This window comes from Nicotiana sylvestris, chromosome 8, assembly GCF_000393655.2.
Source record: "Nicotiana sylvestris chromosome 8, ASM39365v2, whole genome shotgun sequence".
Classification (NCBI taxonomy): Eukaryota; Viridiplantae; Streptophyta; class Magnoliopsida; order Solanales; family Solanaceae; genus Nicotiana; species Nicotiana sylvestris.
The window spans coordinates 205,973,370-206,045,458 of NC_091064.1; the positions used below are offsets into that span (position 1 = coordinate 205,973,370).

Consider the following 72,089-nt stretch of genomic DNA (forward strand, 5'->3'; position numbering starts at 1 on the left):
GGAGAACAAGGAAATACAATTCAAGTTTTGGAAATCAGGTGCCTGCTTGGAGAACAAGGGAATACAATTCAAGTTTTGGTAATCAGGCGCCCGCCTGGAGAGCAAGGGAATACAGTTCAAGTTTTGGCAATCGGGCGTCCACCTGGAAAACAAAGGAATACAGTTCAAGTTTTGGCAATCAGGCGCCCACCTGGAGAACAAGGAAATACAGTTCAAGTTTTTAGAAATCAGGCGCCCACCTGGAGAACAAGGGAATACAGTTCAAGTTTTGGCAATCAGGCACCCACCTAGAGAACAAGGGAATAAAGTTCAAGTTTTGGCGATCAGGCGCCCACCTGGAGAACATGGGAATACAGTTCAGAATTCAATTCAAGTTAGAATAGGAGAAGTTCGCGGCAAGAATGTGAGTCAACAGTCCGAGATGTTCAACAGAAGTTAGTCACAATCCAGAATAAAAAAAAGTGAATCCAAAATGCAAAAGTATAGAAAGATGTGAACTGCTCAAGACATGATGACTTAAATCACGAGCATTGCATGTCCCGTTTTGATCCGAAGAAGAATGAACTAGCACCTGCAGCTAGCAAGCATCGAGGTTCAAATCTAAAGTCTGTATGAAGAACCATTCAAGACTCAAGATCAAGCTTCAGAAGACTTATAGATAGGAATCTTGTAACTCATAGTTGACAGACGTAGTTAGTCTTTTTCATTTTTTGATTTTGATGTAATAACAGGACCACATACCAGAACCTCGATGGAATGACACCTCGACCGGCTCTCCCTCTTGGTATACTCCATCATTCTTTCTAATTCTGAACTACACGTGACTTGATTCCTTTATAGCCAAGGATATGTAGGCAGCTAAGATACCAGGGCTCATTCACATTCTCCTTCCTCTTAGTTTTTTGACTCCCTAAATAAGGGTCGGGTCAAAAAACCTGTCTAGTCGTTCTTTGTCTAAAAACTCTTCGTGTACCCAGTCAAAGGTGGGCAGCTGTAGACATGTGATTTTTGACCCTCCCCAAGATTTTTTATATTTTAGCATGTAAATATTTAGTTTAGGCCTAATATCTCTATTTCAACTAATTTTGACCCTTTTACTTTATTTCGTCACAAAAATAAAAATTTAAAAAATATTTTAGTTTGTTTATCTTTCATAGATTTAATTAAAAAAATAATACAAAAATAGTACTTTATTTTTATTTTTATATAATCTTGAAAAAAAATAGTTTTGCTTTTAATATCTAGTTTTATTCTAGTAGTGTGTTCTAATTAATTAAGAGTAAATTTTATATTTTTATATTTTAGTCTTCTTAGCCCAAAATTAAGAACCAATAAAACATGGACCCAACCCAATTTCAATTTTAAAGCCCAAAAACCCATTAAACCCAACACCCTAAAAACCTAATTAAAATTCTAGATATAGATAACATTCTAACCTAGAGAGGGGAGCTAGCTTAAAGACCTAGACATAAAGGAAAATAAACATCCGCCGCAGAACACCAAACGACCCCCCCTCCGAATATCTTCTTCTTCATCTCACCCCCTTTCTTGAAGAACCAGCCGTTCAACACAAAGACAACCCCAACCCTGAACTCCTGATCTCTTTACCTCTACTGCCATTTCAATCATGGTCTGGCCAGAAATTTTGGTTTCGATCTGACCAGAAAACTACTCCGGGGACTGTTTCATCACCACTATTCTCGTGTGCTTCACTTCTATGTCAGGCGGGTTTAGATATAATAGTGTCATCATCGTCGTGGTAGTAGCGTCACTAACTCCGATAAGTTTTGTGGTTTGGATTTGAGTCCTTTCAAAGTCAGAGTCCGAAGTTAACCGGAGTACGCGGTTCAGGTTCTAGTCATCGTCGTAGGCCATAGGAATTTTGCATCCAAACCGAATGTGTAACGTTGGAGGCTCTCATTAATTGAAAAGCTCAGTTTAAGTCGAGCTTCACCTTCATTTCACTGTTTAGTTGGTTACTGTTGCTGCTATCTTCAGCTTAGCTTTAAAGCTGTTTTTAGACGTGGTCTTGTTTGTTCGCCGGAACAATTGTAGATCTGACCGGTCCCCATTTTTACGCCTCGAGTACGAGTACGATTTAAAAATTCTATTTTATCTCCCTAGTTTTGGATTTTTGTTTCTCCAAAATGGAATTTGTTTGAGTGGTTTGAGTTCATGATGAAGTTCTGTCCGTGGTTCCGGTGAGGTTTTTCATTGTGGATCTATCATATTGTAGTAGCTGCTATTCGAATCCCTAAAGGTCTTCTGTATATTCCAACTCTGATATTGCTTCACTCAAAGTTCATTTTCTACTTTAGATCTTTATTTCGCACATAGCTTGATGTATAATGTTGCTGAGATTATATTACTCGTGCACTGCTTATATATTTATGTGGTGATTCATTCTTAGTTTGGGAATTGTCACGAGCTGATAGAGTTCTTTGAGTACACTAGTCAAATCGCTGTTGGTTTAAGTCTGCTTAGTCCATATTTCATGCGTCGAGTGAGAAGGAAAGATCTAGCTAGCAATTGTGTGCAATTTTAGTCGCTTTCTCATGCCTACTGAGTTTTTGTTGTTGTTTATAACCCGACATCATTCATGATTAAAACCAACAAGCTAGCGTTCTTCGACGTGAAGACTGTGGGAAATGTTAAAGTGGCTTAGGAGTGAAATCTGGTTTGAATGTGCTGTGGGAGGTCCATTTTTCTCTTACTTGTAGTTTAAGAATTTATTATTCGGAGAAGAAAGGTGACAAGCTAACACTGCAAAATTAAAGTAGCATGACAATGATATAGTAAGATATCAGTAGCTCATGACCTCGACATTTACAATTGATAATAAGTGGTTTGATTAGTTGAAATATGATGTATTTCATTTTACTTTTAGTTGTATTTTTGACTATATAGATTCGCTAGTGCCTATTAGTATGTATTTTTGAACATCTGAGTGGCATAATTATGGGTTCCAAAATTAAGACCGAAGTATGCGCTCGCGCAACTTTGGGCGAAACAACCTTAATAGTAATAAAATGTTATTGATTATGTACACGTTCGCGTGACATAATTGCGATCCTAAAAACAAAATCAGGGCATGCATTCTCGCAACTTCGACCAAAATTTCTTAATAATAATAAAGCGTGATTGATCGTGGACATGTATGCGTGACATGATTTTTTACGTGCAAAACATATGGGTACACGTGCTCGTGACCTGTTTTAAGATAATTTCTTAATTAAAAGAGGTGAAAACACATAGGTTCTATAATGAGTAGTTAAACAATTTAGTAAGCCAAGTATGATCAAAGCGACCGTGCTAAAACCATGGAACCCGGGAATGCCTAACACCTTCTCTTGGGTTAACAGAATTCCTTACCCAGATTTCTGTGTTCTAAGATAGTAAAAAGAGTCAACTTCCTCGATTCGGAATTTTAAACCAGTGACTTGGGACACCATAAATTATCCCAAATGGCGACTCTGAATTTAATATAGATAATCCCATTTCGATTGTCACTTAAATTGGAAACAACTCACTTATATCCCCTTGGGGGTAAAAAAAAAAGGAGGTGTGGCAGCTCTGGCGACTCTGCTGGGGATAAGAACCCAGAACTTCTGGTTCAGGGTTTAGAATTCGAGCTTGTTAATATGATTTTTACTTGGCTTTATTTATTGTTGATATTACTGTATTTGTGAACCTAATGTGCTAATTGCCGCTTATTTACCACTTTGATATTATTTGAATTGTATTATACTGTCTTCTTACGCCTCCCTTCTGAGTCTTCAAAAAAAAAACGGTGCACACGTTCGCGTGACCCACTTTTTTTGTTAGAAGTTATACCAAATAGAACGAGACTGGGCCAGCAACAAGGCCGGGTAGACTTTCGTGCTCTCGGTACGTTGCCCCCATTTTAGCTCGAGTTGTCCGCTCGGGTAAGCCAGGTCAAGAACACAACCCCAGGTTTAAACTTAGAATAATATTATCTCATACCGGATCCCTAGTAGGAACGTTTATTTGCATCACGTGCATTTGACTTAAGGGACTTAACACAGGGGTTGGGTCCGTCTAGGACAGGTGTATCCAAAATACAAGACCATCCTGATGCATCCTATGTGCTACATGTTGCAATCTTAAAGGGCAAAAGGGTCATTTGGTGGACCAATGATGGTTGAGGGTAAACGATAAAGAAAAGAAGGTGAAGTATGAAAAAAAAGAAAGTAGGGCCCAATTATAATTTTCTTTCACACTTTTTCAAGAAAAGACCAAAAATAAAAATTGAATATGAAAAATCCATAAAGATTTTGCACTTTCTATCATTTTCCAAAAAATACAAAAAAAGAACATCAAGCGATCAATTACTCTTGTCTTTCTAAAAACCTTGTCGTTTTATCATATTTTAGCTTGCGATCAATTCCCATGCATTTTCTAGAACATCAAGCGAGACATCGCATCGTCTCTAACTCTTCTTTTACTCTCTAATTAGATCTTTCGGTACTTAGAAATCATAGTTTGGGAAGTATTCCAGTGATGACGCTGCTATCATTTCTGGATACTGATTCCCCGCATTTCTAGCCTTTTATCCGCAATATGGACATTTCACGACCTTCTGCATTTAAGTATCTTGTATGTTGTTCCCCTTTACCTTTCTTACCTTAAAATCTTGCATCGTATCTTCTATCTCTTTCATGACCTCCTTTATACATAGGTATAATTCACGTTCACAACTTGAAGCTCTATTATAATACTTGCACCTCTGGGCATACACAATTCGGTGGGAGCTTCATACTGACTTCTTATGAGGCTAGTACTTCTTCTAACTGGCTTTTTCGTAGAGCCGTTATAGAATATGGTTGTTGTAATATCTCCCTTGTACCTTTTATATTAAGAGTAATTCTGCAATATTCTCAATCACGATTTCTATAATTTCTGGGTCCAATAACCGAATTCCTAATTTACTTCGTTGATGTAACTCTTTAGTTTCCTCCTTCTTCTGATTGGCCTTTATGTCGGCTTAAATTATCTCCCGCTCAGGGGTTCATAGTATTTTGTTTAGTCATTTATGGGCGCTGAGGAATATGCATGATACAATCCTTTAACAATTTAATCCTTCGTTTATGACCTGGGCTCAATTCTTTCTTTTAATGTATACCAGAATCTTCTATGGCTGTATATGTTGCATGTATAAAACTCCGAACCCTTAAGTGCGTTCATAACGTAACCAACTTTGGATCATTGATCGAATAATATCTTTCATTCCATCTTAGCTTCCTTTAAACGTAAACTATTACTTTTCCTGGTCTTTCTGCCTCCTTGTTGCGTGCCTACTTAGCTTGTCTTAGTTCCTACGCATGCCGGAATTTTTGTGCAACTCATATGATCTCGAGTATTTCTTTTGATTTTACTTCCCTTTCATTATCCACGTGTTACATCTCGCGTTTTCGTACGTTATAATTTCATTTTTGGTTAACCAACGTAGACGCGGGGATGAGATCATCTTGACGTTAACGTACTTACGCTATTTATAATAAGCGATAAGTAAGTATTATGAAGGATAAAGGGTTACACGGCGAAAACGAGTTTCGTTGAAAATGAACAATTTGGAATAAAATACGGGTCGAGTAATAATACCCGATAATTATAAACTAGTACCATGCAAGGTACCATATGACCACAGTAGTGTAATTTATAAAGTATATATTAAGTATTTTGAAAATAAATAGAATTTTAAGTAATTTGTAATAATTTTTAAATTATGAGGGTAATAAAATAATTATCGGGTAACGAAACATTACTCGGTTAACTAATAAATGGATAAATTAACAAAATCACCCCTTAAGAAGGAACCTGGCAGCCCCCCTTTTTGTATGAGGTGAGTCATTGATTTATGCTTTACATGTGTCAAAAGTTAAATTTCAAAGTCTTATCAAGACTTTGTTGTAAGATTTATCAATCAAAAGAGATAAACATTTCATTTTGAAGACCAAGAACAACTTATACATTCTGTCAAAAGACCAAAACGTGAAGGATCAAGAGCATGTCACACAAATTCATTCCTTATCCCATACTTCATTCAAAAAACGTTAAAGGCAGAGTAAGTTGTCCGAAATTTCAAGTGTGAGTTTCGTCCATATTTCGCAGAAGCAGATTCGTTCAAATAATTCCGGGAACAGGTATGTTAAGGCTAAGCTTTTACTTTATTTTACCATGATCGTGTCATTACACAAGTTTGATAATGAGCCATAGAGAAAAATTCATATCCCGGAATTTATGTATATTTTGCCAGTCTCGCAAATTACATATATTTTTCTAGTTTTGTAAGTTACTATATTCTTCTTATCGGGACTGCATATTCAGTTGGGTATTTCCTTATTCCGGTCAAAAGAGCAGAGAGTTTACATATATACAGGATTAAAAGTATTTTCATTACTATCGAGCTATAATCGATGGGCAGACCTCTATTGGACAACCTCTGATCAGATGGTAAGTTATATACCGAGCCTACTATGGCCGAGCGCTTATGAGCAAGCCCAGTTGGTCGAGATACAGAGCCTAGTATGGCCGACCACTTTTAAGCGAGCCTACTACGACAGAGCAGTTATATATATATATATATACCGAGCCTTATAGGGCCGGACAACTATTTTACTCATCATATTGAGAGAGTTGAGTCAGTATCAGCAGATGAGCATATCTTCAAATTTTCTTGACTCCCAGTTGTTTCAGTTATTATATTATCAGTTCAGTTTCAACTTCAGTATATTGCCTTACATACTCGGTACATTATTTCGTACTAACATCCCTTTCTGAGGGCGCTGCATTTCATGCATGTAGGTTGAGACAGATAGACGGGTAGACCTCATCTGTAGGTGTTGCTCGAGTTCAGCTTTATCGGTAAGCTCCCCTTCTTTCGGAGTTGCCGGGTCTAGAAGTATGGTTTGTATCTTGTGTATATATGTAGATAGGTTATGGGTTGGTCGGGGCCCTGTTCCGATCATAGTACATCTATCAGTAGAGACTTGTAGATATATCCTGTCAGTTAGTGAATTATGTTGGGCTTGTAGGCATTGTACGTATATTTTCTTTGGCTAGTCAGTTGTAGTAATTATGACGGCCTTGCTGGCCCAGCTTTATGTTGACGATTTGGTCAACATTAGTCTCTATTCAGTTTTATGTTTTGCATCGCACATTATCTTGCAATGTGGCCCATGGCCAAAGTATGATATTACATGTTCAGAGTCTCTTAGTCGAAAGTGGTATGCAAGGATAAGTGAGGCACTGGGTGCCATCTCGCCCCCATGCTCAAGGCGTGACACCACGGTAGGTGCCACTTTCTTATGGAGTGCATACAATGTTGTTGTGAGACTGATGTTACAAGACCATTTCCTTTTTAGGTCACTGTGCTTAGGTTTCATCCTTCTTCCTTATTTCCTCAGCTAGTCTTTCATTGTAATACTTACAGAAGACCCTCTGACTCTTGTAAAGATGCGAGCTTATTACATCGTATACTCGATGAAGTTTTTTGATGTCCTTCCTTGCCTATAATTATCTGTACTTACTTACCTCTACGCCCTTGTGCTTGTAAGGTTGCTTCTGAACTGATATTTTGACTACCTTCCCAGTGGCATTCTCTTTTATTTCCGTAATACATATGGTACCTTAACTACCCTAACTCCTATCTGAATATTTCTCAAGGATCACGATGTCATATATACGATACTGAATTCCCCATGTTGAGTTCACTATGTCTATATTGCATGATCTGTTGATTTGTCTGTAACCTCTTGTCTAGCTATAACTAGGTCCTTCCTGAATCAATTAATAACTACTCGTTGGCCCTTTCTCATAGCAATATTCCACATAATGTTTCTTGGGTTATTTCCTTTATCTCCACTTTCGTCTCGCACTGGCTCCTTATCTATCAATAACATCTCAGGCAGGAACCCTTACTTCCTCTTCTTGATGTCATGTTTGCGTAATGTTCTGGAATTGTAGCATGCTGGTAGGATTTGAACAAGTGCAATCTCATCTCTTTCTTATTTTTATTACATTCTTCCTTTACCATTCCATAGCTACTAGAACTACTTAATTCTGACTTAATGCCATATCACTCCATATTTCCCTCTTTAGGGGAGTACTAATAGTTGGAGCTACGACGACCTACCTATAGATGTTTTACCTCTTCATCTTTGGTGTCCTTTCACATCATCGATGACCCTTACTCGCCTTACGGTAATCCTTCTGTACCAAGGATAACAAAATTCCTTACTCGCGATGGTAACACTTAGTGTAACTGACACTTATATTCCCTTAAGCTTAACTTTACTCATATTTATTTCTTTAGTAAAGCGTCCTCCTGAATGACCTTTAAAGGTTATTCTTCTGTCGTCCATTCTATTATCGCCGGAATGCAATCCCTGAAATTCTCAGATGCCGACTATTATCAAATCACTCAGTCCCTAACTCATGTTTAGTTTATCTTGTTCAGTAGCCCTCACTGATTTCCATAACTCTAGGTCTAACTTTTCCTTATGGTAGTCGCGTTGGAGTCACAAACTTATTTCTCGAAATGAGGATGTGACTTTATGGCCTATACGCTTTTGTTGTCTCAAGGGTTGTCACCTCTTGTCTTTTCCTTCACTTGACTAAAGACTCTGTAATACTGTTATTTTTTTATCTACCGTTGTCATCCATGTATTATATCTTACTCATAATGCTTCATTATCTCTCTTCTTATCTCCCTGCTAATATTTCTGTCTATCACCTTATTCTGAAAACTTCAACAAGATATTTTTTTGCTTTTAGCTCCCCTTTGCTCCATCTACTGGCTCTTCGGGTTGCCTAACATTCTTTCTCTACTAGGGATGGGAGCCACAATGAGGTAATATTAATCCCTTCAAGGCTTCCAGTGCCTATCTTTGTAGTACTCATATTTAGCTGTACTATTTTAGAACGCACCATCTAGGTGCCTCACAAAGAGATCTATTAGCACATTTGCAATATGCTTAGGAAATGTCAACTAATGCAAACAATCCATCCACCATTTTGGGTCACTCTAACCTCAGCCGGATCCTGATATCCCGTTTTTATCTTATACTATATATGTTATCTATGATAGGGCATAACTAAGATCGATGTCGCAAATTGTACATACCTCTGATACTGTTGAAGGTAACTCAAAAGGCTTATATTCCTCTGCCTGAATTGAAAATACCGATAATCTTCATTAAATGGGTACCTCGTACCCTTTTTCACCTTGCTTTTGTTATTTGCTGGAACTTATGTCTACTTTCTGATTCTCTTTTCCCTTGTTATCGTAAAAGTGGATAGGCATTATTGCCATAGAGATCCTTATCAAGAAGCTTGCATGTCTTAGTATCCTTATGTTCTGCTAGAGACCTTACATTCATCATAAGCATGATGCAAAATCGAGTTCCTCTGACTCAATTCTTCCACATTCACATTAAATCCCTTACCAAACGTCTTTCTAGATGTAGGCATCGTCATATTATGAATAAGATAAAATTCAGGAAATTGAGTTCTTACAAACGAGCTCTACCACACGATCTAGAGTAAGAAGAAAGAGTGACAGTCCTAAATGCCCTGTAGCCTCCTGCTTATAAGTGTGATGCACGACATACCCATAAACAAGACTCTACTAGACATGACTTGTAGACTCCCTAGGACAGAACTACTTTGATACCACTTTTGTCACGACCCAAACGATAGGCCACGACAGGCACCCGGTGCCTTACTCAACTAATTACTAACGTTGTCACGACTCAAACGATGGGCCATGATGGGCACCCGGTGCCTTAATCAACCGAGTACCAATGTTAGACATCTCTCTCAATGTACTATCATTGGAAAATGATCCAAATGGGCCGTCATGGGCTAGCCAGAATAAACATAGGGTAATACTCAATACAGGACGACCCAACCTGATATAAAAACTTATACATGTGAATACGGGCCTATAAAGCCAACATGCTCATTTGTAAATTCAAAACATAGGCCAAAAAGGCCATACAAGCATCTGAATACATGACATCCGTCTACAAGCCTCTAAGAGTACATACTTATCATAAATGTTGGGTCAGGACCCACCATACCAAACAATACACGTCTAAATCATACTGACCAAACAAGCAACTCTGGAGCAAATGGAGCGTATCAACATCTTCCGTTGAGCTGATAGCCTACCTGGAGGACTCTCGACCTGTCTATCGGGACATGTGGGCATGAAATGCAGCGTCCCCAAGTAAAAGGGACATCAGTACGAATAATGTACCGAGTATGTAAGGCACATAAATAAGTACATAAAAGACATGGAAGAAATATAGAGTAAATGACTCAACCTATAAGTCTAGATAACTCTGTAAATCATGAAATAATTATAGTGTCATGCATATGTGTATGATTTTCATGTCATGTATAGGTAAATGTGTTCATAATATCTTCAAGCCCTTGAGGGAATCCCATCATATCATCTCGGCCACTGTGGGCAAATCATCAATGTATACCAGCTGATCAGGTAGTGGTGCGTATATAATGCCGTAACCTTTTCCCATATCCCATATATATAATATACATATATACACGTATATAATGCCATCTGGCCATAGTTCAATGTACATGAATGCAATGCATGAGAAGTACGTCAATAAAATCTCTTGGAATGTCATAAGACCATTATACCTTTGAGTAATATCATGAAGTAAACTTTTTTTTCAACTATTTTTCTAAGACTCATGAAAAGATGATAGAATGACAAGATACATGGGAATTCAAGAACATAGGCACTTCTAATACTTCTATGAATAGAGTTATTTATGGAAGTTGTGTATTTTCTCGTTTTATTTTGTATCGTATGGATCATTCCAAAAGGAAAGAAGGAATAGCCTTAACATACCTGAAATAATTCTCTTGATAATCCCTTTAACATCGTTGATTGCGACAATGCGTAACGGCGAATTGAAGTAGTGGAAAAATCCATATAATATTCTCGAGAAAGATTATACCGGGCTTCTTTAGAGTAACATTGCTAAGATGCATAAGGAATTTTCTTGCTTGAATCCTTAAATTCTTGAATTCTTGCATGAATATCCACTCACTAATATTCTGATATAAGACCATTCATTAAGAATGGATATGTAAGAACTTTCTTTAAGAATAGAACAGATATGACTCATGTTATATGTGTCTTTCCTTTATTAAATGGAAATGCCACACATTCTTAAGACTTGCCACATAACATAGTGACTTATGAGTCACAATTCTTTGATGAGTTTGCTGCCATGTGGGAGATGTAATTTTTATCCAAATATTTGAATTAATTATCCACTAATTACTTGATTAACTTGTTTATCTCTCATTAACCAATAATTAACCAATTATCCACATAATTAAAAATTATCTCAAATCACTTAAAATACCACCCACTTTTAACATACCTTATACACCTTACTATCACGGCCATGTGGTACCTTGTATGGTAGTAGTCCATAAATACCGGGTATTTTAGCTCGGGCCATATTTTATCCCAAAATGTTACACTTCGATGAAATTCATTTTCTTCGATATGCTTACCTTCTCACCTTCATGAATTTACCCATCACTTATTTGAAATAGCATAATCCTTATAATCTCCAAATAATCTTTTTCTTGGACTGATGTCAATTACCTTACGACAAATTCAACGTACAATACTTCAGGGTGCAACATCATCGTAATGTAATACTGCAAAGCATAACATCATCGTAATGTTATATTGCAAGGCATAACATTACCGTAATATAATACTGCAGGACATAACATCATCGTAATATAATACTACAGGACGTAATATCGACGTTATATTGCGGGGCGTAACAATATTGTTTGACCAAAAAGTTTTAGGCCCTTTTTGTTAAACCAATTTAATAAGTAGATAAAGGGTGAATCCTAGTTAAATATAATAAATCCTAAATTTAAAGTTCGATAATTTTGATTGTACGGGACCGTGTTCAAATCAATGAATGCCAAGTTAATGCTCAATGATTATCAATAAATATGAGAATGAAAACATGCAATAAATGTGACAAATGGAATTAGATGTAGTAAGAAGAAATTTGTCACCCAAATATTGAATGAGTTGGATGATTCCTTCTTCTAACTATAGTGTGTGACAACTGACTATGGAAATGAATAAAGTGTTCTTGGATCTTCTGAATAAAAGAGGAATGTCTAGCAATAGAATCAAATAGAGGAGACAAGACAAGTTTTTTTTATATATTCTTGATAGTCAACCTTTTACAAGATGTTCCTCTCAAAAAAGTCCAGAAGCCTCTTTTTGTTCCCTATCTCTTCCTATTTATAAGGGATATCTCTAGAAAACCCTAAAAAAGTACAATTGGGGGAACATTCAATGGAATATTCCTATTCATAATCCTAAGAATATTCTATCCATTGCTGATGTTTGTTCTCTACTCGACCTTGGCGCTGGTCTCTCTCTCTCTCTGGGAGACTCCTCGCCAATGGGCCGTGCTTGGCTTCGACCTCGGCCTAAGCTTATCCGTTGCACTCACTAAACTCGACCTAATTTTGACCCATACAGTTAGTCCCTCCACTTATTGGGGTTGTCCTCTTGGGATTCCTCGATAAGCAGATTTTATCTACATCTAATCACAAGAAATTCCGCCGAGGTGAATGAACTGAATTGGTCGATGTCGAATTGATGACGGATCAGATCAAAGGTTGTGGTTGGCGTGGCTGACATAAGGATGATATCATGGCCACGCGCATCATCATTACGCATCTTCCCGGTGCAATGCATTGTTTCTAGTGCCTCTATTGCTTTGATTTTGGTGTCAATGACATTTCTTGCATCGATTTGGGCGCCACAATATCCTATTAATAGAGGAACGGGGATTCACAAATGAAACTTTTCGCACTTCATATTCCATTTGCACTTTGCTTGTTCTTATGCTTCTTCTTAACCCTTATCTCTGATTTCCTTCTTTTATTAGATCTAGCTTCTGATTTCTTTTCCCCACTTGTGGGATTATACTGGGTTGTTGTTGTTGTTGTTGTTTTCTTCTGGTTTCTTTTCCCATTGTACTCTCCTTCCGACTCTACTCTATACATGTTACTGCAGAAATGACAAACTCCCATCACACTTTTGACATAATCTCCGATGCCACACCATTGTCGGTGGCCATGCCTTCTGGTGGCGGTGAGCCCACGATTGCGGAAGACGAAAGTTTTTCCACCGTGGAGGAGGTTGTTCCCCGAAACCCGTCGGTCAGAAATGACTTCTCAAAAGATCACGCCCCTGCTCTTAAGCAGGTACTATCAAATATGGGGTCGAAACAAATATCCGCTCTCCGATCTAAATTTCGTATCCTTGCTCACATCGATATTGTTCCGGCGGGTAATGAAGTGGTACAAGTCCACCAACCTGGATATTGCGCTTTCTATGCCTACCCGTTTTTGGTGGGTTACTCTCTTCCTATTCCCCCACTAGCTGAGGAGTGCTGCTACTTTTATGGCGTCTGCACGACACAGCTTTCCCCCTACTTATATAAAGTCTTTTTGATGTTGGTGAAGTTCGTAGAGTTGACCGGCTTTGAAGTCTCCATCCGTCATCTACTGCATCTCTTCTCACCTAGTTTCTATAGAGGCACGCTGATTCATCTCCGCCACCATGGAACTAAAGGATTGGTGACAGGGATGGATGACAAAGAGAACCGCCGATTCTGATGCAGTTACTTCTTCGTTAGGACCATGGTGGACCCAGCTGGATTTCCCAAGCAGTGGAACTTCAACAGCAAGGGTCTTTTACCGTCTGTTATATATATTTTGTTATCCCCCATCTTTTTTATTTCTGACTTGCTCATATCTTTCTACTTTCAGCTGTTAGGCGTCCACCTTTCCTCGTTCTTGACATTGAAGATTAGGTAACTCGCGTCTTACCCCATACTGTGGAAATTCGCTACTGGGCATCCTTTAACAAGCGGTTCAGGCCTAAGCCTTCGACTAGTAAGTCTGATTCTCACTTCCACGACCATTTCATCTTCATTATATCTTATCACCGTCTTTTCATTTTTTTAACATGATTTTCTTTTTTTGCCAGGTCGGCGAGCTTCCAAGAAGGCAAAGGCTTTGGTGCCTGCATTACGTCAGGTTGTCACTTTGGTTGGAATACAATTTGTACTGGTTGAGTCCGTACAAAAGGGTCAAACTCTAGCTCTGCCGTAGCGCGATCCGTTATGTCGGTTGAGACCTCTAATCACCCTATCTTGCAACTAATTGACGATTCGTCTCATGATGAGGAATAGGCGGTACCGAGGAAAAGGCAGAGGGTAGAGACCGGAAGGGTCAGTGCTGTTGATGCCGAGCCGAAAATGCTCATTGTTTTGGATGTGGAGGCGACGCCCTTACTCGGCATTGAGGCTGCTTCCACGCTGGCTATAGTCATAGAGGAAAGGCCGTCAGAGGTTGATGGGACCTACGATAGAGGGGAGCCTACACGAACAACCTGGGTCGGATCATCATCAGCGAACAGGAGGGATAGAACCGTCCTCGTAGAAGATGATGGGTCGGGCTCTGATATTAACCCTGAGGAGATGCAGGCTTCTGGGTAGAGGTTCACCCAAGTGGAGATAAAGATGGAGAGACCTGATCGGCACATAGTCATCCTCATAGATTATAACCTCTTAGCTAACTCGGAACGGGTAGTGCCAGCCTTCGCTCCTCTGTGTGCGGACTGTGAGAATAGGATGCTGCAGACGCTAAAGGATGCAGATCTATCATTGGGTATATCTGGTATGGCCTTGCGAGTAAGCTTGATTTTCCCATGTTAAGTTAGTTCATTTCGTATGTGTAGTTTACTTCTGCTGACCTGTCTTCTTTTGTGTGTTAAACCCTCATCATGGAGATTGAGCGTGATTGGCGGGAAGAGCGAAGGACGACCCTCTTCAAGAAGATGGTATCCAAGTACAGAGAGTACCGTTCTAAGCACCAAATGTTAGTCAACTTACTTAGCAAGGACGATCAGTTTCAGATGCTTCGTGATAGGCTCAAGCAGATGGATGAGGAGCTGAGGGAGAAGGACGGGGAGCTTATGAGGGCCAACGCCAGATGTAGCGTTCTTGAGGGGGCGCTGAGGGCTAAGGAGGATGAGCTCGAGGTGAGCAAGAGAGTGATGGTTGAGAATACTGACCTTCAGGCGCATGTGGCGTCTTTAAGGGTCGATCTAGAGCAGAGCAAAACAAGATATGTCAACTTGAGGGGTGAGTTGAGTACCAGGATCGAAGAGTTGGGCCAAGCTGAGAAAGCCAGAATGGCCGCTGTGGCGGAGGCGGCAACCCTAGGGGGAACCCTCCGTGTTTGCAGGTCTGAGCGAGCTACTGAGGCGGAAAATTCGGTGCTCAAGGAGGCAAGGTTTGAAGAGCAGATTGGGGGTTTGGAGGCGGAGCTGTTTGAGCTGAATGAGCAGGTTGCCGCCCTAAGAGCCAAGAAGGCGTAACAACTGGCCTAGCCGTCTACTTCTCATACTTCTACTGATCCCGGTGTGTCACGGGAGTTGTATGAAGTGTGGGTTCATGCTGAGGCCCAACTTGACATATACAGGTCTCTAAAGACGGCTGGAAAGATTTTCGAGGCAGAATTTGAGGATGTTCGTGTCAAGGCACGTGCAGCTCGTGACACATATGGTTATGATCCAAGTATGCCCAGCGGGGACGATGATGAAGGCGCCTTAGATGGGCTTGCCTCTGACCCTTGGTACGTCAATGAATATGCCAATGACATCGGTGATGGGGGGACGATGCGGCGTGAAGTCTTTGTACTTGGTTTTTATTTTTTGTGTTATGTTGTTTTCTTTTTGTGGGGGCGTCTTTCAAGCCCTTTGTAAAATGTATTGGAATGAAATGATTGACATGGAACAATTGTCTTTTGCTGTGTATTTTTGGCTTTTCTTTCTTTTTTCTTTCCCGTGAGTCTTCTTTTGTAAGAAAGTCCCCAATGTAAGTTGGTTCGAATGAAGTCGAATGTAGATCGATTCAGACGAGGTCAAATGTAAGTTAATTCGTGCGAGGTCAAATGTAGATTGATTCGAACGAGGTCGAATGTAAGTTAATTTGAGCGAGGTCGAATGTATATTTATTCGAACGACGTCGAATGTAAGTTAATTCGAGTGAGGTAGAATGTAGATTGATTCGAATGAGGTTGAATGTAGACTTAGAAAATAATTCGAGTGAGATCGAATGTACATTTCCTTTGTTAATTCGAACGAGGTCGAATGTAAACTAATTCGAGCGAGGTCGAATGTAGGCTTAGAAAATCATTCGAGCGAGATCGAAAGTACATTTCCTTTGTTAATTTGAATGAGGTCGAATGTAAGTTAATTCGAGCGAGGTCGAATGTACATTTCATTTTCATTGGCATGATGTTTAAATTTGGTGGAGTTGTGTAAGAATGTCATATACTGCTTTGTTTATTTCATTTGAGAATATTACATGTTTCTATTTGGACTGTACATACATTCGAGGAGTCCCAGCCTACCTAGTCCCTTCATAGCTCGGCCTAGAGAAGTAGTCGATAGGCAGGGCGATGAAATTAATACCTAAACTTCGAGACTCCCTCTTCATCGGCTCATTAAAAACCTCCCCGAGAAAACCCAATTGGGACAAAACTCGGGTGAGGGAAAAAGAGTATGACTCGGAGGACGTTCGTTTTCAGATGTTGAAGTATTTGAGGTGGCGACGTTCCAATTGTTTGGTAGTAGTTTTCCCTCCATTATTTCATGTTGGAATGACCCTTTGTTTGTTGTTGCCGTGATTTTTTATGGTCCGCCCCAATTGGTTCCCAGTTTTCCTTTCGTGGGTCTTTGCTCGCTTGTATTTTGGGTTCGAGTACATAGTACCCTACCTTGAGTGGTCTAACTTTATTTTTTTTGTTGTAGTACTGTTTTGCTTGCTGTTTTTGAGCTATCATTCTTACGAGGGCCATGTCTCTTCGCTCATCTGTTTCGTCGAGGTTTTGCTTTCTGCTTTCATCATTACTTGGTCTGCCCTTGTTGGATTATCTCAAACTGAGTTCCCCGACTTCGACTGGTATCACTGCGTTAGTCCCATAGACTAGTGAATATGGCATTTCTCCTATACTTGATTTTAGCATGGTGCGGTATGCCCATAGCACTTCCAGTAGCATTTCTGGCCACTGTCCCTTGGCGTCCTCAAGCTTCTTCTTCATGATGTTCAGTATTGTTTTGTTAGAGGACTCCGCCTGATCGTTGCCTGCGGGATGATATGGCGTGGAGAGTATTCACTTGATGTGCCATTTCTCGAAGAATTCAGCGGTCTTTATTTTGGTGAATTGCAGTCCGTTGTCCCAACTGATTTCTTTGGGGATGCCGAAACGACATATGATGTTTCTCCATATGAATGTGATAACTTCCTATTCGCGTATTTGGGCGAATGCACCTGCTTCTACCCACTTGAAAAAATAGTCAGTTAAAACAAAGAGAAATCGTACATTACCTCATCATGCTGGAGGGGGTCCGGCGATGTCCATCCCCCATTTGATGAACGGTCAAGGCGATGTGATTGAGTGGAGGTGCTCGCCACCTGGTGGATCATTGGAGCGTATTTTTGGCATTGTTTGCACTTTCTAACAAAGTCGGCGGCTTCCCTTTTCATGGTGGGCCAGTAATAGCCTGCCCGTATGAGGCATCTAACGAGGGCTCGATTACCGGTATGGGCTCCACAGTGGCCTTCATGTACTTCTTCGAGGACGCGTCTAGTTTGGTTTGGTCCTAGGCATTTCGCCAAGGGATCGCCAAACGTTCTTTTGTACAAGTCATGGTAGATGATTCTGTATTTGACCACCTGTATTCGAAGCTTCTTGGCTTCTTTTTTGTTCTGTGGGAGCACTTCGTCCTGCAAATATGATATAATATAGTTGCACACGTCCCAAGTCAAGTTTATAATGTGTACCTCAATTTGGTCTATTGACGAACGAATGAGGGTGACCACATTTTCTTTTCTGCTTATGTTCTTGGTGGCCGCTGCTAATTTGGCGAGGCCGTCTGCTTCGATGTTTTGTGATCGAGGTATCTGGTCGAGTTGGCATTCGTCGAACTCTAGCAGTAGCTTATGAATTTTTGCCTGTTATTTTTGTAGCCTTTGTTCTTTGATTTGGAAAGTCCCTGTGACTTGGTTGACGACGAGTTGTGAGTCATATTGGAGGATGACTCGCCATGCTCTATACTTGAGAGCTAATTTTAGTCCTGCAATTACGGCCTCATACTCGGCCTCTTTTTTAGTCATGTTGGGATATCTTATGGACTGGCGGATGACTTCGCCTGGTGGGACCTCGAGCATTAGTCCCAGTCCAGATCCTGACACGTTGGAGGCACCATCGGTGTACAAGACCCATAGGTCGGATAACTTGAGGGAGGTACGGGAGGCTTCCCGCTCGACCTCAGGCATTATTTTGGCACTGAAGTAGGTGATGAAGTAGCCGAGTACTTGCGGCTTTATCGATGTTTACGGCTGATCTATTATATCGTGCTCGCTTCATTCGATGGCCCACTTGACCAATCTATCCGACAGCTCGGGTTTATGTAGAATGCTTCTTAGAGGGAAGGTCGTGACCACCGAGATGGGGTGGCATTGAAAATAGAGTCGAAGCTTTCGTAAAGCTACAACTAATGCCAGAGCCAGTTTTTCGAGGTGGGGATACCTCGTTTCGGCATCGACCAGGATTTTCCTGATGTAATAGATTGGAGATTGCGTACCTTTATTTTTACGGACCAAGACTGCGCTTACTGCGACGTCGGATACAACCAAGTATATTAAGAGACATTCGCCATGTTCTGCCTTGGACCCAACCCTAGCTATGGGTTTTTGATGGGTTTTGAATTTTAGGGCTTGAATATATATGGGTTAGTGATATTTAGCCTAGTTCATGCTAGAACTATTAATTAGTGATTGCAAACACTGATTTATGCCTTTATGACTTAGACTCTACTTGAGAAAGAGAGACTAAGTCTAGGAAAACTTGGTTAACAAGGAATTGGGGTGAACTCAAGAAATTGATAGCCCCGATTAAAGGGTTAAACCTAGAGATAGTAATACCCGACTTGAGCTAAAATCACTTGAATTGCATGAAAATGCATTTGGACTTGAGAAAGCCAAATTGCGCAAAATCACTCAAACTACCGAGAGGTATAGAGTGAGTACCCGGGTGTGATAGCTATATTACGACCCCAATTAATCATATAATTTCCCTAGATTCTTGCTACCCGTTAGATATCCACTTAGGTGGAAGTCACTACCCTAGTCCCTTTAAAACCCTTGAAAATCAACAACGAAAATATTATACTTAGTTTCAAATATTGCATGCTATAGAATAGAAGTAGAAGTAGAAAACAAACCAACCACTTGTGGAAGGGTAATTAAGAGCAAAACCCGCTTCTAGACTTGGATATAAATCTAATTCCAAAAAAATTAACTCCATGTGGATTCGATCCCAACCTAGTTGGGTAAAACTACATCGACCTTCCTCTCTACTCAATAGTACTAAAGGCTTGGAGCCGATCAATTTTTGCAAATAATAGGTTAAAATCCCCACTTATCAACTCCCCTAAACTTAAGTGTTTGCTTATCCTCAAGCAAATAAGGTAATTCCCACCTCCACTAAAACAAAACAGAAGGATATTTCAGCTGTCCTAATGCGAATCAATCATGCATCAATTGGGACTAACAATTACCCTCAATAGAAATGAATTATCAACAACACAAAGCCTTTTGAGTACCATAGTTCTAATGCGACATTAGAGCATCAAGAGTTGACTTAATTTACCAAGGCAGCTCGCTCCATTACGTAGATCATTGTGGAACCCAAATACTTCCTCCTCTACTCTCCATAAGCAAATCTCACTTTAGATTGTAGCACTCAAAACAAGGATTGTGGAGAAGTACGCTCATCTCTCTCAAGGGAATGTCACAAGTCTGTCTCTAAGTACCATAAGCTTGCCCTTATGTAAATCACCACTAATGTAAGCTCACTCAACTCGGAATCATATAGGGCTTTTGTGGGAATGTAATGAAGGCTATTTGGATCAAGGGAGGACTTATTGGCATATAATGGTTTCATCTTTCCTTAAGCACTCCATTTTCTCATTTCGGCTCATACTTTCTTGACTCTTTGAGTCATTTTCTTCATCCTTAGGGAAACTAGAGAGACACACTGTCACTCTTTCTTGCTCATGACGCTCATTTTTCTCCTTTTCTAATCATTCCATGTCTTTCATCATTGCTTTCTTTGAGTTCCCTCAATTTTCTATCTTATTCACTTTCTTTTTGACATATTTCTTTTTGGCTTTTCTTTCTATTCCTTTGCCTTCCATTTTCTTCATTTCTTTTTGTTATTTGTACCTTTTATCACTTTCACATTCCTCATCTCTCCCCCAAACTTGTGCTTTTGCTACTTGTATGTCATTAGTGCCAAGGAAAGATCGAGTGCTAAGAGAGGGTCATCACAAAACGGATAAAGGCTTGTAACATGGTTATTAAAAGAAAAAAGGCTTCGGCTCAAAAGGGGTTGACTAGGGATATCATATTGGTAGGCTACGGAAGCTTTCAAGTTTCAAATTTGGATCAAGGAGAGCCTACAATCATTTCTCAAGTCGAGCTACACTTAGAATTTCGCCAAGACAAACATTCAGGGCAAGTTCTAGACTTGTTGGCACAGAACTTGCACTTGCAATTCAATACCTCACCTCTCAAGCTGCTAGATTGTTAAAGAGGCAGAGTCAAGGGCCCAGAACAACCCTAGCTAATATTGAACATCACAAATGGCTCAAATAAACCACTCGATGATTGTTTTAGTCAACACAAGAGCCTAAAGGTCACACTAGAACTATTCGTTGCCAATCAACTTGTTTCTTACCATAAGGTTGAAGGTAAATGTGTTAGGCCCAAGTGAAGCATGCTTGAGAAACTTTTATTCATTACTACTACATATCAAAGCAAAAAGAAGAACGGGCTCAATCCCTTAAGAAGGTTGTCATGCCATCCATCATCGAGAAGAGCCACCCGGTTCACACAACATCTACCTTTGGAAAGAACCGTGGCATTAAGAAAACCAAAGGCTTATTGTTCACATAAAACGTAAAAAGAAGCTAACAACTTAAAAAGAAACTACTAAAGGAAATAAGAAGCTATGAAGTAAACTACAAAAATCAAACTGAATATATACAAACTTGAAGTAAAGCGAATATATACATAAATAAAAATGAATATATACATCAAATAACAAATATGTACATACCAAAAGTAAAAATAAAAAGAAGTAAAGATAAAGAAAAATAGTATCATAGTTATTACATGCCAATGTCATCAAATCATCAAATCAAAATGGACCACCCCCTATTAAAAAACAACATTGTCCTTAATGCTAATATAAAAATAGGATCGGGGAAAGGATTAGAGAGTAAAGAAAAACTCCATATGTGGTCTCTGTCTGCATCGGGTCAGGCACATGAGTGGGGTCCTCGGACTGCATAGGATCAGTAGCTCCTTTCGGGTCCTCTAACTGGATCTCCAAATCCTCTGACTGGGGGACCACGGGGTTGCGGAGCATCTGGATTATCTCCTCAGCATTATGTGTAGTGGCAGCCGACTCCTTAGACTAGCCAGCTGCTGGTGCCTCATGCTCTGCTGCCTGTGCTACTGGGGCTTGCTCCTCCATGAGCAAGTTTAGTGGGATGTCTCCAGCCGATGTATACCTCTCCACCTCTTTTTTCAGCAGCTCCACTGACTCCTTTAAGGCATGAGTCTTCTTCATCTTCTTCACTTGCTTGCCCAGATCCTTGATAACCTTTCCATGTGTATCCAAAGTCTGCAGGATCTTCTTCTGGTTGTCCAGGAGCTTCTTCTGATTGTCCAAAAGCTCCTTCAATGAATCCTCCACTGATAGAGGTACTTGAAGCTGTGTTGGGGCTGACTGTGCTGCTACTGCACTAGATAAGACAAATAACTTTGATGTAGCTGCCTGCATCCAGCTTCACTTTGATCATCATATGAATTATCTTGATTGTACCCACTACCACTTTTCTCAAATTGATCCAGATTGTTTTGAACTTGTTGACCTCGTTGCCTTCTCTTGTTGAGCATCATATTCACTCCTTCCATGACATTCACTTGTTTTGGCCCTTGAACTTGCTGCAATTTAGCTTTGGCCAATTGGTTCATGGTAGTAGTGGACTCGGCTATAGCTTGGCCATGGTCTTGGAGCTCCTTATGTAGGTGAATAACATTAGGGTCACCTTGTGGCACATTAATTCAACTTTTCCATGCCGAAGAGGTATCCGCCATCTCATCAAGTATTTTACATGCTTCGGCATATGGCGTGTTCATGAAGTTCCCCTCGGTGAGTTGGTTAACCACACATTGGTTTGTTGTATTGATGCCACAATAGAATGTTTGTTGGATCATGTCTTCGGTCATATCATTATTTGGAAATTCTTTAACCATCGTCTGATACCTTTCCCAAATCTCATACAGCAGTTCATTTAGCTCTTGTTTAAAAGGAAGGATCTCATCTCTTAGCATTTTCATATGTCCCGAAGAAAAGAACTTTGCAATGAACCTCTCGGCCAACTCATCCCAAGTGGTGATGGAATGGTTGGACAACCTTTCTAGGTAATCCAAAGCCTTCCCCCTTAGAGAAAAGGAGAAAAGCCTTAACCTCAATGCGTCCTCAGAGACGTTAGTTTGCTTGCTCCCCCAGCACGTATCACCAAAACCTTTGAGATGCTTGTAGGCGTTTTGGTGTGGAGCTCCGGTAAAGAAACCCCTCTGTTCAAAGAGTGTAAGCATGACGTTGGTTATTTGAAAGCTGCCTGCCCTAATCCAGGGCGGGACTATTGCACTTGCATAGCCTTCGTTGGGCAACACCCTGTGTGCTGCCCTTGGAGGAGATAGGGGAGGGTTTGGAATATTATCATGAGGTGGCCGACCTCTCCTTTGTGCTTGAGGTTCAGGTTGAATCTCATCCACGTGATCATTATCTACCTCCTCCCCCAATGGCAAATTTCCAAGGGCTTCATTGTTAAGTGCCATTTGGTACTAAGGGCAATTCACACACAAATTAGAAAAATGGAAGGAAAGAAAAACAAAACATAGAAATACTCAGATATATATCTAAAACCATCTAACTCTCCGGCAACGGCGCCAAAAATTAATCGGGTCCAAGCCTACACTACTATTGAGTATAGAGGTGACCGATGCAGCTTTAACCCAACTAGGTCGGGATCGAATCCACAAGGAGTTAATAATTGGAATTAAGTTTATATCTAATCTAGATGCGGGTTTTGAATCTAATTACACTTCCACAAATGTTTCGTTTGTTCTCTACTTCTACTTCTATTCTATAGCAAGCAATATTCGAAACTAAGTACAATATTTTTGTTGTTGATTTTCAAGGGTTTAAAGGGACTAGGGTAGTGACTTCCACCTAGGTGGATATCTAATGGGTAGAAAGAATCTAGGGCAATCATGTGGTTAATTGAGGTCGTAATATAACTATCACGCCCGGGGTACTCACTCTGTACCTCTCGGTAGTTTGAGTGATTTTGCCCAATTTGGCTTTCTCAGGTCCAAATGTGTATTCATGCAATTCAAGTGATTTTAACTCAAGTCGGGTGTTACCATCTCTAGGTTTAACCTTTTAACTGGGGCTATCAATTTCTTGAGTTCACCCCAATTTCTTGTTAGCCTAGTTTTCCTAGACTTAGTCCCTTTTTTTCAAGTAGGGACTAAGTCATAAAGGCATAAATCAGTGTTTGCAACCATTAATTCAATAGTTCTAGCAAGAACTAGGCTAAATATCACTAACCCATACATATTCAAGTCCTATAATTTAAGAGCCATCAAATACCCACACTAAGGTTGGGTCACAACCCTAGCTATAGGTTTAGCTACTCATGGAAATAACAGATATCAAAGATGAAATAAAGATAAAACTCATAATACTAGATTAAAAGATAAAAATCTAATGTTGAGAGATAATTCTAGTATAAAATTGCCCAAAACGGAATTTACAGTCATCTCACTTGCTCAGCTAAAACAAAACCTAACCTAAAAATGTCAAAAAGATCTATTTATATTACGCTAAAACTTTCGGACAAAAATACCCCTGCAGAGGTTTTGCAGCCGCATAATTCTTACCGCGGTCCGTGTTTTTAACTTATGGATCTACGATGAAGTTTGTTTCGTGGGCCGCATAATTTCCATCGCAGCCGCGTAGTGGATTTTCACGGCTGTGTAATTCTACCACGGACCGCACTCCTTGTTTTTTGCTTGAAATGTGAACTCTTTGAACTTCAGCAACTGCAGTTCGCATAATTCCAATCGCGGCCGCGGTGCAACTTTCGCAGCCTCACATTTTTGGCGTGGACCTCGCTTAACATTTGTCCTAAAAATGCACTCTCTGATTCTTCACTTTGCTGACCGTGTATTTGTGATTGCGGCCGCGTTGTGGCTTCCGCAGCCGCACAATATTTGTGCGGACCGCGTTTCAGGTCTCTTGGCCCAGTTTTTGTTTTTGTTCCAATTTTGACTCCTTTATGAGTTGATTATGCCTCATTTGGCTCATTTGATCAATTCCTGCAAGAAAGCGTATTACATTAGTTTCCGGGAATGCCTTCACGCATTTTAGGCCCAAAACGCAAGTAAAAGAGAGCAAATAATCGGTTAAAATCCCCATTTATCAGCAAGTAGCGGGGGTGAGGACAAGTATGCCTTTAATTCTCTTAGGGCATTGATGCATTCAGAATTCCAATAGAGTCTGTTGTCCTTTTTGAGTATGTTGAAGAATTTATGGCATCTGTCAGATGATCGTGAGATGAACCTTGACAGGGAGGCTATACGGCCGGTCAGCTTCTGCACCTGTTTCTTGCTGGTCAAAATTTTAGGTATTCCCTCTATAGCCTTGATTTGGTTGGGATTGACCTTGACGCCTCTCTGCGATACCAAAAAGCTGAGGAACTTTCCCGAGGTCACGCCAAAGGCGCACTTTTTAGGGTTCAGCTTCATGCTATATCGCCTAAGTATGTCGAAGGCTTCTCTCAGGTGGTCGATGTAGTCTTCTTTTCTTTTTGATTTGACCAACATGTCGTCTATATAGACTTCCATCGTTTTGCCGAGTTGCTCTTTGAACATCTTGGTGACCAGCCTCTGATAGGTCGCCCCGATATTTTTCAACCCGAACGGCTCGACTCTATAGCATTACGTCCCTTGGTGGGTGATGAAGGTGGTCTTTTCCTGGTCCTCCTCCTCCATAAGGATTTGGTTGTATCCTGAGTAGGCATCCAAGAAGCTTAATAACTCGTGCCCCGCTGTTGCGTCGATGAGCTGATCGATGTGAGGCAACGGGATAGAGTCTTTTGGGTAGGGTTTGTTTGGGTCCGTGAAGTCTATACACATGCGCCATTCCCCTTTTTCTTTTTCACCATGACTATGTTGGCGACCCATTGGGGGTACTTTGACTCTCGAATGGAACCGTTGGCGAGCAATTTTTCTATTTTTTCATGGACGGTCTCGTTGATTGCAGCATTGAATGTTTTTTTGATTTGCCGTACCGGCGAGTAGAGTGGATCGACATTCAGCTTGTGTGTTGCTATGTCTTTCGGGATACCCGGCATATGTGCATGGGAGAAAGCAAACATATCGGCGTTGTTAGTTAACAATTTATGGAATTTACCTAGTTCTATGAGTTTGTGGCCAATGTAGGCTTTTTTGTTGTGGTCACTTTTGTCCAGCTGGACAGGATCGAGGTCTTCTACTGTTGACCCTATGGCTTCCTCGACGCTAGGGTCTTTGACGATGTCTGTTTGTTCGTCGGACTCGGGCCCCAACTTGGTAATACTTGTGCTCCTGAGGCCTCCGCTGTTAACTGTTGAGTGTATGTGTAGTCTTGGGCGATGCAGTAGCATTCTTGAGCTGTGCGATAATCATCGCGGATGCTGAATATTCCCCATGGGGTAGGGAACTTATTGACCTAATATAAATTGGATGGGATGGACCTCATGGCGTGTATCCAGTGTCACCCTATAATGGCGTTGTAGGTTGTGTCTTGGTTCATGACATGGAATATGGTGTCCAGGGTGACACCCCTGGCCAGAACGGGCAATGTTATCTCTCTGGACGTTCGTTCAACTCCATTGTTAAAACCTGTTAGTGTTATGCAGCGTGGTACTATCTTATCCTCGAGTCTCATTTGTGCTAGAACTCTGGGGTGGATAATAAACGCGCCGCTCCCATTGTCTACCATGATTCTTTTTACATCAGTAATTGAAATTCTAAAGCAATGACAAGAGCGTCGAAATGAGAAAAGGTCAAATAGTGGGTATCTGACTTATCAAAGATGATACTGTCTTCGAGGTCATCATACCGTTCATTGGTGATCAACCGCTTCAATTTGTGTATGTTGGTGAACTTCACATGGTTGATTGTTCCTTCGTCGCCTCTACCGATGATCATTTGGATGGTGGGGGCGGGAGAGGGTGGCTTTGGGGGGCCTTGATCTTTTTCTAGTCCACGGGCGAAATTGGCTCTCCCTAGGTCACTCATCAGCTCCTTTAAATGTCCTTGGTGGAGCATGTTCACTACTTCTTGTCGTAGGGCTATGCAATCCTCGGTCTTGTGGCCATGTTCCTGATAGAACTCGTAGAGGGCATTAGACTTTCTGGAATTTGGGTCCGACTTCATCTTTTGTGGCCATTTCACCTTGGGACCGAGCTTCTCTAGGGCGTAAACTATTTCTAAAGGAGAAACACAAAAATTGTGAGCATGTAAAAGTGGAGGCATACCTTTTTCGTTTCGGTGAGTCCCTGTCTGTGGCCTGGACGCCCCTTCGACTTGGCGGGGAGGTAGTGGGATGGCTGCTCTAATGTATGGTTGGTGCCTTTCCCGATTGAGGAGTGGTCCTGTGTGATCTCTTTGGCTGTCATTCTGACGATATTTCCTTGATTCCATTTGGACTGACATCAACCATTGAGTTGGACCATTGAGGTCGTCTTCATCTGCTCTCACCTCGGCACAGTAAGCGTTGTGAATTTCTTCCCAGGTGGTGGGAGGGTATTTCATGAGTCTGCTTAATAATTTTCTAGTCGCCCTCGACCCGATCCTATTTAACCCATTTTGGAAGGCCGCTACCGCTATCCCCACTGAATCGTTTGGTAGGCTCATTCTTACTCTGTTAAACCGGCAAGGAAGTCCCTGAGTCGTTTGCCAGACAGTTGTTTGATGGCGAATATGTCATTCACTATGGCTTCTACTTTCTTGGCCTCGGTATGGGCAGTGATGACTTGTCAGCCTTATCTACTGCTGAAGTTGAGTATGTTGTTGATGCCTCATGTTGTGCTTAATTGTTGTGGATCAAACAACAATGAATGGATTTTGGAATTGATGTTGGTTGCATCCCTATTTTTTGTGATAGCACTAGTGCCATTAGTATGGCAAAGAACCCGGTTCATCATAAAAGAACTAAACACATAGATGTTAGGTACCATTTTTTGAGGGACAACTATGAGAAAGGCTTGATCATTGTGTAGCTTTGTGCTACTCATAAGCAAATTGCTGACACTTTCACAAAAAACTTAAGTAGAGATCATTTTGAAAGGAACAGGTTGGAATTAGGGATGATTAAGATCACCTAAATGGACCAGTTCAATGCTAAACAAAAAAAAATTGAAACATAAGTAGACTAAATCTTACTCAATCTCATACTTTTAATAGTATACTCTTGTGCCATATGTTAAAATGAGTCATTAATCTCTAATGATATTTTCTCTATTTTTGCAAATCTAGACTTACGCAAGAGAATTATCAGTGAAGAACCTAGTTCATCAAGATAACACGGTATGTTTTCTACACTCTGCATATTTTGAAATAATAATATTTGAATCCTGAGAAGAGTCCCTCCTAAGCTAAATTTCTTTTGAACTTATCTATTAAGTGAAGTTCTGTTCAAAGACTCCCACCCAAATTAACTCACCTAGATTCTAGAGACGCCTCAATCGTCTCTTCAAAATTGAAATTTCAGTTTGATTAAACTTCTAATTGACTGTTAAACCTTCCATTACTTAGTAATTACCCCTTCCTTTAAATCATTCATCATCATCTCTCCCATTCTCTCATAATTCCCAAAATTCGTCAAAATTTCTCTCTTCTTTTTTCTTCCAAAATTTAACCTACCCATCTCCTTCCTCACAGAATCAAGAAAAATGACTAACCCTCAAGATAACCATGGTACATTCCCACCATGTTCCTCATCTTAAACTATCTCTCAACCTAGGAGACGACGAGTAAAAATGCTTGCTCGAAAAACTGTAGCTAAAGGTGCGCTTTCAAGGAAACTCGATGCACAGTTATAGGCAAGTCTAGCCCAAGAACCCCAAAACTCTAATGACTCTTTCAAGTCTGCAACTGAGGGGGAAGGAACCGGTCTTCCAATTCTGAGCAGGTAACGCCTGTGCCAAACCCTTCTATTGAGGTCATCTCTGATTTGGATAAAAATTTATAAAATAGATTTATATTGGTTGGGTATGTGGTGGATGTGGAAATGCCTGAGTTCAGAAGGAGAGGAGGTAAAAATAAAAGAGAAAAAGAAAAAGAGAGTGAGGGTGTGCGAAGCGATGAGAGGGGAAAAGGGAAAGAAGTGGTTGATTCTTCACCTACTTCTGGAACTAATAGAATGGCTATCTGTAGAGCAGAGTCAGAAAAGGTGGAGGAAAGTGGCAAGAAAACAGGGGGAAGTGGATCAGGAGAAGTCGCTGAAGGGCTGGTTAACCTTGGAAAGCATACAGATGAACCTGGTTTATCCGTTGAAAAACCCTAGAAGATTTTTTGAAAAAGGTAGGTGACGGTTATAACCCCAAGAAAAGGATAACTCCTAAAACAAAGATCCCTGGCACAACAAGAGCCAACAAGAAAAGGAAGGTTGCTCCTTCTAATACTACTAAAATTCCTCTCCCAAGAGGAAGAGCCACGAGGAGCAAGCTGAAGCAAAACGAGGAGGAGTTGCAGAAAGCTTTAGAAGAAAGTAAGAAGAATAGGATGGAGAAAGGGAAAGAAAAAGTGGGAGAGCATGTTAAGGCTGTTGATGTGGATAAGATGGACCTGGTCCATCAAGGTGAAAAAGTGACTACTGAGGTGGAGGTTCAGACCCCCAAGCCCAAGAAAGTCAAGACTTCTTCTAAGAAGTCTACATCTGTATCCAAGTCTGCTGAACCATCTACCTTGGTAAAAAGGACCAGGTCTGCAGTGAAAACTAAACAAGTAAGATTATTGAAGAAGAGGAATCGAGTAAAAAAGAGGAGGATGAATCAGACAGTGAAGTGGACAAGCTGGCCAAGTTTGGCAAAATGACTATCTTGAAGGGAAGACTCCTAAAGGATCTGGAGGATGAATGGATGGTCCTTCTGCTGGAAAGCTAGAGGTACAAGGGTGGAAGGACATGGTCCTTCAAATGGATGGCAGATTGGCTAGGGATGAAGTAGTTGAGTTTATGGAAAATGTTGTAGTGCAGAATGGAAGAGTTACCAGCTTGGTAAAAGGGATGCAAATCTCTTTTGATATGAAGGAGTTGAGTGAAATTCTAGGTGTACCTGCTGAGGGGTACAATGATTACACAAGGCTTAAGTGGCCAAGCCTAGAAAATTTTCCGACTGCCCTTGCCATCACCAGAAAATTCAGTGATCATAAGCAGGAAAGTGAGCCCAAGGCTATAGACAAGAATGCGATGAAGCCTTCCCACAAGGTGCTATTTGAATTTGTCATTAAATGTGTTCTGCCTAGGCAGGAGAAGAGGCACATTACAAACTTCATGGACTTGGTTCTGATGGAGTGTCTAGATAGTGGGAAGCAAATAAATTGGCTTGGGTTTATAGTCCAGCTTTTTGATAAGGTTATCAATGGTACCAAGTCTCATACTATTCCCTGTGGGTTCATTCTTACTACTGTGCTTGCTCATTTTAAGGTGCCTTTGAAGAAGTAGGAGCTAGCTACAAGCAAATATCATTTTGGGGCGAAAACTCTGATTGCTTGTGACTATGAGGTTCTTGTCACTCCTAATGAACCTGGTTCGTCCAAAAAGTCACCAATTAATAGCAAGGTCAGAGTCTTGGTACAGGAGAGTGAGGCAAAGGAAGCTGAGATAGAAAGGCTGAAGTCACAGTTGGCTGAGGTAGAATCTGAGAGAGATGTTCTCAGAAATAAACTTGCAAGGGAAAATGAGAAGAATGATGGAATTCTTCAAGACATACTGAAACTTCTCCAAGCAAATAACCTAGCCGCTACCTCTTCTAAGCCTTAAATCCTAGCCTAGTGTAGTTCCTTCAGTGATCCAGTTTGGGATGTTTCTTTTGTTGTTTGCTCATGTTTTCAGTATTTTTATTTCCTTTTATGCATTGTGGAAGAATCATATCAACTATCAATGAAATCAATGAAATCTTCTGTTTTTTGCTCTAACTATTTGTTTTTATTTCTTTGATGGTTGAAACTTTTAGCTTGATCAATGATGATTAATCCATAATTGCATTTGGGATAGCCCCAGTGGTCTTGATTAAGCTTAATAATCTGGGTTCTGCACATTTTATGCAACTTTTCGATGATGCCAAAAGGGGAAAAATAAATAGGTTACACTTTAAACAAGTGATGTGTAGCTTTGAACAAGTGATGTCTATAACCTAATGAACCTGGTACTTGTTGATAAGTGATAAAAAGGAAAAATATTTCTAACATTGTGTTGATGTTGAGCTGAATTTAAACAGGGCCTAAGCGTATGAAAAGCAAAGAGTTTATCATCATAAAAAATGGGGAATTTGTTGGCCCAAGTACAGGTTTGTTTTGAAGATTGACAAAGGATTTCAGGCTTGAAGGTCCATCTCTTGTGAGCACAGATACAGGCAGATTTGAGCATGTGGGATGCACGTGAAGGAGATAAACCTAACTTGACAGAATTGATATCTCCTTATCGAAAAGGTTGTATAATTGATAAGGAGAAGGACTCCTCACTCAAAGAGAACACTGTCTAAGACAGGGAAGGAGTTAGATATTGAGATCAACTAGAACTCTTCCACCAAGGAAGAGTAGCATCAGAATTTTAGTTAATCTTTATTTACTAACTCTATAAATATCAGTGTTGTTCTCTTTTAGACAATGCACAAATGCTGAAGTTAAACATGAATTGAGAGCAAAATAGCAAGGCTTTTTGCAAGCAGTTTGTGTGTGATTCAAGTGTGCAAACCTGAAGCTACATGAACTAGATAGAACAACCAGTTCCAAGTATCTGTCTTTTATTCTAGTTCAATTGTAGTAGGTATTTTCATATTGTACCTTTCAGCTTTATCTAGAGGCAATTGTAATAGGTACTTAGAATATTCAAGTTAGAGTTAACTTGAAGTTGTCGCAACAGTTAGAGGCTGTGTGCTACAACAGGATTAGAGTTAGTCCTAGGTTTACAAAAGAGTTTTTATAAATACAGTTTTTGGCTCAGTGATTTTAGTGGAGAGTTTGGGAAAATCCTACTGGAAAGTAGGTCATGGTTTTTTCACTTTTTGAGCTAGGTGTTTTCCACGTAAAATACTTGTGTTCTTTACTTTTCTCATTTACTATTTCTGCAATAGTAGGTTAAGGAACACTTAGAAAACCAGGTCCTTCCATAATTAGTTTAAGCGAAAAATTGGACACCACACAAATCACCCCCTCTTGTGTGGTATTGAAGTATAAAATATCAGAAGGAATTTGTCACCGAAATGTTGAATGAGTTGGATGATTCCTTCTTCTGACTATAGCGTGTGACAACTGACTATGGAAATGAACAAAGTGTTCTTAGATCTGGTGAATAAAAGAGGAATGTTAAGCAATGGAATCAAACAGAGGAGGCAGACAAGCTTTTTGTATATTCTTGATAGTCAACCTTTTACAAGATGTTCCTCTCAGAAAAGTTCAGAAGCCCCCTTTTTGTTCCCTATCTCTTCCTATTTATAAGGAATATTCCTAGAAAACTCTAAAAAAATATAATTGGGAGAATATTCATTGTAATATTCCTATTCATAATCCTAAGAATATTTTAGCCGTTGTTGCTGCTTGTTCTTAACTCGACCTTGGCACTGGTCTCTCTTTGGGCGACTCCTCGCCAATGGGCCGTGCTTGGCTTCGACCTCGGTCTCAGCTCGTCCGTTTACATTCACTAAACTCGACCTAATTTTGACCCATGCATATATGTCGTTTGATCATTGCCATGAAACATGGATAGATGGTCGTAAGCTTTTAAGAGAGCAAAATTTCATGATTCATATAGGATAACAATTTACGCCGGCCAATCCTATTGACTTATAATATACCAAAACACTTTTGTTACCACACTCAAGAATGGCAATGGTGTGCACATCATTGATAGATCGCTTGCTATCAACCTCTTGGCCTAAAAAATGTAATATTTCTCGATAAAGTCAGGTTAATCAGGGTAAAATTATATCCTTTAGGAATCGTACATACACCGATAAAAGAACTGATGTATACATAAAGAAAGCCTTGTGCAACAAAATATGCAAGTAATACGTTTCTGGGAGGGGTCTTTACTTATTTAATTTAAGATTAACATTTTGTTTTATAACAAGTTTTTAATGAATTTTCTAAAACGTTTTCACAAGAATACTTCAGTAATGTTGAGTCCAACGAGGATTATTATATGAGCTATGTCTAGCACCTAACGATGTGACCTAGTGGTCAGTAAAGTGGGTGAGAATCATAAGATTACCTGGTAATTTCTTGCCATTTATCCAAGTATTGGTGGATAGAGTTATCTGGTATTTATTTCTGGTGAGGTGACAGATATCCCATGGAATTAGTCAAGGTGCATGCAAGATGGGCCTAACTAGTGTTAGGCCCAAAAAAATGTCTATCCTCTGATATCTTCATATTACAATATGCAGCAACTAAAATTTGAATTTGAACCTACATAATCTGATAGTTATCTCTTTGGTATCTCAACACTAACACAATATAACAATAATAATCTGATTGGATTCGACATTTCCATTGAATATCTGAAACTAACACATACAGTAGTGCTTAAATGAATATTCTCGTTTATAGTTATTCTAGCTATATGCTACTGTTTCCCAAGTTTGTTTTTCTTTCTTTTGTGATTATCCTTTAATACAACACAAGAATAAAAACTTATTGGACAGTACTACTGCTGAAATGGAGCATTAAGTTCTAGGCTGTGAAAATGTATAGTGCAAAAGCAAAAAGTCATTAGTAAGAAGGAAATAACATACTGTTCAAGCAAGTTGAGACATTGAAGTCATAAGTACACTTCAACAAAAAGATAAAAGAAGAAAGTCTAGAAATACACATTCAACTCACTAGTAGAGAGTCACATTAATTGGTAGGCTAAAAAGAAACCAAAGGGTTAGACTTGGTTCTAGCTGCTATAGGAATAGCTTCTGCATCTCAAAACATGTTCCCTTTTGATTCTGATATCAGTAAGGTGAGACACTAACGTTGGTTGAAGTAAACAAACCATCTTTCATAAGAACATCTTCTCCATCCTATCAACAAATTAATAAACCAAAAGGAAAAATAAAAATTAAAATGAGAAATTCACTGAATATACAATGGGGGGGGGGGGGGGGGGAAAGCTAACAAAATGAAGAAGATGCATGATAACATACCTGTTGGCGGACATTAGCTCTCTTAACAGTCTGATCAGGCACGAGACCAAATTGAATGTGTGGAAAGTGGGCCCACTGTGTCATTAACAAAAAAATAATGTGAAAATTTTGACGCAAGTAAAAACACATAGAAACCCTAGTTGTTAGCTATCAAGTTTTGATGTCGAATTAACATAGAATTAAATTCAACCCAACAATGTCTTGAATAAATGTGAATAGAACCGTAATTAACTTTGCACCAGTTTGTCGGTAAATTCCTCGTATCTAACAAGAATTTCTTGATAATTTGAGCGACACATTTTTTTATTTAGCTAAATAACATGCATTTGGACGGATTTGACCAAAATAAAGCTTGTTTTTAAAATATAATAGAATATCATACCAAAGAGAAAATGAAAAATAAAAGAAGAGGAGAAACCCTAGTCTAGATAATCAAGAGTGCAGTACTAATACATTTTTTGCAGCGGTGCTAAAAGCTTCTCTGTGGCTAATGTCAGGATTCCCTGCTTTTATGCGTTGGATCTCTTCCCTGCAGAAAATTTCAAAGACCAATATCTAGTTTCATATGACAACATAAATTCAATAAATAACTTTTAGTATTCGATATCACGTATATATTTCATTAAATAAAAGAAGAATGTCTACAAGTTTGCCTGGTAAAAGAGAAGCAGAAGCTTATGATTATTACTTGATGAATCGGTTGTAAGCAGAGGGGACTCGCTGTCTCTTCTCAGGGGCTGTACATATAAATACACATTAATACTACTAATATATATGTTAATAATAAGATGTATGTTTCTTATACCTAAGTCTTCATCATTTCAAGTACAAAAAGTGACACAAGCCCTTTGCAAAGTAAGATAGCTAACAGAAATTAACTTGTCATCCTATAGTTCCTTTCCATCTTCACAAAGGAAAGTCAATAAGCAAAACTTAGATATATATGTTTAAGAGAATTTAAGGAGGCATCCCAAAAATTGAAATCCGTCTTTCCTTAAAAACAAGGACAACAACATAGGCAGTATAATTCTACAAGTAGGATCTAAAGAGGATACTATATACGCATACCTTACCCCTAACTTATGAAGGTAGAGAGTAAATTTCTGAGATTGATTATAAAAGAAATGTATGTCTAAGGACTAATATCTCACGTCTGTTAATGACGGGTGGTCTAGGAAGATCATCAAATCCAGGTCGAGTAGGTAGGACAAAATCAGTAGAGTTACTCTGATTCATCAAGAAAGTTGGGGTTGCGTTGGTAATTTCTTCCTGCAAAGCCATTCGTTTATCAATTATAGCCAACAAATTGACAAATAAAGACCTAAAAATAGTGCTGCTTCATCAGTAATGTATAGATATACCAGAAGATTGTGGGAAGGAGAGAAGTAAGTGTGACCAAAATGATGGTTAGCTGAAGGCAAAAGCAATCCCGGCAAAAGATTAGTACAGTGGCCACATCGAACCGTCACAGTCTTGAACAAACTTGTGCACGGAACACTTACCTAAGAATCAATCACAAAAGAGAATAAAAGAATCAATTATTAAAAAACCCACAAGGATTAGAAACACAAAATCGATCATTTTCTTGCTTTGACTATGTATTACTCTCGGGAGGTTTTGGTTTTATGTCCCCTCCTTTGCGCTCTATTTTTGTTATTTAATATATAAGATAGGGTCAATGTCGAATCCTCCATCACCACAGGAGGTGAAAGCCTGGGTCGATAGCTTAATCTTTTAAAAAAAAAATCTTGCTTAATTTGACATCTTCCCCCCCCCCCCCCCAACCCAATCACTAAAAAAGTTGTTGGCAAATTGAAAAAAAAACAAAAACTTGAGTGAACAAAAGATAGAGAGCTAAATGTCAAAACATGACTCTAAGAAAAAAAACTAAAGGAAGACTTAAAGAATGGCCAAAAACACAAGAAACCCTAGTGAAAGACCTAATTTGTAACTCTTGATTCACAAAGTATAGGAAGAAAAGAGAATAATGTTATGAGAATATAATATACCGCGAGGACAGTGTCACAGATGTTGCAATGGACATAGCAGAGCTGCTCGGAAGGAGGTAAGTGGTCCAATGACAAGGTAGAATTAGGAGTTGAAGAGGACATGATACTCTATTTCCTACTATTTTGCAAACTGATATATTGGCTGTTGCTGCTGTTTGATTGATTTGATTGATTGATGTTTTGACAGTTTCAACTACCAAACTAAACTACCCACCCCCTCCTTGGATCTGCTTTCTTCTTGATAATATTAGTTGGGGAGGTATGAAAACAAAGTGCAAAAATTGTTGCAGGAAAGGCCAGAAATGAAAGAGAAAAGCTGAGAGAGATGATAACTCTTTTTTTTCCCTCACCTGCTTCACTCTCCTTTCTTGGTCCTTATTATAGCTAGGTCATGGATGCAAACTATTTAAGTCATGCATTAATGCATATGCATACTGGACCATACACATGCATGGATGTATGTGATATGTATACATTTATAGATGGAGTAATTGATATACTTGGCCTTTTTTCATTTTATGTGAATAATTAGAAAAGAACATGTGTGGTTGGCATTCCCAATGTATGTATGAAAGGCAGAAGACCGCAGATGTGGGAGCGAGGAGCCAGAAAAGGACGTTTGCATGGAGCGATATAAAGCTCTCAATTCACTTGTTATTTTCAAAGTTCTTTTTAAAAACTCTATGCAAATTTTCTAAACCATCAGTTAACCAATGTGGAATGCATGGGCGGAGGCAAAATTTTCGCTAAGGGAGTTCAAAAAAAAAAATTAAAAAATTAAATAAGATTGTAGCTAGTGGGAATTGAGAACCAATGACTTTACAAAGGTTTTGAACCTCCTTGACTACTAATCTATGCTTTTGGGCTATGTCAAGGGGATTCAAAACACAATATATAAAGATAAAAAATAAATTTTCCTTTATATACACAATGTAATTTTTCGGCAAAGGAGGTTCGAGTGAACCCTCTTCCTCCCTCTAAATTCGCTCTTGCATGGGGTCATCTGGATCCAAAAACTTTGACTTAGGCAGACTCCTTTATTAAGGAATTCAACAAATAAATATAAACAATTAATATCAAAACAGTAAATTGTTAAACCAGTTGTGGTAGGATTATTCTAAACGTAAAATTCTGTAATTCCTAAGAGGAGTAGTTTCAAGTACCTTGAGTCAGTTATTTAGGGGATTGTGGAGATCGACGAGGATGTCACACACCGTATAGGTGTGGGGTGGATGAAGTGGAGGTTAGCGTCGGGAGTCCTGTGTAACAAGAAAGTGCCAACGTTACTAAAATGTAAGTTTTATAGAGCAGTGGTTAGGCCTGCCATGTTGTATGGGACCGAGTGTTGGCCGGTTAAGATTTCACACATCCAGAAGATGAAAGTAGCAGAGATGAGGATGTTGAGGTAGATGTGCGGGCATACAAGGATGGATAAGATTAGGAATGAAGATATTCGAGAGAAGGTGGGCGTGGCCTCCATGGAGGATAAGATGCGGGAAGCAAGACTCAGATGGTTCGGGCACATTCAGAGGAGGAGCACTAAGGCACCGGTGAGGAGGTGTGAACGACTGGCTGTGGTGGACACGAGGAGAGGTAGAGGGAGACCTAAGAAGTATTGGGGAGAGGTGATCAGACAGGACATGGCGCGACTTAGGATTACTGAGGACATGGCCCTTGACAGGGAATTGTGGAGGTCGAGCATTAAGGTTGTAGGCTAGGGGAAGCTGTGAGTATTTCTACAGCGCACTAGAGTGAGACTAGCCAGTTAGGAGTTAGTCTTAGGATGCTACTGGTCAGCTACTGATGCAAGGCTTTATCTGCTGGATATTATTATATCTTCCATATTTTTCGTATTTCCTATATTTCTTATATTGCTGTTATTTTTATTTTATGTTATGTTATGTTATGTTATTATGAGTCTATTGATAGTACTAATATATCGTCTCTTGTCGCTGTGTTGAGCCGAGGGTCTCCTGGAAACAGCCTTTCTGCCCCTCGGGGTAGGGGTAAGATCTGCGTAGATATTACTCTCCCCAGACCCCACTTGTGGGATTATACTGGGTTGTTGTTGTTGTTGTTGTTGTAAAATCCCGTAATGGATGTATGGGCATACTAGGTTAGATAGAATTAGGAATGAAATTATTCGGGACAAGGTGGGAGTGGCCCCTGTGGAGGAAAAGATGCGAGAGGCGAGACTGAGATAGCTCGGGCATATTAAGAGGAGAAGCACAGATGCCCTAATCAGGAGGTGTGGGAGGTTAGTCTTGGGGGTAAGAGGAAGGGTAGAGGTAGGCCAAAAGTCTTGGGGAGAGGTGATCAGGCGGGACATGGCAACTTGAGCTAACTGAGGACATAACCCTGGATATGAGGGTACAGTGTGTAGGTTGAGTATTAGAGTAGAAGGTTAGGAGGTAGTCGTGCGTTTCCATTTGTCTTTATTAGTTCGTTAGTGTTAATGTTAGTATGGTATCCTTTTATCCTGAGTTTGCTATTTTCGTATATCTTTTTCTGTTATTACTTGTCACCAGTACTTCCTTAGTTTGCTATCAGTGCTCCTTATATATTCTCTATTGCTATCAGACCTCGGTTTTAGTTTCTCTAAATATATTGTCTTACTATTACTCCTTATCGGTACTTCTTTCATATTCTTTATTGCTATCTTGAATTTAGTTTTCTAAATATATTGTCTTGTTATGAATTGCTATCAACGCTCCTTTCATCTTCTTTAGCCGAGGGTCTATCGAAAATATTTTTTCTGCCCTCCCAGGATAGGTGTAAGGCTGCGTACATCATTCCCTCTCCAGACCTCACTTTTGTGATTTTCACTGGGTTATTTGTTGTTGTTGTTGTTGTTGTTGTTGTTGTTGTTGTTGTTGTTGTTGTTGTTGTTGTTGTTGTTGTTGTTGTTGTTCTCTTTGCGCAAAGTTTAAAACATACTTTTGAAACTTGTGATTTTAAATATACAGTGATATTTATATTAGGAAGTTTCAAATTAAAATGTTTCATTGTATAAACAAATGTTATTAATTCTTGAACAACTAATAATGAAATAGTGCCATATAAAATGAAACAAAAAGAGTAAATAAAAGTAAAAGTTCATAATAATAAAGGTGGTGATCATAAAAGTGATACAACTATACAAGTAACATATAACAACATGCTAATATATACACTTGTATTGTGAAAAAAATTATACATCATAGTGTAAAGGTTAAATTTATGCAAATAACTTTTCAAAGATTTATGGAGAAGGTCAAAAATTCTCCGTGTATACTATTCGAAATTGCTTAATTTTTCCATCCATTAGATTTTGATCGATTTGTACCTAGCCATTAACAAATTGTCTCATATATGCCCATATCATTAACGGAATTTCAGTATGAAATAAGTGTATTCTACCTGTCCAAAATCTTCGGAAAAATATCTAATTTATCTCCAATTTTTGCGTTAAGTCAAAGTTACTTTTCTTGTTTGAACCTCCATTAGGAGTCAACGGAAAAAATGAATTTTTTCTATCAGCGAGGTACGATTAAATCAAAATTCTAAGGGGTTTTGGTTGGATAGATGGAATTCGAGGATTAATTATCGCGTGTTAATTATTCCATCTTTTCATAGGAATAAAAAATATTATAATCCTGAATTTAATTATTTCTTGTAACTTGTACCAAACGAGCCCTAAAGGATGACAAATTTGTTCAATTTCAAATAGAACATGAGCAAGTTTGAACTTTTTCACAAGATTTAAATAGAATAATACAAAACACTAGAAAAAGCCTTTTGAAGAACTTTCTTGTGACCCCAGGACAATAAGCCACATCCCACATTAATTCCAAATAGTAATATATCCAAGAACCCTACAACACCTTTCGTCTCCGTTTCTGCCTCCCTAGGGTTCCACACACTTGAAAAATATGATTTGAACGATCATGGTTTTCTCTATATTATATTGCCATGATTATGTGATAATATGTAACACAGAACTAAAAGCTTACTTTTGATGATTTGACCACTCATTCTCTTCTGTGTCTCCTCTTTGCAGAAAAATGAATTCAAGTCAGTGAAAAAAACATCTCAGTAGTGTCAACACAGATCCAGCATTACTTTACCGTCCTATTTTGTCCTTTCTTAGATTTTTAACTTTCTTTTTTGGCTAACTTGGTTAGATTCATTCACTTCTTTTGCACGAATTCCCATAAAATTCTTGATTTTACAAATTTTATTTTTCTTTTAGAACCCTAGTAACGTTGCTTTGAAAAGATAGTTGCCATTTCCTGTTCACTGATTGTGTAGCTGTTTTCCCATTTAAGGACCATCCATGTCCATCCCAGTTATTTTAAGTTTTTCAACAAGTTCCTTAAATTCTTGATGTGCTTCTTCAATCATTTTGACTGTGCTAGTCTGCGTCACTATATATTTTTTTGAGTGCTAAATGTGCTTAATTAAGTGAAAATAATCTATTACTTCTTTGGACATTGAAATAACATCAATTGGTTAGAAAATATATCTCTTTAAACATTTGATAATTCGATTACAATTGGTGGGACTTTATCTTCACGACTCAATTTCCATTATAGATCGTGATAACGCCTAATATCTTTTAATACCCATTTAATTGCTCATTTTAATATCTTTGATTTTTATTTTATAAGGAAACAAGTAAGTGAGCGTAGCAACGTAAAGCATAAACTAAACGTAAAAGTAAGATAGTGAATTAAATAATCAAAACCCATAAGTGTTTACTAGAATTTCCAAAACCCAATGTGACATGTGCATGAGCATCTAGTAGAATATACAAAACTCTCTAAGAACTACTGTCTGAAAATAGACAGAAATGATAAAACATAACAAGAGAAGGCTCCGGGTTCTGCAGAACGGGCTATGAGAAGTAGCTCACCACTAGGCCATCGGGTAATGCGGATGCACGCCCGGACGAACTCCAGATGCACGAGGAGTCGATATCGACACTTACCAGTGGGCAATATATATAATGTACGTGAATATTTAATAGGCATGACATACAACATCAATAAAGGAATAAGAGCCAATAATTAAATGATCCTTTAATAAAAAACAATTAAAAGTTTCCAAATATCACATGTTAATCTCAACAAGAAAGGGTCCGACATGTATTTATAAATTCTCAAGTCATGAAAGACATATCAAGTATAATCGGACTCCAAGTGACAACACGCACGAGTTATACTAAGGTCGTACGACCCGATCCATAATAATCGTGTACATACACTATTATGGTCGTACGGCCTGATCCATGGATGTATCCCATAATTATACATAAATATTGCCGAGGCGTTCGGCCCGATGCATAAGAATAGAGAAACTCTTCGGATCACGAATTATGTATTCACAACTTTAAGGTAAACCAATAAAAGATATAAATTTCCATCAATGATTAAACATTCTGCAAAATCTCTAAGTAATAAAGCTCGATTTAACATAATCTTAATCAAATTTTACTTATTAATTCAAGCAATTAAAATAGCAAATTGAGTTCAAATAGTGCAAGCAATAGCATAATAAAGGCATATGTCTACCCGGGCACAACATGAAGCTATGCACGAACTCTCGTCACTTCATGTGTACGTAGCACCCACAATTAGCAGCAAATAAGAATTTAAATACCTATGGGGTTAATTCTCTCTTACAAGGTTAGGCAAGAGACTTACCTCGTTTCCAAGTCCACTTTTTGGTCCATAAATCACTCTAAAAGCCTCAACTCGATGCCGAACAATCCGAAACTAGCCAAAGGTTGGACAAACTAATCAATAATTGCTCAAAAATTTATAATTTAACTATTAGAGTGATTACCCAACCCAATTTAAAAGGTTCCTCAAATTTACCCCCGGGCTCATGTGCGCGACTCTAGCTCACCGACGACATAACCTTTGATAGGAAGGTATGGAGGAAGAACATTGGGGTTGAAAGTTAGTAGGTAGTTGAGCTTTTTTCTACTCCGTTCTGTGGGTAAGTCTAGTCGGCCTATGTCGTATTTTAGTATAGTAGTGCTACATGTTGTGCTTGCACTATTTTCTAGGAGCTTGTCACTACACTGATTATTGATATTGCTTTTTCAGGTATATTTTCTGATTCTTAGCTTGCTGGTACTATCTTTCTAGTTATGTTGTTGTTATTATTCTATTGTCGCATTTCATCTTCTTGTGGCGACGGTCTATCGAAAACAACCTTTCTACCCCATGGTAGGTGTTATAGGGTCATTTTTTTGTATTGACACTGCACGACAGTCACACAACAATGACTTAGCCCTCTTTCTTTTTCCCTCACGTTTTGGCCCAACACTTAGTTTATGACAACATATAGAAATGAGACAAGGCACACAATTACAGGAATCTCTTCCCAATTTTGTATTTAAACTCGTGCCACAAAGAAGCACATAAACACAACATACAAAAAATGAGTCAAAGGCAGCCAACACTCTACCTTGACAATCTGCCTATATAGGAATATATAGATAAAAGTTTTTGGCTCCAGCCTTATATAAAACCTAGCAGTTAACTTCCCCAACTACATGAGATTTTAAATTTCGAATTTCGAACAAGATAACTTCCCACATACCCACTTATCCGCAATGATGAAAATAAGAAACTGCTCCAACTGCCCAACTATCCTGCATGTGCGTGGCACATGGGCGCAACCTTTCAAATTTCGGTGCCAAAGGCCATCTCTGTCATGTCTTCGCACCAAGCCCTCGTGTAGCATGCCTTTGCGTGCATATCTGCCACTACAGCTTGTCCAGCTCACCAATGACACTGCCTTGCCCGTGCCCATCTGCTTTGCCACGCCCTGCCTTAGCTTGCCTTAGTATTTCCAGCCTTTGCTATGCTTTTGCTGCATGTTGTTTTTGCATTACCATAGCCACACCAATGCCATGGTATTGTCATGCCTTGACACCTTAGCCACATGTCGTCGCGCCACAGTCCATGCCCATAAACACCTACCCATGTCGGATAGCTTTGTCAACATGATGCCATATTCATCAAAGGCCCGTGCCGAGGTCCATCATGTAAATCCCTCTCCATGCCCATGCCATGTTCGATCAATCAAGCCGAGGGGCTAACAAACTTCCCCCACCAGATGAGCTTGTCACCCTCGGCAAGGCAAAATCCAGATACGCCTTGATGTGATCCTAAAATTTCCATAGAGACAGTCCTTTTTCCCAAGCTGCATCACATTCCTGCTTTCCCGTCCATTGAACTAGGAACTTTGTCTGTCTGTTCTTTTTGCTTTGATCCAGCATACAGTGATCCAAAATCTTCTCAATAGTCTCCTCAAATTGCTTGCGCTCTACTAGAGGAGCATATTTTGGCACCGCCCTTATCTAATCTTCAGCATCTTTATGGAACCGTTTCAGGAAACTCTCATGAAAGGGTGAATTTTGAGATGTTCCGGCAGATTCAGTCAGTAAGCCACTTCACCCACTTTCTTTACAACTTCGAATGGGCCGTCATACTTTGGAATCATCCCACGATGGCGCATCTATTTATTTTCTTCCAAATTTGTGGAGTAAGTTTCAGCAATACCTTGTCACCAACATTGAATTCCAAAGGCCGACTATTTCTGTTTACGTCCCTTTTCTTTCTCTTAGCCGCTTTTCTCAAGTTGTCTCGTGCCTCAGCCAACAACTCATGCTTGTCACGAGCATATCTATAAGAAGCAAGACACTTGCCCCCTAATTTCATCTGAGTGACTTCCAATGGTGTGTCATGTTGTCTTCCCAACGCTATCTCAAAAGGACTCATTTTAGTTGCCGAACACCTGTGCAAGTTGTAACAAAACTGCGTACTGTCTAGTAACTCAACCCAATTCCTCTAATTAGCAGTCACATAAAATGCAAGTACTCTTTAAGCAGATGATTGATACCTTCTGTATGCCCATCGGTTTGTGGGTGATTTGCAGTCGAGAATTTAAAATCAGTCTCCAAGAATTTGAACACAACAGTCCAAAATCGGCCTGTAAATCTCATATCCTAATCACTTACAATATCCCTTGGAACCCCAAAGTGTTTCACAACATGCTTGTAGAATAATTCAGCAGCTACTTCAGAAGAGCAAACGGTTGGAGCAACAAAAAAATCCCATATTTTGAGAACCTATCCACCACTACCATAATTGATGCTTTGCCATCTACTTTTGGAAGTCCGCTGATAAAGTCCATAGAAACAGAAGCCCGTGGATGCTCCAGAATGGTAGAGGTTGTAGAAAACTAGCTTCCTTCTTCCGTTCAGTCTTGTCAAGTTGACAAACCATGCAAGTTTACATAGGCCTCAACATCATCTTCCATTTTCGGCCAAAAGTAATTCCGAGACAGCAATTCCAACATCTTTTCAACACCCGGATGGCCAGCATAAGGAGTATCATGCGTCTCCTTTAGAAGAGAATGACGCAATCCAGCACTTTGAGGAATAACAATTCTCCAGCCTTTGAAGAGCAGCAGATTGTCCTCGATCCAATACCGTTTAGCTGTCCCGTCTTTCACTTGATCCATCAATTTCACATACAATGGATAGTTCAACCACATAACTTGATTGTATCCAGAAAATCAGATTCAATTCGAGTGAGTGCATAAGTTGCAGCAAATACCTCTTTGTGACTAAGTGCATCAACAACCTAATTTTGTTTTATAGGTTTGTGCACCCAAATAAAATCATATTCAGCCAAGAACTCTTGCCATCGGGCCTGCTTCGGACTCAATTTTTGTTGAGTCTTAAAGTATGTATTAGTCACGTTGTCCGTCCGCACCACGAAGTTTATTCCCAGCAAGTAGACTCTCCAAACTTGAAGGCAATGAATTACTGCAACCTCTATTTCTCATGTGCAGAATAACGTTTCTACGCAGCGTTCAACTTTATGCTTTCAAATGCAACTGGATGATCCTCTTGGACCAGCACAACGCCAACAACATAATAAGAAGCATCCATGTGTACCTCAAATGGCAAATCAAAATCCGACAGCTTCAAGATTGGTTCAGACGCAATGGCCTTCTTCAATGCATTGAAAGCCTTGTAACACGAGTCTGACCAAATCCATTTGACATTCTTTTTCAGCAAATCCGTCAAAGGAGCAGCCCTTTTTGAATAACCTGCAATGAACTTCTGGTAGTAATTTGCCAAGCCCAAAAATGATCTAAGTTCCTTTATCCCGCTTGGTGCTTGCCAATCAACTATTGCTGGCACCTTCTTTGGATCCATCCGCACTTTGTTTTCACTAACCAAATGGCCTAGAAACTTTATCTCGCGGCTTGCAAATTCACACTTTTCCATCTTGACATAGAGTTGATATGCTCTAAGTCTTTCCAGCACCTTCCTTATGTAAGACAAATGATCGTCAAGGGTCCGGCTATAGATGACTATGTCATATAAGTAAACAACTACAAAGTCATCAAGATACTCGTATAAAACATTGTTTATTAAATTACAGAAAGTTGTTGGGACATTGGTTAGCCCAAACGGCATTAGAAGAAATTCAAAGCTACCATATCTAGTTACACAAGTGGTTTTAGGGGCATCTCCCTCGGCTATCCTAACCTGCCAATAACCTGACCTTAGGTCTAACTTAGTTAAATAACTAGCCTTCGAAAGCCTATCCAGCAGATCTTGAATCAAAGGGCTCAGATACTTTTTTTTGATAGTCACCTTGTTCAGCTCCCTATAGTCAACACATAATCGCAAAGTACCATCCTATTTTTTCTGGAATAAAACAGAAGCACTATATGGACCCTTCGATGGTTGAATCAACCCAACATCAAGCAACTCAGACAATTTCTTCCTTAGTTCAGTCAGTTCCATAGGCGACTTGCGGTAAGGAAGTCGCGCAGGCGGCAACGATCCAGGAATAAGTTCAATCTTGTGATCAATCTACCTCCTCAGTGGTAACTCCCTTGGCTATTCTGGAGGCATCACATCTTTGAATTCCTTCAGCAAATCTACAACACAATCCGGGACCTCAATCTGCACATCTGGCTTGACTTCAATGAGTTCAGCGAGGTAAGTCTCCTCACCCCTCTTCAAGCCTTTCTCAAATGCAATGGTAAAAATCAAAGCAGCAATCCCAACGTTCTTTCTTTTATTCCCATAGGGTCGATACCTTTCAAAAAGCCAGGGTTTGTCTCCCCATGAACATAAGTCCATCTAAATGAGGAATTGGAACGACTTTGTTCTTCTTCAGAAAATCAATTCCCAACGGCACATTGAAGTCATCCAGTAGAACAACAGTCATGTTGAATTTTCCAGACTAATAGCCCAATATCATCAGGATATCCAGTGCCACCCCATAACCAGGTTGCGCCTTTAAGTTCACAGCCTTCATCTTCGTCGGACACTCTGTCACCTGCAGCCCATACTCTTGAACAATTCTGAAGGCAACAAAGGTGTGCGTGTCTCCGATATCAATAATTGTCACGACATTCTTGTTTCTAATTTTCAGATCCACATAAATTAGTGAGGAATAAACATCAGCCAAATAATCCCCTGTAGCATTCACGTATGTAACTTCTTCCTTGGCAACATTTTCTTCAACATCCACCACAGTCACACAAGCTAAAGTGTTCAACATCAGTAGCGGATTCACATAGGCAGCAACTTCCTGTCCCTTCCCTTGTTTCTGTTCTTTAGCAAGAAGAGCATTTATCTTTCCTTGATTTGGGCAGTTTCGTGCATGATGTCTAGGTTTTTCACATGTCCAGCAAACCTTTTCACCACCCGATGTCCTGTTTGTTTTTTACGAAGAAACATCCATCTTGCCATTGCCTTTGTCATTTCCATCATGCTTCTGATTGTCCTTCTTCCAATTCTTACCTATCTCTTTTTTCTTTGACTTAGAAGAAGAGGCAGGATCAGAAGCTAGACCAGTTGAGCAAAAATCCACCAATGCATTCGCTGGCGCAATCGCACTAGGTAGATCTTTAACTTTCTACATACGAATTTCGTTTCGTGCCAAGCCTTACATTCCAAAAATGAAATTGTGCGGTTTATCCTCTTCCGACATGTTTTGGATGTCTAGCAACAAAGATGAAAAATCTTTCACATAGTCCCGAATAGAACTAGTTTGTCTCAACTGTGATCCCTAGCAACCCAAGACGAGTTGCTAGGCAAGAACTTTTCCCTCAGCGTGTCATGAAGTTTCTACCAAGTATCAACCTTGGGTTTGCTAGCATTTCATCATCTGCATTTTTCGTACACCACCATAGCACAGCATCTCCTCTAAAATAATGCACCGCCATGGTCAGTTTGTCCTTCTCGGGGACATGAGCAGTAGAGAAATAATGCTCCAAGTCCCACAAGAACTTTTTTCCAGTTCCTTGGCGCCTCTCACGCCATCAAATGCCTTTGGTTCTGGAATATTAATTTTGGAATGTTTTTCACTTCCTTGGGGCACATTTGCAACAGCCCGTCGGAGGATCTAAATTTCCGTCTTAACATCCTCATTCTCCTTCTGAAGTTTTTTTCCAACTTCCCAACAGCAGTTTCGTGGAAAGCTTGCAATTCCACTAGTTGGGTATCAAAAATCTCATGAACGTGTTGAAGTTCGGTGTTTACGCCATGGATTTGTATCAGAATATCAACCAGATCTACTATATCATCAGTAATTCCTACAAGCGCCTCTAATTCTGAAGCCTTTCACAAAGTTCTGTATTTTCCGCCATGATAATTCCAAGATTTTGCCGACGATGCTCTGATATCAGATTTTACAGGGTCAATTCTTTTCGTATTGATACTGCACGATAGTTACACAACAATGACTCTGCCTTCTTTCTTTTTTCTTCACGTTTTGGACTAACACTTAGTTTATGAAAGTTAAAAAAATGTGACAAGGAACACAATTACAAGAATCTCTTCCCAACTTTGTATTTAAACTCGTGCCACAAAGAAGCGCATAAACACATCCTTACAAAAAAGGAGTCAAAGGAAGCCAACACTATGCCTTGACAATCTGCCTATCTAGGAATATATAGACAAACGTTTTTGGCTCCAGCCTTATCTAAAACCTAGTAGTTGACATCTCTAACAGCAAGAGATTTTAAATTTCGAATTTCAAACAAGACAACTTCCCACAACCCCACTTAGCCACAATGCTGAAAAATAAGAAACTGCTCCAACTGGCCAGCATGTGCATGGCACAAGGGCGCAGCCTTTCAAATTTCGGCGACAAAGGTCAACTTTGTCATGTCTTCGCGCCAAGCCCTCGTGCAGCATGCCTTTTCGCGCATATCTACCACTGCTGCTTGTCCAGCTCGCCTATGACACTGCCTTGCCCGCGCCTATCTTCCTTGCCATGTCGCTGCCTTAGCTTGCCTTAGGTTTTCCAGCCTTTTCTATGCTTTTGCTGCTCGTTGTCTTTGCCTTTCCATGGCCACGCTAATGCCATGGTCTTGTCATGCCTTGACACCTTAGTCGCATGCCGTCGTGCCACAGTCCATGCCCATCAACACCTACCCATGTCGAACAACTTTGTCAACATGATGTCATAGTCATCATAGGGTCGTGCCGAGGTCCATCATGTAAAACCCTCACCACGCCTATGCAATGTTCGATTAATCAAGCCGAGGGGATAAGAGTGGGGGTAAGGCCTGGTACACATTATCCTCCCCAGACTCCACTTGTGGAATTATACTGGGTTATCGTTGTTGTTGTTGTTCAACAACTCCTAAAATTTCCACATTGTTCATTATAAAATCTACCCATAATCTATGTATTTAACTTACATTGTATAGAAATCACTTACCATCAATAACTAGGTGAAAACTTCACGATCGCGAAAAGTCAATGCGAACGCGAATGAAAAGCTTGCCCATGCCCTGAAACTCTTCTACGCAAACGTGAGAAGGTCCTCAAGATAGCGAAGGCTAGACCAGCTCAAGCATTAAGAATGTGACTCGCCCTTCGCGAACGCAAAGAGTAATGACCCACAGACCCCTGGCCCTATAACCCTTTTACGTGAATGCGACCAGGCCATCTTGAACGCGAAGGCCACATGTCCTGAAGCTTCGCGAACGTGAAGAGCAAAAGCACACAGTCCCCCAAAATCCTTCATCGCGAACGCGAGAGTCCTTTTGCGTTCACGAAGAAGAAAACCAGAACCAGCACACCAATAGTTTTGGACTTAGCTCCGCGCGGTTCGAAATGCACTCGAGCCCCCAAGGACCCCGTCTAAATGCACCAACAAGTTCATAACCATAATACGGACCTACTCAAACCCTCGAAACACATAAAATAACACTGAAACTAAGAATCACGCCCCAAAACCAAATTGAATCAGCTTATGAACTTCAAATTTCTCAACTAGCTCCGAACACGCCGAATCATACTTAGACTACTCGGAATCACCCCAAATTTTATGTACAAGTCGTAAATCTCCATACGGAATTATTCTCTGGCTCGAAATTTCAAATGGACCTTGATAACACCAAAGTCTACTCCAAACTAGTTTTGAAGAACTAGAAAACCTTCAATGAAACAACTTTCAAAAGTAAGTGCTGAAATGCTCCCGAATCTCCCAAAATTCGATCTGAACCTACGCACAAGTCCAAAATCGTCATATGATCCTATTGGAACCAACAAATTTCTGTTCTGAGGTCGTTTACTCAAAATATTGACTCAAGTCAAACTTGACCATCATAGGCCACTAATAAGGAACAAGTATTCCGATTTCAACCCGAACCCTTCCAACTCTAAACCAACCATCCCCACAAGTCATAAAATAATAAAAACACATATGAGGAATCTTAATCAGGGGAACAAGGGTCTAAAAAATAAAATGAACGGTCGGATCGTTACATTATCTGTTTCCCAAGAGCATTAACTATTCTTTTTCAAGAGCCCTAAAGCTTATAAGTACATCAAAAAATTAGGAGATAAATCTTCTTAGTTATAGGAGAGAAATCCCATAGATTAATATCTCCATTTAGTGTTGTTGCGGGCAAAAAGAAGAAATTACCACAATGCTCAAAACACATTGGGGTTTGCTCCCATTCAGTGGTGGATCTAGAATTTTTAGGTCATGGGTGCTTCACTAATTTTAGTATAAATTCTAAATTGTCAAACATGATTATTGTAGAGGCTAATGGTCAATTATTGAATTTTTTAGGTATATCTATAAACATAATTTGGCCAACGACAATGGGTGTTTCAACACCATACCTTCAAAGGTAGATCCGCCACGGGCTCCCATGAAGTAAAATTGCCTCAGCCTTGCAAGATTTTGTTTATGCCCCAATATTAATAACATCATCTCCAAAATATAAAAATTTGATTAGTTTAATGAATTTAGCTTCTTGAAAGTTCATTTTAAAAGAAATAAAAGTACGTCAAACACTTTGGAGATTATGCATTTATTAATTTGAAATATTTTTTTATCGGATGTCTCCAAATGGATGTTGATTTTGAAACTTTATCGAAATTTGAATACATGAAACTTTATCGAAATGAAATATGTCAAATATATTGGGACATATTATGTACATATAACATACTTGTTGATTTGCTACATGTATTGGATACAAATATATTTTTCTCCCCAGTAATTCCATAGGCGAGGAATATGAATGCGCTGAGTGTCGGACACTTTTGGGCCACTTAAACTGATCGGTTCGGTGGCCTTTTCCCTCAACTACTACGATTTTTTCATGTATGTACTAATTAAGTTCTTTAAAATTGGGAGATTTCTCTGCTTTCCACATCCATTAATTTCTCTCTTTATTGTTGGGTGGATTTTTGATGATGATGGATCAAGATTTGGCGTTTGGTAAGTTTAGCAAATTAGAATGGGCAAAGAACGTTTTTAGTCCGCGAAGTTATTTTCAGTAGTCACAAAAGTGTATAACATATATATATATATATATATATATATATATATATATATATATATAAAACTAACCCCACAAGGATATCCATTTGAGTTGTGTTTGTATGGACAAATACAAAGAGACATGAGAGAGCCCCACAAAGTTATGGGATTTCCATTGGCCTGTGGCTTTAAAATCATAAGCTATAATTGACCTCCAAATTGGATATTTGAACCATGAATGAGAGACAAAGGACACAAAGGTTAGGCTACTCAGACTAAGGTATGGTGGTAGTGTACTAGTACTTTCTTGGACATAGGGTCCATTACTCTTTTCACTAATTCGTCCTCTTGAAACAGTAAACAGTTCTCTTTTATGTTTCAGAATCTTTATATAAGTTACTGTACCTCTGCTGTTATTCAAGAATGACTTCTTTTTTTCTTCTTAAACGACCATTTCAAGAGTTTTAGACGGACAGTAAATTCTATAGGAGTTACTCGTATTCAATTCACGCGTATCTTTGTCCACTCTCTCACAGAATTACGGTCACTAATCATGTGGTCATCTTTGGGAGCTATTTTCATTAGGATTTGTCTCCCAAATGATCACTACCTTATGACTTTTGGTATGAACTTAATTAATACTACTAAATATAAACAATTTAGCGATATATGTATATCAAATTGAATACAATAGATGCAGCTGCATTCTCTATACAACACTACATTTCCCCTTGTGCATGCCCATTTTTTTTTCGCCAAAGTAAAATATTTTTATTTCAACCTAGTATATCTATTTACACCGTCACTCTTTTGGACTCAAGAGTTAGTTCCCAGTAAAAAAAAAAGAAGAGGGATCTATACCTATGCTAACAAAATTGTGTTAGCCAAAAACTATAGGGTTGTGTAGACAATAAATTGCGTCGAGAAAATAAAATCAGGACCGAAAAATATTACAACAATCATAGTATTTGATTTCAAATATTATGAGTGTACAATCTCTATAAATCCTCTGATTCTTCTTTCCAATACACTACTAGAATTCCCGAAAAAAGCGACCAAACTTTAGCGACCAAAATTGGTCTGTCAAGAAAAGCGACCAAAGTTGGTCGCTAAATTGGCGAAAATAATAAAATAATTATTTGATATACATTACCGACCAAGGTTGGTCGCTACTTGGTCGCCAAATTCATCAAAATATTGACTGGACTGGTCAGACTTGCTTGGTCAAAGGTATACTGTGATTAGCGATCAACGTTGGTCGCTACAGTGGGACCCACTTATAAAATTATAATAATTATAATATTATTTAAAAAAATTATAAAAGATAAATAAATATAATTTAAAATTAGCGACCAAAGTTGGTCGCTAATTAAGGGGTAAGCAGATAGCGACCAACTTTGGTCGCTAAAATGGGACCCAGTTATAAAATTTTAATAATTATATTTTTATTTTAAAAAAATTATAAAATATAAAAATATATAATTCAAATTTAGCGACCAAAGTTGGTCGCTTACAAAAATAGAGACCAACTTTGGTCGCTAATCTGGGACCCAGTTCTAACGTTTAACAATTATATTATTATTTTAAATATTATATAAAATATAAATAAATCTGATTTAAATTTAGCGACCAACTTTGGTCGCTAATTTAAATTTATGTATATTTAGCGACCAAAGTTGGTCTCTTTTCAGGTCAACAATGGTCAAAATTAAAAATCACCTTTGTATTTACTATCTAAATAATATAAATGTAACCCGTTAACACTTTTGTAATACAAAGGATGAGTAGACTAAAATATACTCTAACATGCTATATATGCAGTTAAGCAGTACTACGAAGCGTGCATGTGTGTCTATATATGTATATATAAGAACATGAAGCGCTCGGAACACAGGGACAAGTTCTTTTAGGTATTGATACACTTGTAAATTGATTCATGAAGCGCTCGGAACACAGGAACGGGTTCTTTTAGGTATTGATACACTTGTAAATTGATTCATCGACTTATAACCTACTTATATATATGCATATATATATATATATATATATATATATATGTGTGTGTGTGTGTGTGTGTGTGTGTGTGTGTGTGTGTGTAAATAAAATGTAGATACACGACTTATATTAATTAATACATACATACATACATACATACATACATACATACATATATATATATATATATATATATATATATTAGCTAATGCACTAAGACTTAGTGCATAGTATAGCATAGTATATATATACTAAGTGTATTATATATACTAAGTGTATAGTATAGTGTATTATATAATACACTATACTGTATATATAGTATAGCGTATTATATATCAAGGTATATTCGATATATGTAGTATAATATAGTATATTGTATATAAGCTATATATATATAAGAACATGAAGCGCTCGGAACACAGGGACGGGTTCTTTTAGGTATTGATACACTTGTAAATTGATTCATCGACTTATAACCTACTCATATGCATGTATATATATTAACAATAAATTAAAACGTCTCGACTTATATCAATATATATATATATATATAGCTTAAATTGAATTAAAATCCTAAATTTATATTATATATTTATTTATATATGTATATATATATATAGCTTAAATTGAATTAAAATCTTAAATTTATACTACATATGTACATAATTTTAAATTGAATTAAAAGGTATTTAATTTTTTTTAGAAATAGCGACCAACTTTAGTTGCTATTTTGGTCAAACCGTCAAAAAATAGCGACCAACTTTGGTCGCTATTTTGGTCAAAAAGTCAAAATTTATTTAGCTACCAAAGGTCGCTATTTTTAATTTCAGTATCAAAACCGGGTTTCCCCTCCCATTCTTTCAAAATATTTCCCCAAAATCTCTCTTTTCTCTCTCACACTCAAACCCCTCCTCCCCTCCGACTCCCAGCAGCAGTGGCGCCACCCATGCCACCGACGGCAGCAGCTCCACTGTCAGCGACCTCCATTCCCAAGGTAGGTTTCTCTCTCCTTTCTTTGTTTTTTTCGAAATACAGTGATTTTGTTTAATTTCTCCATGTTAGGGTTCAAAGTTATATATTATTTGTTCAACCATGTTAGGGTTCAAAGTTAATTTTTCCATATTAGGGTTTAATTTCTCCATGTCAGGGTTCAAAGTTAGCTCAACCATGTTAGGGTTCAATGTTATATATTATTTGAAATTTTTAGGGTTCTTATTAATACATTTAGTCCAAAATATTTAGTTGAACCTTTGTGGATATGAGTTGAACCTTTAGGATATGAATTGAACCTTTAGGATATGAATTGAAATTTTTGGTTTATGTATTAGAATTTTAGTTTATAAATTAAAATTTTAGGATATGAATTGAACTTTTGTGGATATGAGTAGAACCTTTAGGATATGAATTGAACCTTTATGATATTAGTTTATGTATTGGAATTTTTGTTTATAAATTGAAATTTTAGGATACGACTTGAACTTTTGTGGATATGAGTTGAACCCTTAGGATATGAATTGAACCTTTAGGATATTAGTTTATGTATTGGAATTTAGTTTATCAATTGAAATTTTAGGATATAACTTGAACTTTTGTGGATATGAGTTGAACCTTTAGGATATGAATTGAACCTTTAGGGTATGAATTGGACTTTTAGTTTATGTATTGGAATTTTAGTTTATAAATTGAAATTTTAGGATATGACTTGAACTTTTGTGGATATGAGTTGAACCTTTAGGATATGAATTGAAAATTTTGGTTTATGTATTGGAATTTTAGTTTATAAATTGAAATTTTAGAATATGACTTGAACCTTTGTGGATATGAATTGAACCTTTAGGATATGAATTGAAATTTCTGTGTATGAATTGAACTTTTAGGATATGAATTGAACCTTTAGGATATGAATTGAAATTTTTGTGTATGAATTGAACATTTAGGATATGAATTGAGTCTTTAGGATATGAATTGAACTTTTGTGGATATGAATTGAAATTTAGGATTGCGGGAGGATTTTGTAGAAGGGGTTGATGACTTTATTAGACATGCAATGGAACTTCCACCAAGAATAACTTAGACACAGTACCTGGCAGAGTGTGCCTTTAAAATTTGTTCTCATTAGCGACAATGATGATGAGAAGGCAATGGCATGTGTTTCAAACAGTGATGGTGTAGGTAGGAATTTAACATTTCCTAAGTAGATAAAAGAAGAGGTTATAGAGGAATTCTCCACTTCATTTTCCAAGAGGAAAAGAAGTTTAATTGAGAGTGACAAGGTTGATGGTAATGGAAAGAATTGGACTATGAACCTTGTCGCTCTCAATTAAACTTCTTTTCCTCTTGAAAAATGAAGTAGAGAATTCCTCTATAACCTCTTCTTTTATATGCTTAGGAAATGTTAAATTCCTACCCACACCATCACTATTTGAAACACATGTCATTGCCTTCTTATCATCATTGTCGCTAATGAGAACAGCAATTGATCAAAGACACACCCTGTCGGGTACTGTATCCAAGTTATTCTCTGTATCCAAGTTCATCCCGAGTAATAGTACCACGAGGATAATCACCAAAGCTACCAGACAGCTTTATGATGTCAATGAAGTAAGATGAGTTATTCAATGAGACTCGTATTGTAAAGAAGAAGAAAGAGACTGATCCAGAAAGGTGGGTCGAGGGTCGAGCCTCGACTATACATGTAAGTTTTTTACTTTTCATTAAGTATTTTGATTTACTTTTATATAAATTTTAAAATACTAATTCAATATAATTTTTCTTATAGGTTCGCTTCACAGCTGATGTGGGGGAATTCATACGCAGTCAGCCACCTAATGAGTCGGGCGAGGCAATCCAACTTTCGGACGAGGTTACTGAAAGAACACTCCTTGAGTACTTTATATACTTTGAACTAGACAATAGAACCAATTTTCGAATGGGTTTGTAATAAGCGTTAACTTAGTTTTGTTAGCTTAACGTGTTAGTTCTATTGAATTTTATACTTTGTTGCTTTTTATTGTTGTTGTTGTTTATTGTTGTTGTTGTTGTTGGCATAAAATGCATGTTTAGGATTTTTGGTAAGCTGACAGGTGGTTAGCTGCCAAAACAGGCAGTTTCTGCCAAAAATATACCAAGAAAAGCGACCAACTTTGGTCGCTAGTTGGTCTCTTTTCCCTTAAAAAAATAATTTTCTGGACAATAGCAACCAACCTTGGTCGCTATTTAACCCAGATTTCTCAAAAGCGACCAACTTTGGTCGCTATTCCATTTAAAAAAATAATTTCTGGAAATATAGCGACCAAAGTTGGTCGCTTATAATTAGAAAAAATTATTTCTTGAAGTTAGCGACCAACTATGGTCGCTTATTTTTAAAAAAAAATAAAAAAAATAAATAAAAAGTGACCAATCTTGGTCTCTATTTTTCAGATTTTAAAATATAATATTTGGATTAGAGACCAAAGTTGGTCGCTTTTATATGATTAATAATAAATAAATAAAAAGGTATTTTACGTTTAGAGATCAACTTTGGTCGCCAAAATTATATTATTAAAATAATAAAGCGACCAAAGTTGATCGCTATAGTCTTTACCCGGAATATTTGGTCCTTTTACCTTAGAGACCAAAGTTGGTCGCTAATTAGCGACCAACTTTGGTCCCTAAAATAAAGGGGCCAGCAATATTGCGACCAGGCATGTTTGGTCGCTTTTAGGTCTATAAGCGACCAACTTTGGTCTGTTTTTTGTGGTTGCTTTTTACCGAATTTCTAGTAGTGATAGTAAATAAATTCAAGGGCCTTCGAAATTGATCTTGAATATGCAGTTGTTGCCACGAACGTTGATCTTGAATTCAACTAGCACGAACTTTGATTTGAACTCGTACTCCTTGAATCTTGATTTGTTCTTCGTTCTTGAGCTTGAACTTGATTTGTTCTTCGTTCTTGAACTTGAACTTGATTGCTTGAAGCTTGAAACTTGTAGAGAAATTTGCGGCATTTGATCCACGAGGTCTCTCTTGCTTCTTGTTATAACTTCTGGTGTCTTTTCTGAGTTATGAAGACCCCTATTTATAGTTGTGGAAGAGAAGATTTGTGATAAGAACAAACTCTTTTCGACCAATCAAATTGAAGTGTGACATGACAGTATTTGATTGGCCTAAACATATTACTTGCACACATGGCACGATTTCATTAGCCTTTTAATGTGACTTGGTATGCCTTGTCATTTTGACATGTGACATGGTCCTATTGGCTCTTCCATTTGATGTGGCGCGCCACATCATTTGACACGTGGCACCAAGTTGCTCCTCTAGGAAGATGATATATTGGGCCTAATAAAGTGGGCTCATCATTTGTAGCCCAATTAAATGAGTTAGCTCAATAGATTAAGACTTAATTATTTAACCCATATATATTGGACTTATATAATTGATCCAATTATATCAACCCATAATATTATTTAGACCAAAATATATATATAATATAAAATATAGTCCAAGTTATTTTATTGGATTTAAATTTAATAAAATTTAACTGCTTACAGGTTGCATAAGCACCTTCTTGGAAGGACAGAGCCACAATGTTATTTTTGAGTTGGAACGAACCCAAAAATTGTTTCTTATACTATGTACTTCTATTAAAAATTCATTATATATGTATAAGTATTTAGTTGTAAATTCAGTAACTAAAATAAGTTATGAGTTCGATAAAAAATTTAGAATCCAAAAACTTCAATTCCTAGCTGTACCTCTAGGTATAATCTGTAACAGGGATAGATCTAGAGCAAACGTTATGGGTTTCCGTAAATTTAGTAACTTTTGCATAGACCTTGTATTTATACTAAAAATCATTAAAAGTTTATTGGTCCAGTTATCATGTAGATTAACTTGAGATTGTTATAGCAACCCCGAACCCATATGCTTAAAATTCTGGATCCGCCTATGTAACCTCATCATATATTAGCCTCTATTGCATGCCCTATGTTAACCATGTGTGCGATCGCAGGATATATATATATATATATATATATATATATATATATATATATATAAAATGTCATCATTGAATTTGGAACTTTTGACCTAAAATAACATTTAAACCTTCTTTACCACTATGCTAAAACAAATTTTGGTGAAGAAAATTCAGTTGAACCCCTTACTTCCCCTAGATCCGCCACAGTGTGCGATTATGGGGAGATAGCCACATGTGAGTAGGTTCGTTGCATAAATGAAGGGCGCCTACTGTGCAAGAAATGGGTTTTCCCATCAATCGTACAGCCTCACATCCGTTACACAAATTGCACACGTCTCCCTCATGTTAGCAATGTTTGGAGCTGCGCACGAGAGAGCCCCACGCAAAAGGATCTATTTCATTGATGAAGACTACCTACTGTTACAAGAACGTGTGCTCTTCCTCCAATCCAACAGGCTCCTATCCATTGTCGTTACATAAGAGGAAAGTCTTTCAATCAACTTTAGTAGTACATATCACTCTTGATAATATTTTGCCTTCTTTTTTTCCTTCTTTTTAACAAGACCTGGTATAAAGGGGGACTAATTAAAACAATTGAGTTTCTATCAAGCAAGTTGGATCCAATATAGGGAAAAAGAGAAATTGATTTTTAGGTCTAGCAAGCAAGTTAAAGATCCCTTAACCAAGACTGGTTGCCAATATAAACTAGAATAAATGACCCTCTTTTTATTTCTTTTGCAATTTATGAACCTTTTAGACCACGGTCTAAAGATTTCTTTTGTGCAAATTGAAAATCCTAGGACAAACGTTAGATCATGGGTATAAAATTTGTAAGTTATTACATATTTAGTTTGTATGGTTGAGCAATATATGAGTTTACCCTTAAAAATGAGTAACACTTAAATTTGTACGTGCTTTAAAGAATATGTGATATAGTTCAATACAAATGATCTGAGATCCGTAAGTAATTAAATTAAAGAGAGAATGAACGATCAAGCCAATCACGATGGAACAATCATGCTTGGTTTTAAGTTGAACACTAAAATCTGCCTCGATCGAACCCTTGATATGGGCTCGGTTGCAAATAAAGAAGAGAGTAGCTGAAGAACATTTTAAATAATAGCTAAAAGACAAAAAATAAACTTTTATTCCTTTGATATGTGTGTCAACAATGGTTTAAATGAAAAAAATTCTCCCATTTATATAGTAGGAGTATTTCAATCATAGTACAAGTCTAAATAAGGTAAAAGTCTTCTTTTTCGGTAAATATCAATCTGCGATTGATATCGGACGGGATTTACGCCATAATATCCGATTGAGGGCGAATATTGCGGCTCCCTGTTCGTCATGCTCAACCGTTTCTCTTTTTCCTCGGTCTCAAAACTTTACTTTTAGCCGCGTCATCCCTCCCGAGATCTAATTAAAACGAGGGACCCTTTGGCTTCGCTCGAGATTGTGTCAGACCGTGCTTCCCTCTCGTTTCTTTATTGGGGAATTGGGGGTAACACTATCCCCGATTTTACCCGTACACAATATGAGCAAACATTAGACCCAAATTTAAAGGATAATTTTCCAAAGGTTATATTTGCACAATTTTAATATAAGAACAAAATCTAAATGATGGATTAAAAGGGGCATTTACGTAAATCAGCCAACGGTAACTGGCTGGCCGAAATATAATACATGGGCCCGGTAGTAATAAGATCGAGGCCCCTAAGACCTATTATGTTGTCCGACATCGGCCTGTTTTAACAGGCAAATGTGAAGATCAGGCTCAGCGGCCGCAACCTTGTTTGGTTTATATCCACTCAAACAAATTTAAATTTAGTTGTGCTCCCTCGTCCTTTCTCTTAGTTTACCAGGTATCTTGAATTAAATCTAGAATTATATTACCAACTTGACTATGATCTATTCTATACAAACTTCGTGAAATTATCAGATGTTTGCTTTTAGAAATTATGATGAGTATTGTACACCGTTAAAATCGGATCTACCCGATTATGCTATTTGATCGAGACAAGGAAACTGCAAGGAGGGGTAGTCTCGTAATGAATCAGACCAGAGCACGAAGACGAGGCATCGAGTCCTATGATCGAGGTGCCTGTCGAGATCGAGGTCAACAACGATCAAGACCAAATATGACAGACTTCGAGCAAAGCGCAATAACGGAAAGGCGAGATATCCGTGACTGACCGGAGATCATGGTGAATCTCGGAACAGATCAAATCAAGGGCGGTTATCTATTAATCGTGAGATTTACTTCCATAGTTAGAATTGTACCTTAAATAGGATTCATCTACTATACAAAGAGGATCCTAATTATTTTGTACACATCTTACATTCACACAAATCAAAGCAATGCAATATTCTCTCTTTAACTTATATTCTCTTGTTTATCAGCTTGTTGCATTGTAACTGTTCTTGCATAACTAGCTCGAGGGTATCCAAGCTCGAGGGCTCTGTCAAAGCGCTGGTTTGCTTTTTATTATTGTCAATTTGCATCACTTATCTTTACGTTTATCAATCGGTATTAGGTGAAATCACAAATCCTTAAAACCAAATTATAAGTTTAATTATTATCCAATTTTTAGGATAAATAGTTTGGCACCCACCCTGGAACTAAGGATAATAGTGATTTCTTAGTATTAATCTTCACAACACATGCTGCTTTTACGCGTGTTCTCGTAAGCGTTTTTGATTTCAAGAATCAACATGTCGAACTCTCAAGCAGTGCCCACTCACACAGATACCTGCCTTGGTCTTCATGGCGAGAATGAGCACAAAGTCGCCCCGGGAAATGGAGTACCTCTAATCAATCCCGACGGACCACAGGCCGTAGAACCAGTCGATGTCAATTCTCGTATTGCCATTCATGGAAATTTAGGCATCGACCTTGAAAATAGCATCCGCAGAAACGTTCGGGCATCCGATCAGAACGCACAGAGTGGTGAAGAAGGTGGGATTAAACTTCGAATCATATTTGAAATGTTACAAACTCAGCAGGTTACGATAGCGCGACTCCAAAATCAGAATCGAGCACCAAGCAGGATCGAAATCGATACATCACAGGAAGTTGCTCATAGGGTCGAACCTGTACAAGAGAAATTGAACGATAATGGATTATGAACTGACCCCGCTGTCATGAAAATGCTCGAGGAGCTCACTAAACTTCGAATCATATTTGAAATGTTACAAACTCAGCAGGCTACGATAGCGCGACTCCAAAATCAGAATCGAGCACCAAGCAGGATCAAAATCGATACATCACAGGAAGTTGCTCATAGGGTCGAACCTGTACAAGAGAAATTGAACGATAATGGATTATGAACTGACCCCGCTGTCATGAAAATGCTCGAGGAGCTCACTAAACGGATTGAGTTGGGAGAAAAGAAAATTGAGGCTAATGATAAAAAGTTAGAAATATACAACTCATGGGTTGATAAAATACCGGGGTCACCCCCGATTCTAAACAGTTTAGATTTGAAGAAGTTCGTACAGAAGCCCTTCCCACCAAGTGCGGCTACGAAGCCCATTCCAAAGAAGTTCTGAATGCCAGAAATTCCCAAGTATAATGGAACCACTGATCCTAATGAGCATGTCACTTCTTATACATGCGCAATAAAAGGAAATGACATAAAAGATGATGAAATTGAATATGATCTGTTGAAAAAGTTTGGGGAAACTCTATCGAAGGGGGCAATGATATGGTACCACAATTTGCCACCCAATTCCATCGATTCCTTCGCCATGCTTGCCGATTCGTTCGTAAAGGCACGCCGGAGCGATAAAGGTCGATACTAGGAAGTCAGGCCTCTTCAAAGTGAGACAAAAGGACAATGAAATGTTAAGGGAATTCGTATCTGGGTGTTAGATGGAACACATGGACCTATCCCTGGTCATCGATGATTGAATATCCAGTAGTGACCTAGGCCAATGTACATAATCGATACCAGTCAAAGATTAGGGTCGAAGATGATCAGTTGGGAGCCCCTTCCGGTTCCGTTTACCTAAATAGATCTGAAGGCAGGATTCAAAGAGACATCAATAGAGAGCCCCGATCAAACAGAGATAGGTACCAACCATATAGCTCAGATCATACAAATAAAGATGCAATCCTGTTCGAAATGATCGAGGTCAAAACTCCTGAGGGCTCATGAGTAAGAGTGGCTTTGATAAACATGTCGAGCATAAAGAAGCGCCATGGTTATCGAAATACAACTTCAGTGTCGATGCTTCGGGTATTGTGTCAGCCATTAGATGAATTAAGTATAATAGGTGGCCTAGACCCCTACAGACCAATCCAACTCAAAGGAACCCAGATCAAATGTGTAAGTACCATGGAACTCAAGGTCACAGAACCGAAGACTGCAGGCAGTTAAGGGAGGAGGCAGCTCGTCTATTTAATGAGGGTCACCTTCGAGAGTTCTTGAGTGACCGAGCTAAAAATCACTTCAGAGACAGTGATGCAAACAAGAAGAACCATAACACGTGATTCATATGATCGTTGGTGGGGTCGATATTCCTCAAGTCCTAATATTTAAACGTACCAAAGTGACTATCACAAGGGAGAAGCGTACCCGGGACTACTTACCAGAGGATACCTTATCTTTTAACAATGAGGATGCAGAAGGAATCGAACAGCCTCACAATGACGCACTCTTAATATCTTTCCTTATAAATAAAATTCAAGTTAAACATGTGTTGATTGATCCAGGTAGCTCGACAAACATATTCGAACAAGGGTCGTAGAGCAACTCGGTATCCAAGATCAAATCATGTCTGTAGCTTGAGTGCTTAACGGTTTCAATATGGCTAGTGAAACCACCAAAGGGGAAATCATGTTTCCAGTAAATGTGGCCGGAACTATCCAGGAAACAAAGTTCCATGTAATCGAAGGCGACATGATATATAATGTACTGCTCGGAAGCTTTTGATTCATAACATGAGGTTAGTACCTTCAATGCTCCATCAAGTATTGAAATTCCCGACATCAAAAGGAATCAAAATGGTGTACGATGAACAACCTACCGCCAAAGAGATATTTGCAATCGACGAAGTAGTACCAATATCGGTGCTTTCGTCAACAAAGGGATCGGAGTCAAAAGGAGAACAAGAAGTCAAATAGCAATCACAGGCACCGGCCTCGGCCCAATCGGAGGAGCAGGAAATCTTCGAGGATGAAGATTATATGATACCTATCACACCTCCTTTTTCTACCCCAAATAGGGGTATAAGGGAGTTTTTTCCAATTTAAGTGACAATCGAAACATGATTATTTATTTTAAAAGTATAGTCGCCACTTGGGATAATTTATGGTGTCCCAAGTCACCGATTCAAAATTCCGAATCGAGGAAGTTTGACTCTATTTATGGTTCGCGAACACAGAAATCCGGGTATGGAAATCTGTTAAACCAGAAGAAGGTGTTAGGCATTCCCGAGTTCTGTGGTTCTAGCACGGTCGCTTTGATCATACTTGGCTTAAACAAATTATCTATTTACTTATTTTAGAACCTATGTGCATTTACCTTTTTTATAAAGAAATTATCTTGAAACGAGTCACGCGTACGTGTACTCATTTGTTTGGTGCGTCAAGAATCATATCACGCGAACGTGTCCACAATTAATAACGCCTTATTGTTATTAAGAAAGTTTAGTCAAAGTTGCGCGAACGTATACTCTGATTTTATTTTTAGGATCGTAATTATGTCACGCAAACGTGTACACAATCACGATAACAGATTTACAAATGAACTCCATAGACATTACACTTTCTCAAACTTTCGCAGATCCAAGCTAATAAATGGTAAGAGCAGACTGTCAAGAAATTAATGCACACTTTCTAGTATCATATCAATGACTCTCTGTAACCTATAGTAGCATCAATAAGAGTGTTTTTTTACCGACAATATTAAAATGGCCTCATCCTATCAAACTATGAATTTCATCCATGCTCCTATTCTCTGGCCTTCTTCCTTCGTTCATTTTAGCAGAAATATTGATGGTAATGAACGATTGGGTATGTGTAGTGCTATCCATCTTTATTTTTTCCTTTAAAGGCAGTGAAACCAGTTTAACACAACAACCTCTAATCCTTTGGGAACTAACTGTATGGTATGTACAAACAGCAAACATGAAACTTCCTTTTGATTTTGCCCATCACAAAACAAAACCGATGCCATACTTTAGACTCAATAGAGACTAAGCGTTAACGATAAAGAACGGAAAAGACTTCAAACTTAACATAAAAGCTGGCAATGAGTCAACAAACTCAAAATATACTAAAGTTATGCCTTTAATTGCACATAGTAATGAACATTAAATAAACAAAACATTCCAAATAAAGCTAAGGATAGAAACGGACCTCAAATGGCTGAAAATTAATTATTTCACATGCTTTGAACTGAAAAATATAACTACCGGTGGATGGAACTCGAATCGGCACCGGATAGCTTTATACATAAGCATCAAACGCAAAAGGTTTCAGATGCGTAATCATAATCAACTTTCAAACTCTATATGCCTTCCTCAAACTTCTCAGAACCAGACATGAAAGTTTTCTTGCCCTGTATATTTGAAGAAACCCCTTGAGTTTCTTTGGTTTGTTTAGCTGGATTGGTTCTTTTTGTCGAAGAAGAAGAAGGAGTTCAGGTGGAGGGGTCTCTTTTACGCTCTCTGTTATTGTTGGCGTTCTATGGTGTTAGGGGGTTGTTTTCCGGCGAGCTCGCCGGGCAGCGTCGAGGTGGTCGATGCTTCCCTAGAGATTAGGGTTCCGCCATTTTTGGGTTAAAAATGGAGGAGTGTGTCTGTGCTAGCTCTAGATTGTGGAGAAGATGAAAAAAACGGCTGTATGTGTTTTTGTTGGAGAAAATCAGGGGTGTTCTAAGGTTGAAGATGCTAAAGAAAAGGGAAAATGACATTGGTTTTCTGTCTTAGCCAAGATGTGTTCTTGGGGGGTGACGAAGAAGATGGAATTTAGGGGGGTGGGGCTGATATTTTGTCAAAAAACGGCAGATGTCTTCTTAGGGGTCTAGGGTCTAGAGATTTCTAGGCTAGTTTTTAGTTATATAGAAAGGTTTTTAGGTTAAGGAGGTATGGGTTTGGTATTATTGGGCCTTAAAATTGGGCTATAGACTAAAAAAAACTACAAAATTCATAAAGACGGGATAAACCAACCCAAAACTAATTCCTCCTTCTAAAATTATATACAATTTATAATATAAAAATATAAAACTAATTCTAATTGATTAAACTAAACTATATTAAAACATGAAACTATTTTTGTGTTTTCAAGATTAATAAAAATAAAAATAAGGTACTATTTTTGTATATTTTTTATTTAAATTTATGAAAGATACATAAACTAAAATATTTTTTTTATTTTTATTTTTGTGACAAAATAAAGTTAAAGAGTCAAAACTAATTGAAATAACGATATTAGGCCTAAACTAAACATTCACATGCTAAAATATGAATAATCTTGGAGAGGGACAAAAATCACATGTCAACAGCTGCCCCTCTTTGACTGGAAATACGAAGTATTTTCAGACAAAGAACGATTAGATAGGTTTTTGACCCGACCCTTATTTAAAGAGACCAAAAGCTAAAAGAAAGGAGAAAGTGACCGAGCCATGGTATCTGAGCTACCTACATATCCTTGGCTATAAAGGAATCAGGCCACGTGTAGTTCAGAAGTGAGTGAGATGATGGAGTATACCGAGGTGGAGAGCCGATCGAGGTGCCACTCCGTCGAGGTTCCGATCTGCGATCCTGTTATTACATCAAAATCAAAAAATAAAAAAGACTAACTAAGCGTATCAACTATTAGTTACAAGATTCCTATCTGTAAGTCTTCTGAAGCTTGATCTTGAGTCTTGAATGGTTCTTCATGCAGACTTTGGATTTGAACCTTGACGTTTGCTAGTTGCAGGTGCTAGTTCATTCTTCTTCAGCTTTTCGGATCAAAACCGGACATACCATGCTTGTGACTTCAGTCCTGTCTTGAGCAGCTCACATCTTTCATCAACTTCTGCATTTGGATTCACTTCTTGCCTTTCTCTTTTTTTTATTCTGGATTGTGACTAACTTCCGTTGATCATCTCGGACTGTTGACTCGTATTCTTGCCGCGAGCTTCTTTTGTTGTTGACTTGAATTGCATTCTGAAGTGAATTCCCTTGTTTCCCAGGTGGGTGCCTGATTGCCAAAACTTGAACTGTCTTCCTTCGAAATTTGAACTGTTTTCCCTTGTTCTCCAAGTGGGTGCCTGATTGCTGAACTTGAATTGTCTTCCTTCGAAATTGCTTTCACTTGAAACTTGAACTGTCTTCCCTTGTTCTCCAGGTGGGTGCCTGATTGTTGAACTTGACCTGTCTTCCTTCGAAACTTGAACTGCTTTCCCTTGAAACTTGAACTGTCTTCCCTTGTTCTCCAGGTGGGTGCCTGATTGCTGAACTTGACCCGTTTTCCTTCGAAACTGCTTTCCCTTGAAACTTGAGATAATTCCGAAACAAATTCCCGTGTTCTCCAGGTGGGTGCCTACAATCAAAACAACAAAACAAAAAAAAATTCTGCCCCAGTTTGCACTCAGAAGATTTGTGAGTTGTGAGCAAAACTGTAAACCACTTATGCTATTGATGCAATGATGAAAGTAAACTAGAGACTCGACTAGGTGCATCTCCTGTGAGTAAAACCAAGAAAATTTGACTAGCAAATGTGTCTGCTAAAAATAAAACCTGAATGACCCAAACTAGGAAGTGCGTCTCTTAGGGATGAAATCTCAATTTAGGAAGTGTGTCTCCTAAAAGAATAACTTGAAAGACCTTGATTAGGAAGTGTGTCTCCTATGGGTGAAACTTCAATGACTCATACTAGGAAGTGCGTCTACTAGGAATGAACTTACATGACCTAAACTAGGAAGTGCGTCTCCTAGGGGTAAAACTTGTATGACTCACACTAGGAAGTGCGCCTCATAGGGGAGGAATCTCAATTTAGGAAGTGCGTCTCCTAAAACAAAATATAACTTGAAAGAACCTGACTAGGAAGTGCATCTCCTAATGGGTAGAACTTTAATGACTCAAACTAGGAAGTGCGTCTCCTACGAATGAACTCTCAATTTAGGAAGGGCATCTCCTAAAATAAAATATAACTTGAAAGACCCAGACTAGGAAATGTGTCTCCTACATGTAAAACTTTAATGAACCAAACTAGGAAGTGCGTCTCCTAGGGCCGAACTTAAATGACTCAAACCAGGAAGTGCGTCTCCTAGGGGTGAAATCTCAATTTAGAAAGTGCGTCTCCTAAGACAAAATATAACTTGAAAGACCCACACTAGGAAGTGCGTCTCTTAGGGGTGAAATATCAATGACTCAAATTAGGAAGTGTCTCCTAGGAATGAACTTAAATGAACCAAAATTAGGAAGTGCGTCTCCTAAAAAGTATAATATGAAAGATCCCTACTAGGAAGTGTATCTCATAACGGGTAAAATTTCAATGACTCCAACTAGGACATGCATCTCCTAGGGGTGAATCTAAATGACCAAGACTAGGATGTGCGTCTCCTAGGGGTGAAACCTTCAGTGACTAAAACTCATATCATCCAAACTAGGAAGTGCGTCTCCTAAAGGTAAAATCTCAATTTAGGAAGTGTGTCTCCTACAACAAAATATAACTTGAAAACCCAGACTAGGAAGTGTTTCTCCTAGGGGTGATGTGTGATCTTCTCAGTAGCCTTTGCGTAAGCAGAACTGGGGAATTACACCTAAATATTTCAAGCTTCCAAGTTTTGATATGAACATAGCTTATGTCCCTGTTTCAAACAAAGAAAACTTGTTTGTTTAAACATGGTGGTTGGTTTGTGCCCTTGAATTTGTGGCGATTGCTCCTTTACTTGCCATGATAACTTTGATTTCATCTTGAAAGATATTGCTTGATCATTGACTAAATACTTTCTCTGCCACCCTTATCACAGAAAACACCTCTGATCCGTTCAAGCCCAATACTCTTTTTCTGTTGCATTATGCTCATGAATTGCCATTTACCGAACTTTTGCATTTCTCATGAAACCCAAAGCATGCCGATTGGTATCCATTCAGTGCGTATACTGCTCTTTCATGACTTATGTCGCTTTGATGTGCTAACCAAACTCCGCTTTGTGCAATTGGAAAACTGGTAGCAGATTTTGAAGTCATTTCTCACTTGTTTTGATCAAACAGACTCAAGAAGAGGAAATAAACAAGACAAAAGGTACAAAGTAAAGGACAATGGAAAGAGATGATTCCTAACGAGAAAACTACAAAGTAAAAACTTATCAGATGTGGATACCAACTCTAATGACCATGACATGCACCTTTAGATTAAGTGACCTAATCTGTTAAGCAAGTCTAATGTTTAACTCTCGTTGTACCTCTGAGTTGTGAAACTGGGCTTCAATGCCCCAATTATCCAATCTGATTCACGATCCTTATTCGACTTGTAGTGCCCGAAGGGTTTTCACCATCAAGCCTCTCTCATTTTGTTCTTTCTCTCAACTCACCATCGCCTTATGGTGCCTGTGATGGTTTTCACCAATAAGACTCTCTCATTTTATTCTTTTCTTCTTATTTCTTCTGATTCTGCAGATGACAAGGCATTAATCATGGTAAAAACATCATATACTCTTGGCATGTCTAAATTCAACACTCTCAAAGATTATCTGGGATGTCTTTTTTTGGATTGCAATATGGCTTTTGGACAGGGTTAGAAAGAAGGGATATCATAAAGGCTCAAAATAACTAAGACAACAGGGTTAATTTATCTACAACTTTTGGAATCCATTATAAAAATTTGCCCTAATTTCTAAAACAAGGGAATTTGATTCTTTTTTTTCTTTTTCTTTTGATGGAGTTACTAAGAAAGAACTGCCCCACTTTCGACTTCGTGGGATTATGAAATATTTTATTTGGTATGACCGAACCGTAATGCTACCTACGTATATTGTGCTAACAAGAGTCAGGTCAAACGTAGTTTACAAAGATACTTTCTTTTTGTTGCTATTTTCCTTTTCTTTTTCCTTTTTTTTATTTATCTCTATGTTTTCTCTCTCTTTTTGAAATTTTCCTTTTGGAATGAACTTTCTAAAATAAACCTATGGGGACATGAACATTTTTTTCCCTATGACTCTAACTTGATTCCAAAAGAGGGGAGGTCAAAGAAATCAGATCAGGCTCAAAAGGGTATCGAATGGTATAAGTGTTTGGGTAGCTGAAAGAGGGTCTCCCAATCCCTAAAAATGCCAAGTACAACACATGCAACTTGAAATGAAAAATGACGAGCACATACAACATTTCTTTTACTGCTTCGACATTGATATCACTTATATGCTTTCCATTTTTTTAGTGCCTTGTCAAGTACAGAACTCTCATTGGGTGATTTCTTCTTCACGATGGATACCCTCCGACTGTTTGGAGCAAACTCCCTTGACTTTATCTTGTAAATTGAGGTGTACTTAAACTCAAAACTACTTACTTCAAATTGTTAGGATGCATTCTCCTTTAAGGAATTCTTGTCATCCTATTAACTTCCCAAATTTTCTACCCTAGTTTCACACAGTTCGGGCTTCAGATGATCTCAAAATGTCCAAATCTGTACTTATTTCCCTCAAGTGTCCCTATCATTTTTAAAATGGTTTCATTGCTTCATGACTAAACTAACTTTTAAGACCAGACTGAGAATTACACGTGCATGTCATGTCACTAGAGTCAGCAGGAAAAGAATTATAAAAGGATTTGAGAACTAAACAAACACTGATTAGAAATAACAAAAAATAGGAAATTGCATTAGACAGATGGTGAAAGGGTTCGAACAACAAAACAAGTAAAATAAGTTGGGGTTACAATCCTGGAACAAAACCACACAACACTAAACGAGCTACTGCGACTGAACAAACTAGGCAAAATAAAGGATAGAAGAGTTTAAGTCACAAGACAACATCCGGATTACAACCTTGAAAATAACATGGATAACAGAAATGACTACAAAATAAACCACCAAGACTCAGCCCCGGCTAGCCAACAGATGGAGCGTCTTTCCAATTACCAAGCACGACATCTTAGCCACTGCGTTCCGCATCAACATTACTAGGACCTTTACAAGTCCCCATCACATTCACCTTAGCAAATTGCTTTTGGGTCCCTTTTGCCAACTCGTTCCTAAGATCAGCTTCTGGAATCGAGACTGATAGCGCTGAAAATTTACAACAAGTGGCCTTCCAAAGAACTCAGAAGACTTTTCATATTCATTTTCAACACAAATCATGCCCACCTCATGTGTCTCATTATGAACAAGCAATAGACTTTGGCTAGTATCCGTTGCATCTGGATTTTGTACGGTAATGTCACCTGCATCGACAAGCTTCTGGACTGCTCTTTTCAGACTCCAACACTTTTCTATGTTATGCCCCGGGGAATTAGATCAATATGCACACCTTTGAGAATAATCAAAATTCTTTGGAAGAGGGTTCGACATTTTTATCTGAAATAGCTTCAACATGTCCAATTGTCTCAACCTTTGGAACATACTGGCATATGATTCACCAATAGGAGTGAAAGTCTTTTCTTTTTCCTATTGCCTTTTCATTTTGTACTCTGGCCTCGGTTGGAACCTTTTGTGGGTAGGTGGTTGATATGCTTGAGAAGGCGAGTAAGATATCTGGCAGAAATGGTGCAGGCCATCGCGGGTCTCGTGGGTGTGGAGCATATGGCGGTGCTTTGTAGATAGAGTACTGGGAAGGTGAGGTATGACCTTCAGGATTTTGTGGAGGAAAGTAGCATTGGTGTGGATTATCTGGAGTACGAAGATATTCATGGGGTCAGTATTGAGACTGAAAGCGTTTAGCAGGAATGCTCGCTGGATCCCATTGTTGGTGGGGCTCAGCATCATCTTTTCTATCAATCAGAGGAGTGACCCGAGCAACTTGTTCGTTCCATATGAGCCAAAATTCTCCAAAACTTCCCTCAGGTTTCTTTTCCATCTGAGATAGGGAGGAGCGGTCTGGAATAATGTCTAGATTGTACTGAAAGTCTCGAGAAAAATCGTGAGCCATTTCATCCCATACATGCCACTTATTGACATTTTTATGAGTATACCATTCCAAAGCTTCCCCAGTCAAGCTATCACTGAAATACGCCATCAACAAATCATCTTTCCCGCCAGCACTTCTCATTTCACTACAGTAACATCTCGTATGGGCTACTGGATCTCCACGTCCATCATATAAATTAAGCTTTGGCATTTTAGACCCTTTCAGATTTCTAGATAGCTAATCTTTCTCCACTGTCTTAGCAGGCTTTGCAGTCTCACCGGGGGGCTCAAATTGAGGAGCGTAAGAGTACGGACCCGAGGCCTTAAAAATTGGTTTTGGAGCATATTGTTGGACATTGAGGACTTTGAACACAGTCTCGCTAGAGGATCGAGGAAGAGTAGCTGGAGGAGGAGCTACAAGAGCATGAGTGGCCAAAGGAGCATGATATGAGGTGGTTTTGGCGGGTAGAGTGTGAAAAGGTTGTGGGAAATATCAACAACAGTGGGAATCTGGATTTGTGATAGTGGTGGGATGGTGACAAGGCTTTCCGTGTAGTTAGTAGGAACTGATGGTGGAGGACGCCCACTAATCCAGGCTTGGTATATTTAGGTCATCTGTCCTTTCAACCTCAAGACCTCTTCTTTCAACTCAAATTCTGATTCAACAATTCCCTTAGACAGATCAATAACCCCTGTGTCCAAGTCTTTGCTAGCCATGGCTACCTTGCTCTTTGACCTTGTGTTGTATGGATGAGTTACCTTAAGAACCACAAACCAACCACCCTTCTTCTCAATGGAGATAACAAAAATGAACAAAATGAGGTCATCACATTAGCGTTAGGGCATTTAACAGCTGCAAATATCACATTGTGTGAAATGCACCTAGCAACAATTAACAGTTCAATAATGACTTCGAGGGTCACAAGGTCACTTGGCATCATCCCAATTTGTTCATTTCAATCTTCTCTTTTCTTTCTTTTCTGGCACTTCTTAGCTTACTCATTTTCTTTCCTTTTTTTCTCTTCTTCTAATTATTACTCTTTTCTTTCCTCTCATTTCTCATATCCCACAATTTCACCTCTCTTTTTTATTTTTTATTTTCTTTTTTCTTTTAATAAAATAAAAGAAATAATTCGATCAAACCCTATATAGGTTGTCTACGTATTATGACGCCGCATGAATCAGATCTTTGCGTAATTCGGGAAGATCGGAGATAAAGTAAACAAATTAACGTTCTTAATTTTTTTTTTCTTTTTTTTTTTACCTTAATGACTACTCTGACGAGAAAGGGGGAATAAAAAAAATAAATCTCTTTTTTTTTTTTGAGTTTTCTAGACTTAATGTTCTGTAACCTATTCTAAACTCAAGCTTAACGAGCATGTTTTTTTTCCTTTTGAAACAAATACTCTATTAAGGAAAAATCCTAGAAGAGAAAAATATTTTTTGACCTCCTTTTTTTTAGGAAGGAAATCTAAAAAATAAACCAAAGAAATATATTTTGATTTTCGTTTGATATCCTGAAAGAAAGATT

At 38.6% G+C, this 72,089-nt stretch overlaps 2 protein-coding genes across 2 annotated transcripts; both read right to left on the bottom strand.

The window, feature by feature from the left end:
• Positions 1–26,321: 26,321 nt before the first annotated feature.
• LOC138876283 (uncharacterized) lies at positions 26,322–27,128 on the bottom strand. Its single transcript, XM_070155194.1, has one exon. It carries the CDS (start codon positions 27,126–27,128, stop codon positions 26,322–26,324), a length of 807 nt encoding a protein of 268 aa, XP_070011295.1.
• A 6,154-nt stretch (positions 27,129–33,282) lies between these two features.
• Positions 33,283–36,176, bottom strand: LOC104230156 (protein YABBY 4-like). The gene is made up of 7 exons (XM_009782892.2): positions 35,734–36,176; positions 35,086–35,226; positions 34,876–34,993; positions 34,413–34,461; positions 34,178–34,253; positions 33,725–33,799; positions 33,283–33,601 (listed from the first exon to the last, which is right to left on the bottom strand). The coding sequence occupies exons 1-7, from the start codon at positions 35,833–35,835 to the stop codon at positions 33,533–33,535; spliced, it is 630 nt and encodes a 209-aa protein (XP_009781194.1). The 5' UTR covers positions 35,836–36,176; the 3' UTR covers positions 33,283–33,532.
• Between the last annotated feature and the right edge of the window lie 35,913 nt (positions 36,177–72,089).

Bases quoted from the DNA above. Each gene is read 5' to 3' on its own strand.
- LOC138876283 (XM_070155194.1), bottom strand. From the start codon at position 27,128: ATGAAATACCCTCCCACCACCTGGGAAGAAATTCACAACGCTTACTGT.
- LOC104230156 (XM_009782892.2), bottom strand. From the start codon at position 35,835: ATGTCCTCTTCAACTCCTAATTCTACCTTGTCATTGGACCACTTACCT. The intron at 35,227-35,733 runs GTATATTATATT...ATTGATTCTTAG, and splicing joins TCTGTGACACTGTCCTCGCG to GTAAGTGTTCCGTGCACAAG. The intron at 34,254-34,412 runs GTAATAATCATA...AATTTTCTGCAG, and splicing joins GCTTACAACCGATTCATCAA to GGAAGAGATCCAACGCATAA.